The sequence below is a fragment of the Pipistrellus kuhlii genome, unplaced genomic scaffold (assembly GCF_014108245.1).
Source record: "Pipistrellus kuhlii isolate mPipKuh1 unplaced genomic scaffold, mPipKuh1.p scaffold_m20_p_3, whole genome shotgun sequence".
Classification (NCBI taxonomy): domain Eukaryota; kingdom Metazoa; phylum Chordata; class Mammalia; order Chiroptera; family Vespertilionidae; genus Pipistrellus; species Pipistrellus kuhlii.
Window position 1 is genome coordinate 47081668 of NW_023425529.1, and position 70428 is coordinate 47152095.

General features: G+C 36.7%; 4 protein-coding genes across 4 annotated transcripts; 3 read left to right on the forward strand and 1 right to left on the reverse strand.

Moving 5' to 3' along the window:
- Positions 1 to 7385: 7385 nt before the first annotated feature.
- Positions 7386 to 8342, reverse strand: LOC118729770 (olfactory receptor 6C6-like). The gene has a single exon (XM_036457201.1). The coding sequence runs from the start codon at positions 8340 to 8342 to the stop codon at positions 7386 to 7388; it is 957 nt and encodes a 318-aa protein (XP_036313094.1).
- A 15467-nt stretch (positions 8343 to 23809) lies between these two features.
- LOC118729488 (olfactory receptor 6C2-like) lies at positions 23810 to 24793 on the forward strand. Its single transcript, XM_036457022.1, has one exon. It carries the CDS (start codon positions 23810 to 23812, stop codon positions 24791 to 24793), a length of 984 nt encoding a protein of 327 aa, XP_036312915.1.
- A 12753-nt stretch (positions 24794 to 37546) lies between these two features.
- LOC118729490 (olfactory receptor 6C2-like) lies at positions 37547 to 38482 on the forward strand (the record flags this gene model as incomplete). Its single annotated transcript, XM_036457023.1, has 1 exon — positions 37547 to 38482. A coding segment is annotated over exon 1 (936 nt), but the record flags the coding sequence as incomplete, so codon positions are not given.
- A 16608-nt stretch (positions 38483 to 55090) lies between these two features.
- Positions 55091 to 56191, forward strand: LOC118729491 (olfactory receptor 6C2-like). The gene has a single exon (XM_036457024.2). The coding sequence runs from the start codon at positions 55208 to 55210 to the stop codon at positions 56189 to 56191; it is 984 nt and encodes a 327-aa protein (XP_036312917.1). The 5' UTR covers positions 55091 to 55207.
- The last annotated feature ends 14237 nt before the right edge of the window (positions 56192 to 70428 follow it).

Below are 70428 nucleotides of genomic sequence, written 5' to 3' on the forward strand. Positions count from 1 at the left end.
ATTATTGCCTTAATTCTCAGGATCCTCTAGTCTACTGTTGAATTTCTGTATATTATTCTTTATTTCAGTTAGTATATGCTTAATTTCTGACTGGTCCTTTTCCATATTTTTGGCATTCTTTTATTTTTTTAAATATATTTTATTGATTTTTTTATTAAATTATTATCTGTGTACATATTTTAACTTGCCCTCCTTCCTATACATACCCTCCCTCCCCAGAGTTTTGTGTCCATTGGTTGTACTTATATGCATGTATACAAGTCCTTCAGTTGATCTCTTATCTCCCCCAGATCTCCCTACCCTCCCGGCTGTAATTTGACAGTCTGCTTGTTGCTTTACTGTCTTTATATCTGACTTTTGGTTCATCAGTTTATAATGTTCCTTAATATCCATAAATGAGTGAGGTCATGTGGTATTTCTCTTTCTTTGACTGGCTTATTTCATTCAGCATGATGTTCTCTAGTTCTATCCAGGTATGCTGCAAATGATGAGAATTCCTTCTTTTTTATGGCAGCATAGTATTCTATTGTGTAGATGTACCATGGTTTTTGGATCCAATCATCTGCTGATGGGCACCTGGGCTGTTTCCAGATTCTAGCTATTGTAGATTGTGCTGCTATGAACATAGGGGTGCATATATTCTTTCTGACTGGTGTTTCTAGTTTCTTGGGATATATTCCTAGGAGTGGGATTGGTCAAATGGGAGTTCCATTTTCAGTTTTTTGAGGAAACTCCACACTGTTTTCCACAGTGTTTGCACCAGTCTGCATTCCCACCAGCAGTGCACGAGGGTTCCTTTTTCTCCACAACCTCGCCAACACTTGTCATTTGTTGATTTGTTGATGTTGGCCATTCTGACAGGTATGAGATAGTGCTGCATTGTTGTTTTGATTTGCATCTCTCGGATAATTAGTGACTTTGAGCATGTTTTCATGTGCCTTTTGGCCTTCCTTCTATCTTCTTTTGAAAATATTCTATTTAGGTCCATTACCCATTTTTTTAATTGGATCATTCATCTTCCTTTTATTTAGTTGTATAAGCTGTCTGTAGATGTTGGAGATTAAACCTTTATCAGTGGTAACATTTGCAAATATGTTCTCCCACACAGTGGGCTTTCTTGTTGTTTTGTTGATGTAAAAAAGCTTTTTTATTTTGACGTAGTCCCATTTGTTTATTTTCTCTTTAGCTTCCATTGCCTTAGGGGCAGTATCAGTGAATAAGTTCTTTTGGCATATGTCTGAGATTTTGCTGCCTGTGGATGCTTCTAGTATTTTCATGGTTTCCCTTCTGATGTTTAAGTCCTGTATCCATTTTGAGTTTATTTTTGTGTATGGTGTAAGTTGGTGATCTAGTTTCATTCTTTTGCATGTATCTGTTCAATTTTCCCAACACCATTTATTGAAGAGACTGTCTTGACTCCATTGTATATTCGTGCCTTTGTCAAATATTAATTGAGCATAGTGATTTGGGTTGATATCTGGGTTCTCGATTCGATTCCATTGATCTGTTCTTGTGCCAGTACCAGGCTGTTTTGAGAACAGTGGCTTTATAATATAGCTTGAAGTCTGGTATTCAGATCCCTCCTACTTTACTCTTCTTTCTCAGAATTGCTGTGGCTATGTGGGGTCTTTTATTGTTCCAAATGAACTTTTGGAGAGTTCTTTCTAGGTCAATGAAATATGCCGTTAGTATTTTAATGAGGATTGCATTGAAATATAGATTGCTTTAGGAAGTATTGACATTTTGAGGATGTTCATTCTACCAATCCATGAACATGGTATGTTCTTCCATCTTTTTACATCTTCCTCTATCTCTTTTTTCAGTGTTCTGTAGTTTTCCGCATATAGGTCCTTTACTTCCTCAGTTAAGTTTATTCCTAGGTATGTTAATTTTTTTGATAAATGTAATTGATTTTTTAGTCTCTGTTTCTATAAGTTCGCTGTTGGTGTATAGGAATGCCATAGATTTCTTGGCATTAATTTTGTATCCTGCTACATTGCCAAATTCATTTATTAAGTCAATTAGTTTTTTAATGGAGTCTTTTGGGTTTTTTATGTACAATATCATGTCATCTGCAAATAAGGATAACTTTACTTATTCTTTTCCAATTTGGATGCCTTTTATTTCCTCTTCTTGTCAAATTGCAATGGCTAGTACTTCCAGTACTATGTCAAAGAGGAGTGGCGATAGTGGGCATCCCTGTCTTGTTCCTGTCCTTAGAGTGAATGGTTTTAGTTTTTACCCATTGAGTATGATGTTGGCTGTGGATTTATCATATATAGCTTTTATTATGTTGAGGTATGATCCTTGTACTCCCATCTTGTTGAGAGTTTTTATCAGGAAAGGGTGTTGGATTTTATCAAATGCTTTTTTTCTGCATCAATTGATATGACTATATGATTTTTATCTTTCAATTTGTTTATGTGATGTATCACGTTTATTGATTTGTGGATATTGTACCATCCTTGTATTCCTGGAATAAATCCTACTTGGTCATCGTGTATGATCTTTGTGATGCTCTGCTGGAGCTGATTTGCTAGAATTTTGTTGAGGATTTGACATCTATGTTCATGAGGGATATTGGCCTGTAATTCTCTTTCATTGAGTTGTCTTTATCTGGTTTTGGTATTAGGGTGATGCTGGCTTCATAGAATGAGTTTGGAAGTGTTCCTTCCTCTTGAATTTTTTTGGAATAGTCTGAGGAGGATAGGTTTTAGTTCTTCCTTGAATGTTTGGTAAAACTCTCCTGTGAAGCCATCTGGCCCTAGGCTTTTGTTTGTTGGAAGCTTTTTGATGACTGTTTCAATTTCTTCCCAAGTCACTGGTCTATTGAGATTTTTAGATTCTTCCTGATTGAGTTTTGGAAGGTTGTATTTTCTAGGAATATGTCCATTTCCTCCAGGTTGTTCAGTTTGTTGGAATAGAGTTGTTCATAGTATTTTGTAACAATCCTTTGTATTTTGGCGGGGTCTGTTGTTATTTTTGGCATTCTTACTAAGATCTTTGAAGGTCTCACTAAGTTCCTTGAAGGTTTCTAGAGTGACTTTATAATTGTTATTTTGAATTCTATATCCAGTAGTTTGTTTCTTCCATTTCTTTCATTTGTGACATGTTTCTTTGTCTCCACATTTTGGCTAGTTCCCTGTGTTTGCTTCTATGTATTGGGTAGCTGCTAATTGAGTTGATAGAGTGGCCTTGTCTGCCAGGTGTTCTATAGGGCCCCATTGCTTAGCCTCCCCAATCACCTGAGGTGGACACTGTTGGTGCACCCCATTGTGGGCTGTGTTCACAGTCTTGTTTTAATTGAGCCTTGATTGGTATTGGTGTCACTGTGGGGAACTGATCTCCAGATCAATTGGATGTAGGGACCTGCTGTGACTTCAATGGGGGAGCTTCTGTGCAGGAGACACCCTTATGGATTAGGACTTGCTTCAATGGGGTTTGGTGCTCCCTGAGATTGCCTTTTGAGTGTGTCACTTATGGATGTGTAGAGTTGTAATCTGGTGTGGTCTCATAATGACCACTGGGTACACTGGCTTTTGGGTCTCAAATGAGATGCAAAGACAGCCACTGCCTGGGGCCACCCAACAGGAACTACAGAGAGATATGCAGATTCCTCTTCTTTGTACTATGTTTGGAAGTATCCATGCAAGGCCCAGCTGTGAAGCAAGGCAGGCTGGTGCTGGAGCCAGCATTGTGGCTTTTATTGATACACCCTGGCCCAGCTGCAGCTTTTTTGAAGGTTTTAGGCTGAGAAAGGATAGACCATTCATATACAAAAGCCACTGCTCACAGCTTGGGTGGGGTTGTAAATTGGGTTGGGTGGTCTCAGGGAAGCACCAGGCTGGAGCAGAGAGCAATGGTTGCCAGCAGGGGAACAATGACTGCTGTAAGCACATCCATCCGGAAGAAAGCTGCCCCTGAGTTCCTGCCTCGATGCCAGACAGCTCAGTTTCTCCCTGTATGTGTCTAGGTTCCCCAGAGCCTTGCTCGGCACTGGAGGTCAGAGCAAGCTGGAGCCAGTAAATTCAGTTTACTGTGTTGTCCTTTTAAGAGGAGCAGTTGGGTCTCCAGCAGCCTGTGTGTCACTCAGCCCTAATCCACACTGGTTTTTATAGTCCATAGTTCTTATGGCTCGTAGGGACTTCTTTTCCCAGTTCTGGGCCTTGGGCTGGGGTTCTGGTGTGGGGCTGGGACTCCTTGCTCCTCCAGGTTCCTCCGTAGAGGCAATCTCCCCCCTGATTTAAAAAGTGGCACACCAGACCAGCCTGTTCGGTGCCTCTACACCTTCTACAAGTCTCAATGTGTTTTCTTCTTTACTTGTCTATTTGTAGTACTTACACTCAGCCTGCTTTCCCGTGGTTCTGGATGAACCAAAAATATGGAAAAGCACATATTTTAGTTGTAATTTTGACGTGGTTGTGGGAAGCAAAAAGTACAGGCATTTATCTATGCTGCCATCTTGGTTCTCTCCTCACCACTGAAATTTGTAATTATGTGTACTAGACTTGTGCTAGCCTCCTGGTAATATAATTACTTTAATCCTATATAATAAAAGGGTAATATGCAAATTGACTGAATGGCAGAACTACCAGTCACTATGATGCATACTGACCACCAGGGGGCAGATGCTCAATAGAGAAGCTGCCTCCTGGTGGTCAGTACTCTCCCACAGGGGGAACGCCAGTCAGCCAGAAGCTGGGCTCAGGGCTGCTAGCACAGTGGCAACGGCAGAGCCTCTCCCACCTCCACAGCAGCCCTAAGGATGACCCATTGGAGTGAGCCTAAGGCATCAGCTGGACATTCCCTTTGGGCTCCTGGACTGCAAGAAGTCACAGGCTGAGCTAAGGGACATCTCCCCACCCCCAAGTGCATGAATTTTGTGCACCAGACCTCTAGTAGTAATAAAAGTTATTTTCTTACTTTTATATCTCTTTTTTCTCATTCTTTCCTCCATATAAAGCCCATATACCATGCCCCATGGAAACATAGTTTTCAACAGGGTGCCAAAAGTATCTGAAGTAATATGAATGTATTACATGGATTAAAACATTCATAATGCAAAAACTTCAAGTACTATTGTATTTAATGGGATAAACTGAACAAGAGATACAAAACAAATCTTATCTCTTTAACTTGCCCCTAACACTGACATCATTCTTTGGCACAGCCAGAGATAGAAGTAATGATTTGCAATTTCTAAGCCCATGTTTTTGGTTATTTTCAAAGTATCTGCATTGAATTGTCTGTTACCAACTGATCACATATGACTTTTGTAGTTGATCACTGAGTGCCAGGGAAACAGGATACCATTTCCCAGCATCCTCTTCTCTGTGGTTCAAATGTACAGTTTATCAATAAGAGGACTTTGTGCAAAATTTGTAAAATGGAAAAACAGCAGAGGCTGGCTTTTTACATTTATTTTTATTGTTGACACTATTATAGATGTCCTCATCTGCTCCCCTTTTGCCCACCTCCACCCAGCCCCTGCCACCCTATCCCTCTCACTATGACCACACTGTTGTCTGTGGGTTATGCATATATGTTCTTTGGCTAATCCTTTTGTCTTCTTTCATCCATTCCTTCCATTCACTCCCCTTCTGATAGCTGTCAGGCTGTTCCATGTACCCATGCCTCTATTTCTATTGTGTTCATCAATTTATTTTGTTCACACAAAAATTAGATTATATGGTATTTTTCTTTCTCTGATTTACATATTTCATTTAGCATAATAATCTCCAGAGATGTTTTGTAGTCAGACTGGTGATCAGACAGGAGATCCATAGTGGTTTTATAGTACATGAGAACTACTTACTTTACTGTTGAGAATATATATAGATGCTTTCTCAGAAATTACTGCCATTTCCCACCATCTTTCCTGAACCAGTTTCCAAAGGACTCCAACCTGAGGTATATGCTATTAGTTTCCTCAGAATTCTATCTGGTGTTCAAACAAGATTTCCCTAACTCTTCAAAAACAGGTTGAGTTTTGAGGTCTGTTGCTATGGACACAGACAATAGTGTGGTGTAGGCCCGGGGAGGGCATGGGAACAGAAAGGAAGGGGTCAATTGGGGGAAAGGGAGAGACATCTGTATCATTTCCAACAACAACAAATTTTTTTTAAGTTTTTAAAAATAATAGGAGTTAATTTGGAACACAGATGGGTTTCTAAAATGAGCAACAAAATGGTCATGGTACTCCTCCATACGTATCCTTCTTCTTCTCCTCTAGGGGCATTCCCAATCATCCAACTTCCTTAGAGAATGGAAAGTGAAGAGTAGAGTTACCAAGACATGAAGGAGCATTCCCTTTTATCTCTTTCCCTTTGGCAGACAGCTTATTTCAAAGGGCATTGTGGGGTGATAACAGCTTTCAGCAATTAGCATTTCTGAATATGGTACATCCTGATTTTCACACTGGTGAGTTTCAGGGAGCGATTCCTCAGAGAATAAGAATGCCAAGGTATAGGACTACTGGTGAGAAAGCAAGCTATGACTCAAGGACACCAGACATTCTACTAAATCACATCAGCAAAAAGGAATGAACTTGCAATAGTATGAGTACACCTGAAAAACATTACTTGATTACACTGATAGAACCAAAATGGATCAGGCATTTTTAATTTGAAAATAGTTTAAAATATATGAAAAGATCTTAACCCTATATGTAAATAAATTATACCTAAATTTCTTTCATGAGTTGCTATTATTTGTAGGCCTAATACTGCAAGGCAATATAAGCAATTTTAATCAAAGCCTGGAGTTCAATTATTTCTACACCAAATAATACCTAATAATGTTACAAATACCATATGCTCAATCACTGTACCTCTCCTTTTCACATTTTATATCTATGTTTATAGAACCCTTGGAATCCTTTGTTTCCTTATTCAACTTTCAAGTTTCAGCGTAAATAACTTTTTGAAAGGCTACCTTGATCCTTAAAATTATTTAATTTTGCTCTCTTTTTCATCACAATAGAATTATTATATGTTATAATTATCAGATTTTGAGTTTTATCTCACATTTAAACTGAGAAAATACTTAAAGTCACATGCAATGCTTAGCAATTAGCACACACATGTTGAAATAATTAACCACGTATATCTTGCAAGGTTTAGTTTTTGAAAGCATTCAGTACATGAAAGTATTTATGGGAAGAGCTATTTCTAGTCAAAGATAGAATTAAATATTCTGAATTGGAGAAGGCAGTTTACCACTAAAGAGTAAAGAGATCTATACAGAAAGAACAGAGAGAAATACAGAGATCAGGAAGACTTAGTAAGCTTAATAAGACATAAATCATTGCCGGGAGAAATGGCATAGCTATGAATGAATGAACTGAAAATTATTTTCAATTTTCCTACTCATGTTTCCACAACTTATTACTTATACCCCAATTTTGTCTCATTGTTTTCACAATGACAAAACCTTTGAAGCATATCCTTGAGAGCTTCTTTCACCTGCTGGTTCCTTAGAGTGTAAATGAAGGGGTTTAGTAAGGGAGCAACAGAGGTATTGAGCACAGCTACACCTTTAGTTAAAGACAACCACTCCCTTGCTGAAGGTTTCATATACATAAAGATGCAACTCCCATAAGTAATAGAGACGACAACCATGTGTGAGGAGCAGGTGGAAAAGGCCTTTGTTCGCTGTTGAGCAGAAGGGAATGTTAGAATAGTTTTGATGATGTACCCGTAGGAGAGGACCACCAACAGCAAAGTGATGACAAGTGTCACCACAGCTAAGACAAAGGCCATCAGTTCTATGACATGTGTGTCTGTACAAGAAATCTGCAATAAAGGAGAAGTGTCACAGAAGAAGTGATCAATAGTTTTGGAAGCACAGAAATCCAGCCTGAGTCCCAAGACCAAAGGGGGAAATATGATGAGGAATCCAGATATCCAAGAGCTGAGTACAAGCTGACAGCACACTTTGCTGTTCATAATGATGGGGTAATGCAGTGGCTTGCAGATGGCCACATAGCGGTCGTAGGACATGGCAGCCAGAAGGTAGAATTCTGTAACTCCCAATAAAATAAAAAAGAACAATTGAGTTATGCAACCACTGTAGGAAATTGTTTTGTCTCCAGTCAGAATGCTTATTAGGAACCGTGGGATGCAGATGGATGTGAATGAAATCTCTAAGAAGGAGAAATTTCGGAGGAAGAAATACATCGGGGTCTTGAGACGGGGATCCAGCATGGTGAGGAGAATGATAATGAAGTTCCCCGTCAGGCTCAGGATGTAGTTGAAAAATAGAAACAGGAAAATCACAATTTGCAACAGAGGGTCATCTGTCAGTCCAAGCAAAGTGAACTCTATTTCCGTTGATTTATTCATTTCTTTTTTGTTTTCCTATCAAAGCTAGAAGAAGAAAAAAATTTAAAGCACAAGTGAGAAAATAGGTCTCTTTATTCTCAGCCATAGAACGTTTCATATTCAGAAACTTACCAATGTGTATATATTTTCACAAATCTACTTTGAGTTCATCAAAATGAACATGACCTCTAAAGTCAGTCATCTTTATAAAAATGCTGAGTATTTTCCTTTGACAAGATTGAAATAAGTCTTACTGTGGTTTATCAGTCATTCAAACTTTACCTCCACAATTTAACATTGATCTGTATCATCTTTTCAAAGACTTTACCTTAATAGACTATTTAAATAGTTCAGATGTTCTATTTTCTGAAATTAGAAAATATTTTAAGTAATTTTTATTCCTTTTATTCATCACTAAGTTCCATTTTATATGTCCTTTATTTTATTTTATTTTATTTTATTTTTTTGTAGCATTTCTTTTACCTTTTTTCAACTCCATCTGCTTGCTTATTCATACATTTTACCAGTGGTCTTTAAATTCAACACTTAGAAAATTCCCAATAAATCAGTAACAATTATTCAAATCTGGATGACTTAGGAAATAAACAAAAGAAAAACTGAAATAAATCTTCCTATATTTTAATCTATTTTTATTTTATTCAATTATAGTAGTTTTACATAACCTCCTTTATCATTGTGCAGATTACATTAAGCTGTAGCTTTCTGTTTGCATATAAAATGATCTTAAGCACAGCCACAGTTCTCACTGACTAGTGTTATAACAATATTCCATAGTTACTAATTACAATTAGTTTTCTATTAATTATATTATTTGTAACAAAGCATGATTCTTTGTCTTAACCAATTTTCTTCTTTCCCCCATGTTTTAAAAATATAAACTATAATAGAAAAAAATCAAATGTCACATAAGTATTTTTATTTCTTATCAACTAAATTTATTCAAATATATTCCTCTACTTTTCTAGATAATCTGATATTATTTTATCACACATATTTTTTAAAGTTACTAAATCTCTAGAATCTTTGTTAAACATATCTGAATGCTTCCCACCAGTTTAATCTGTTTATTGTCTATGAATAATGTTAGTCCTTGAATTTCCACTTAAATATTTTTAGTTGATTGTTCCTTAAGTTTTTCCATTAATCACTTTTTTTCATTAAAATATAAATCTACATTTGTATTCATTACCTGTGGAATTTTATGACATGGTAGGCTATTACTAGTAAAGACATTATTTCATCATTTTCTAGTTTTAATAATCTTCAGTTTTTTTAAACATGCCAAGTTTTTTTTAAATTTGAACTGAGTGTAAATGTTTTGCTAGATTTCCTTAAGAAATGAAAATCAGCTCCTAATTTATCTAATGCAGTTAAAGTTTCTTAGATAAAGAAAATGAGTTAGTCATTTATCTATGAAAATAGATGTTATATTTATATATATTCATAGCAAAACTTTATATTGTAGAAGTTTTTATTTCTCCATCAAAAAGAATGGATCAGTAAGACAATTTAAAGACAAGTTCAGTTATCTTGTACTTCCAAAATATTTTCTTAATTTCTGATTTAAAACAAGACATGTTAAAATTAAAATTTGACTTACCTTGCACAGGGCATATTGGGATTTTCTTTTTAGTTATGGTATATAATAGAATATATGAACTAAATTAATGATAATCAGATAATCATTTCAGGACTTCATTCAATTATTAAAAGGATGTTTTAAAAAATCAATGTTTTCTTCAGAAGGATTCAAATAAAAAGTGAAATGTTTTTTATTTCTTTTTAAAATATTTTCCATTATTCACTTAAGTTCACACTCACAACATAGCTCATTATTCGGATACTAAAGAGCATTGATGTTTCTCTAAAATCCCTTCCAGTTTGGTTAAATTTTTACCAAGATTTTCTTAGTCTTTAACTGGAAGTGTTACATCACAGGCGATTAAAATCTAAGAAGAAATACGTTTAAGTACAGAAATTTAACATATCCCATGATTCAAACTAAATTTTATCTTTTGGCTCAATAAGGACCCAAGGGAACCTATTGAAATCAGCAAACAGTATTCCCCTAAAGACGTATTCAGAAAGTATAATTTATGTGCCAATAAAAAAGAATTCCACTCAGTTGTTTGTTTGTTTTTAATCTGGGAAATACGAAACAAAAATATGAATTGTTTCACAGTCTAAAGACAATATAGGAAAATCTTCTGGTCTTTAGTAAGAAACTTTCTTTGGCTATTACTTAAATAATAATAGTAATAATAATAATAATAGGCCCATATCAGATTTTAATGTTGCAAAGAAATTCAATTTGAATAAGAATTTTAACTGTATATTACTAAAATATTTCTGAAGTTGCTCTTTTAACTTTAAGAGAGTGGAGTGTTTTTGTTATAGTTGTTGTTTAGAAATATGGGGGAAACAAATATATGATGTCACCATTACTTTTATGGCATGAGGACTTATTCAGGAGAATTCAAATATCTGAAGCTTTTTTTAATTTCTTTATTGATTAAGGTATTGAACTGTATTGATATAAAAGATTCTGCTCAAGTTAAGCAAAGTGGATTGTTTACATATATTAGATATGCAAATTATTATGGAACAAATTCCCTGATGATTTTGTCATGATCCAAATAAAAGTTGTCAAAAGGAAGTTTTAAAACACTTGCTATTGGTATTTAAATATGAAGAAAATTTCTTTTTTTTTAATATTTTTTAATTTTAAGTTTTTAAAAATTTAAGTATAGTTAATATACAATATTAAATTAGTATGTTAGTTTTAGGTGTACAATATAGTGATCTGATATGTTTATACTTTATAATGTGATTGCCCCACTAATTCTAGTTATCATCTGTCAGTGTGAAAATTTACATCAATATTAAGAAAATTTCTTAATAAAGCTTCAAGTCAACTATCAGAATTCACCAGATTTGAATGGCAGCCCAAACATTGCTCTTATACAACAAACACAACGTCAGATCAATGTCTATAGATACTTATAGTTTTTCAACTGATTTAAATTCTTGTTTAAAAATCAGTTACTCCTAGAAGTGGGATCACTGGGTCAAATGGGAGTTCAGAAACACCAGTCAGAAAGAATATATGCTCCCCTATGTTCCTAGGAGCACAATTACAATAGCTAAGATTTGATAACAGCCCATCAGCAGATGTGTGCATAAGAAAAGCTGTAATACATTTACATAATGGAATGCTATGCAGCTGTGAAAAAGAAAGAACTCTTACCATTTGCAACAGCATGGAGGGAACTGGAGAGTATTGTGCTAAGCAAAAATAAGCCAGTCAGAGAAAGGGAAGTATCACATAATTTCATTCATATGTGAAATCCAAGGAACAAAATAAAATGATGAACAAAACAGATCCAGAGACATAAAAGCATGAAACAGACTGATGAATCTCACAGGGAAGGTGAAGGTAAGGGTGTTGGGGGTGGTCTCTCAGCGTGGCCTGCACCCTCTCACAATCCAGGATCCCTCAGGGGTGTCAAACTGCTGGTTTAGGCCCAACTGGCAGTTGGACATCCCTCTCCAATCTGAGTCTGCTAGCTCCTAACCACTTGCCTGCCTGCCTAATTGCCCCTAACTGCCTCTGTCTGAATGTCTGATTGCCCCTTACTTCTTGCCTGCCTGTCTAGTCTCCCCTAACCACTCACCTGCCTGCTTGATTGCCCCTAAACACTATGCATGCCTGCCTAATCATCCTTAACTGCTCTGCCTGCCTGCCTGCCTGCCTGCCTGCTCACCCCTGCTTGCCTGCCTGTCTGATAGCCCCTAATCACTCTGCTTGCCTGCCTGATCACCCTAACCATTCTGCCTGCCTGCTTGGTAACCCATAACTTCTTGCATGCCTGCCTGCCTGACCATCCCTAATCACTCTGCCTGCTTGCCTGATCTCCCCAACCATTCACCTGCCTACCTGATCATCCCTGTTTGCCTGCCTGCCTACCTACCTGCTTGATTGCCCCTAAACACTTTGCCTTCATGCCTGATCACCCCTAACTGCCTCTGCCTGCATTCCTGATAACCCATAACTGCTTGCCTGCCTGACTGATCACCCCTGCTTGCCTGCCTTCCTGATGGCCCCTAACCCTTCAGCCTGCCTGCCTGATCACTCCTAACCACTCGCCTGCCTTCCTGATTGCCCCTAACCACTATTTCCTACCTGCTCATTCCTAACTGCTAGCCTGCCTGCCTGATTGCTCCTAATCATCTCTGCCTCAACCCCTGCCACCAAGGTTTCATCCAGAAGATTGTCCAGAATGATGTCTGGAAGGTCATTCAGCTGTCCAGTCTAATTAGCATATTATACTTTTATTATTATAAATGCATAATCCATGGACAGAAATAATAGTGCAGTGAAGGCCAAAGTGGGGAGGAATGGGGGGTGAGGGGAGCCAGGTGGACAGGGTCAATGGGATAAAACAAGGGGACATATGTAATACTTTCAACAATAAAGATAAATTTAAAAATTGAATGGGGAAATATATTTTGGTATCTATACTAATAAAAGGGTATTATGCTAATTAGACTGGACGTCTTCTGAACATCCATCTAGAAGTTCTTCCAGACAAAGCCATAGTGGCAGAGGCAGAGACAGTTAGAGGCAATCAGGCCAGCAGGTAGAGGCAGTTATGGACAATCAGGCTGGCAGGGGAGGGTGGTTAGGGGTGATCAGGCTGGCAGGCAGAGAGATTAGGGGTGATAAGGTAGGCAGGCAGAGGCAGTTAGAGGCAATCAGGCAGGCAGGGGATCAGTTAGGAACATCAGGCAGGCAGGCAGGTGAGTGGTTAGAAGTCAGCCATCCCAGATTGCAAGAGGTATGTCCGACTGCTGGCGTAAGCCCGATCCTTAAATTGGCGTTGGACATTCCCTGTGGGGTCCTAGATTGGAGAAGGTGTGGGCTGGGCTGAGGGAGACCCCCCCCTACTCTGTACACAAATTTCATGCACCAGGCTTCTAGTCCTATATAATAAAAGGGTAATATGCAAATAGACTAAATGGCAGAATAACCAATCAAAGCATCATATGCTAATGATATGCTAAGGCTGTTCAATCACTTGATATGACATGTACTGTCCACCAGGCGGCAGATGCTCTGACCAGTAGTTTAGCTTGCTGCTGGGGTCCAGCCGATCAGGACTGAGCGAGATGGACCAGACGCAACCTGGAGCCCTCTTGCGGTCCCTCCCTGGCCCAATCATGCACCAATGGGGTCACTCAGCCTGGCCTGTTCCTTCTCGAGATCCAGGACCCTTTGGGGTATGTTGGAGAGCCAGTTTCAGCCTGATCCCGCAGGCCACTCCCCTTGGGAGGGTGCCAGACGCAGGGCTCGTGGCTGGCAAGCACTACTCTGGCAGAGCAAGCCTCTCCCAATTGGGACTGATTGGGTGCAAGCCCATGGCAGGCACAGTGGGGCTGGGATGAACTGGAGCAGCAGGTAGGAGCTTCAGGCAGTGTTGGGCTGCAGGTTTCAGCCTGATCCCTGCAGGCCACCCAGAGGGACTCCACTGCACAAATTTGTGCACTGGGCCTCTAGTATTCATATAATAAAAAACTACTAGCTACATATAAAAAGGAATAAACTATTAGAGCAAATAAAATAAAAAATTTCAAAAACATTATGCTGAGTGAAATATTTCAGACACAAAATAATACATGCTGCATTCCATACATTTATAATTCTACAACAGAAAAAACAAATTTTAGTGACAGAAAGCAGGTCAGTAATTGAAGGAGAAGAGAGTGAGAATGTTTTGAGATAACAAAGATATTATACACCTAGTGGGGGGTTGAATCCTGAGATGGATATTTTCAAACTTTACTCTTAAAATGGATGCATTTTATTATGTATAAATTATATCACAATAATTTTTATTTAAAAAGCAAAGAGAATAAGCAAAATAACTTCAGGTACTTCACATAATGGAACACATTCACTAACAATTAAAATATTAGGTATAGATCCTAGCCAGGTAGCTCAGTTGGTTGTAGTGTCGATATGATATGCCAAAGTTGTGGGTTCAATTCCAGGTTAGGGTATGTACAAGGATTAACCAATGAATGCATAAATAAGAACAAAAACAAATCGATGCTTTCTCTCTCTCTCTCTCATAAATAAAGTTTGTTTATTTTTTAATTTAGGTATGTTATCACCAGCAATGTCTGCATATGTAAACAAAAATCATGAAGAAGATAGTCTTATCTGTAGTACTGAAAATTAAATAGTCTTATCTGTACCTTGGTTGCGGGCACATCCTTAGTTGGGGGTGTGCAAGAGGCAGCTGATCGATGTTTCTCTCTCATCGATGTTTCTAACTCTCTATCCCTCTCTTTCTCTCTGTAAAACATCAATAAAATTTATTTTTTAAATAATAATAAAAGATTCAGATGTTATAAAAAATAAATAAAATATCAGTTATGTCTCAATAAGCTATTTATAAAAGAATGAACATCCTCTTCAACACTTGTCATTTGTTGATTTGCTGATGATAGCCATTCTGACATGTGTGAGATGGTATTTCATTGTCATTTTGATTTGCATCTCTTGATGATTAGTTGTCACAACCTTTTGGTTCAGGGTCTGGAGAAGGGGCTGTGCATAAATGGATACAATAGACAAGAAATATAAATTTAGAAGGCATGGGGGGAGCGAGGCAGAGACCTTACTCTCTAGTGGAGAGGTCCCCCAAATCTCCAGACCCATAGCTTTTTATTAACTAGAATATACATTTGCCCTTTAGCAAAGCAAAGGTTTGGTAAACAGTAAAAGATTATCAGGTTAGGGCCGAAGTCAGCGAACTGTGGCTCGCAAGCCACATGCAGCTGTTTGGCCCCTTGAATGTGGCTCTTCCACAAAATACCATGGCCTGGGCAAGTCTATTTTGAAGAAGTGGCACTAGAATAAGTTTAAGTATAAAAAATTTGCCTCTCAAAAGAAATTTCAATCGTTGTACTGTGGATATTTGGCTCTGCTGACTAATGGGGATTGCCTTGAGCCACCATTGTCTCAACAGAACAATCAGCGCATGGCCTTTAGCCCTTGTTAAAGCCCAAAGTCCATCAGCCTTCTGTGTTCCCTACTGTACTTTCATGATAGTGTTTGTACACAATGGGAAGCTTCCAGCAATTAGTGACTTTGAGCATGTTTTTATGTCTCATTGTCTTCTGTATGTCTTCTTTCAAAAGGTGTCTATTTAGGTCCTTTGTCCATTTTTGTATTGGATTGGTTATCTTTTTGTTGTTGTTGTTAAATTGTATGATTTCCCTATAGATTTTGTAGATTAAAACCTTATCAGACATAACATTGGCAAATATGTTATCCATGCAGTAAGCTTTCTTGTTGATTTGTTGATAGTTTCTTTCACTATGCAGAAGCACTTTATTTTTATGTAGTCCCATTTTTTAATTTTCTCTTTAGTTTCCATTGCCCTAGGACCATGGTCAGTAAACTGCAGCCCGTGAGCTACATGCGACTCTTTGGTCCCTTGAGTGTGGCTCTTCCACAAAATACCACGGCCTGGGCAAGTCTATTTTGAAGAAGTGGCATTAGAAGAAGTTTAAGTTTAAAAATTTTGGCTCTCAAAAGAAATTTCAACCATTGTACTGTTGATATTTGACTCTGTTGACTAATGAGTTTGCTGACCACTGCCCTAGAAGATGTATTTGTAAATATATTGCTATGACAAATGTCTGATATTTTTCTGCTTATTGCTTCTTCTAGGATTTTTATGGTTTCCTATCTTATGTTTAAGTCCTTTATACATTTTGAGTTTATTTTTGTGTATGGTGTAACTTGGTGGTTTCTTTTTTTTTCTTTCTTTTTTTTTCTTTTTGCATGTATCTGTCCAATTTTTCCAACACCGTTTATTGAAGAGACTGTCTTAATTCCATTATATGCTCTTGCCTCCTTTGTCAAATATCAATTGAGCATAATGGCTTGGGTTAATCTCCAAATTTTCTGTTCTGTTTCATTGGTCTATATGTCTATTCTTATGCAAGTACCAGGCAGATAAAACTGGTATTTTAATCTCCACTTACTTGCCTACTTTTTGCTCTCTTGTTGACTCAAAACTCAAGCAAAGAGTAAGGGTGGGATTCCTTCAGATTCCACAATACCAGTAGTGGCACAGAGAGACCCAAACATGGTGTGTGCTATACATTGAAAGCTAAATGTGGCAATACACTTCAAAATTCTAATATGTAAGTGGGCTTTGCATCAGAAATTGCTCTTCTGATCATTTAAACAGAATGGATGACATTTTTTTAATATATAAGTTTTAATAGTGAAATATTGGAAGCTTTATTTGATAATGGCTTACACATAAAAAGATTATAATACAGAAAATTATGATACAAACATATATTTTTACCATGGGAAAGTAGAATGTACAGTTGTTGAATTAGAAACAGTGTTTATACTACTTTCAAGGTTTATTTGTTCATTTTTTCATAGAAAAGGCAGACAAAGCAATTTGTTGTCCTTTATAATACTTTGTTATCTTTTCATCATACAATTATTGATCTGACTTGGAATGTGTCTCTTAAAATTGTTACATCTTATTGTCTCCAAGGACACTATTCCCACTGCTCCCTCTAGGTATTTTGCCAAATTCAGTGCATATTAAAATAATTAGTCACGTTTGACCTTGGTCACAGAGGAGCCCTGTACATCCGTAAGAGGCTGAGGTTATAAAAGTCACCTCAATCTTTCTTCACTATGTAAAAACCTTTCCCAGAAAAATCAGAAATCATCTTTCAAAATCTTCTTTAAAAATTGCCTTATATTTTTAGACATTTAAAACACATGACTTTTTATTTCAGCTTTCAGATATAAGAAATTGTTCCCTACGTTTAAAGTGAAATAGAATCTTTAGTGAGAGTCTTTTGGCACTTTCTACTATTATAGAAAACAATTATCCATGAATGTGTGTGTCTTCATGAGAGGAGCATTTGGGCACTTTAACTGACCCCACTTGTACTTTCAATTTCACCTTCGGGACAACCAGGATTATACAGTCAACTGAAGCCAAGATTGCCTTCCGTAAGGGTAAGTATGTTCTTGTTTGGCAATTCAGGTTTTTTTTGTTTTGTTTTGTTTTTTGTCATTCAAAGTTCTAGTTCCTTATTCCTAGAAAGCATGACTAAAAGTCAGAGATGGCAATATTGGATATCTCTGAAAACTAAAATAGTTATTTTTAATGTTAGTTTGTATTATAAAAAAGAAATCTGAATGGATTATACTCATTTGAAATATTTATTGCATGTATCACTAGAGAGGGGTCAGTACCTGTTCACTCTTTTAATCCTTAATATCTACAGCATTACCTGTCATATCATAGATTTTTAATAAATACGTTCTGAAGGCATTCATGAGTATTCATAGCAAGAGGCTCTCTATATATAAATATATCTTCCATTATTATCAGAAATGTTATTGTTAGTGTTCAATGAGCTCATTTATAATTGCAAATATTCCTTTATATTTACTAAATAGAAAATTCACCTGAATGAAAGTCGTTTACCACAACATTCAATAACATTTGGTATCACATGAGGTAGGTGTTGGTGATGGGAAGGGAGGAGAGCTTAGGAATGTGGACAATGCTCTGAGCTAAAATGCCACAGTGAAGGACTGAGAGCTGAAGAATTTTCTCAGTTCGGTTCAAAAGGTCAATTCCTACATGAACCTATCTAAAAGGCACCTGGCTAACAGCTAATTATTTCTCCCCCTCAGCCTAGATTAGTGAGTGCTCCTTTTCTGCAGAGATGCCTGTAAACCCTAGGAAATTCTCTTTCTCCAGCACTCTAATGCTGTTATTTGTTACTGTCTGGATAGTAACAAATAACAGCATTCTATTCACCTGACCTCTGTTCACCAGACCTTAGGAAAACACCACTGTAGCTTCTTGTGGGATAGAGATTGCTATTGATAGAAATGAGTGAAGCCATTCATATACCAAACTACTTAAATTTTTCATGGGAAATCCTTTTCTTACTTGGAATGCAGAGAAAACAAAAGACTTAGAGTCTTTATTTATAAAAGGAAATAGCTGCCCATGTAATTAAGTGTTAATGGGGGTTGAGAAAAAAATGTGAAGTATCTATTGCCTCATGTCCAAAATCCCAGTCTTTAAGCTCTTCCCTTAGAATTTCTCCACAGAACATTGAACAGGTAATCAGAGGCACCAAACTTCATAAGCTTTATAAAGAATGCAGAAAACGCCTGGTCAGTGTTGCAAAGTGGTTAGAGCATCAGCCACACACTGGAGGGTTTGGGATTTGAATCCTGGTGAAGGCACATACCTAGGCTGCAGGTTCAACCAGGGCCACAGGTGTGGCACATGCCAGGGGCCAACAATTGAGGTGTCCCTCTCTCATTCATGTTTCTCTCACTCCCACTCTGTCCAAAAATCAATGGGAAATTTGTGAGAATTAACAACAACAACAAAAGAATACAGAAAAAAAACAATAGCTGTAGTGGTTACTAATTAGTGCTCTCACACAGTATCATAAATATACTAGAACAGACTATAGAGAAGAAAAAAAGAAAAAAAAAGGAGGTGAAAGAAGGAGAGAAAGTAGAGGTAATGGCGTTTATTTATCATCTACCAGGCACTTTGTGTGGACTATCACAGTCAACAACCACAATAATTTCATAAACTACAGATTATGGAGGAAACTGAACCCAAAAAGAAAAAGAGAAATGAGAACTTCCCAGTCATATTCCAGGGACTGTGTAAGAAAGACAGGAAGTATATTTTCTCTTACTGGGCACCTGGCCACATGAAAACAGTAGTCAATCAAACCTACATAACACTAAAGGCAGTCTTTAAAAATCAGCTCATCTTTACCAATCAGCTTAAGTAAAAACTAAAACAAGTATGTAAAGTCATTTTAAAAACCTACTAAATCAATTTAAAGAAAATACCTTTAAAACAACTTTTAAAGAAAATAAGTCAAATATGATGGTCCTTTATTTCCACAAACTTTTAAGGAACATCTACTATGCCCCCTGGAGTTATACTTGCTGCTTGGAACACAATAATGTCAAAATAAATTTTGTTTATACAGTTTGACAATTTAGTCATAAGAGCAATAATAAAAAAATAATCATAGGCTACAATGGGAATAGTAAAGGAAAAGCTATCTCTAACCTTAAAAGTTATAGGTAGATTCCTGGTGGAATTATTAGTATCTAAAGCAAAATTTAAAAGATGAATAGGAGGTTAGAGACTAACATTGGAGAGATCATTAAAGACAAAGGCAGCAGCATCTGAGAATCTTCACAGGTAATTTTAAGCATCGCCTTTAATGGAAACTTGTAGCAAATAAATTTAGGGAAACAAATTGAATCAGGAGAGATGACACCAGCAGCCTGACTCCATAGTTCCGTGGTCAGCAAACTGCAGCTCTTGAGCCACATGTGGCTCTTTGGTCCCTTGAGTGTGTGGCTCTTCCACAAAATACCACGGCCTGGGCAAGTCTATTTTGAAGAAGTGGCATTAGAAGAAGTTTAAGTTTTAAAAATTTGGCTCTCAAAAGAAATTTTGATTGTTGTACTGTTGATATTTGACTCTGTTGACTAATGAGTTTGCTGACCACTGCATAGGTCATGCTCTTGATCACTATAGTATCCTATCTCTCACTGGCAGCCAATGCAAGTATCTTAGTAGGACAGAACAAGAAATGAGGGAAATTGTATGAGCTGATACTGAAAATATTAGAAAGATCTCCATGTGCTAAGAAGCTTAAGTTTTATAATGAATGCAAAGAGGAATGATTGAAAGAATTAAAATTTATGTTTCAGTTACAAAACTCCATGTACACTCTGAAAAGAAAAAAAAATTATTAACTTAATATCAGTCCTCCCTACCTAATTCCACCACCTTACTCTAGTGAATCATCTACCTACATCTGTGCTGCCTCCTCAACCCAGGTTCATGGTAATTCTGGAACACCTACACTGGTCCACTGTGTTAAGAAGTAAAGGTGTCAGTATCCATCATCTCGTCTGGTCCTCAAACATCTATTCATGTGCATCACTGTCCTGGATCATTTGTTTCCCTTTCCCATGTTACTCTGAAGTTCTAGTCATTCTCTGTATAAGTTATAAGACCCACTTAGTATTCCTGAGGCAAATTGCAGTGCAGGAAAGTTTATCAAGGATCTAATTTTTTCATGTCACGCTAGACATGTCATGCTAGACCTGAGAACACCCTTCTAATTCTATACCAATGTTTAGAATGGGAAAACTATGTGAATTTCTAAGGTTTTCTTAGCCTATGTTCAATGAGCAACTTAATTATTATTGTTGTTCCCCTTATATCTTTACAAGGAGAAGAAACTGCAGAATCTCTTTTATTATTCTTTCCTTCTGCTACTCTGGCTCCATATTAGTGGAAGATAACAAAGGTACCCAAATATAGAGATCTTATTCAGAACCACTAACTCCTTTAGCCTATCCCCCAACTCTCTTATCCCCTGATAAAGTTTACAAACTCTCTAAAGATGAGAAACTTTGTCTTTAATCGTTACTCTGAATGAAATATGTATTGCCTGAAGTATTTCATTAATCTAAATGTTTAATGCATTTGAAACTGAAAACTCATGAATGCATTCATTTTTCTCCTCTTCTCAATTCTTACCTAAAGTCAAAATAAATTATATTCCATTTAACTGAGAAATAGAACAAGAGTTTCTAGGAAATACATAGCATGGGATGAATGTCAATTCAAAAATATTTTCTACAATACATAGAAGAGAGATAACCACATCTGGGCTTTAGAGAAAAATGGTTCTGATTGCATTGATTTTAAAATAATAAGTGGGAAAAGCAAATATGTATGTTAGTCATATGTTAACATGTTTTTGCAATATTTCAGCTATAAGGTAAAGACACCAAAACTAAATGTAGAGTTGTAAGTGAGAGAATAAAAGGAATAAATCAGCATATCAGGGTGGCTCAGTGGTTGAGCATCAAGCTATGAACCAGGAAGTCACAGTTTTGGTTTGGTACGAACTCAGTACCCAGTAGAGGATGTGCAAGGATCAGCAGATCAATGATTCTCTCTCATCACTGATGTTTCTATCTCTATAAAAATATGTTAAAGAAAAAAGGAACAAATTAAAAAGATAACAGAAATGGCAAGACTTGGTGATATACTGAATGTTGGAGTAAAGAAAAAAATAATAGTAAATAATGTTTTTAATTGAGACTTATTGTCGACAGGGAAGGAAAAATAGTCATGAATGCCACATTAAAAATCATGTAATGTGCACATTTGGAGGACTCTCGACAGGAAATCATAAGATAAAATAAGCATGCCCAATACTGTGAATAATAATAAATGTCCACCCCATTTCAGATATGGCTATACATATTTTATCTATATTACCTAAATTTTTCATTAAAACCCTAAGATGTACATATTATTTTATCTGAAGTTTGCATGCATACACATACAAATAAAAAAGAAACACAAGATAAAGAAATTAATCAAATTGCTCATGGACTCTCAGATAGGAAAAGGAAATATACATTTACACTATAATTCAGATGCTCTAAGTCTGATCTAGATGTCCAAGAATAAGTTAAATGTTGAAGTCAGAATCCTGTAGATATAAATTTAGGAATTATGAGCCTACTTGAAGTCACCTTATTTATTATGACCTCCTAGAGAGATAGCAGAGTGAAAAAGAATATTACCTAGAAAAAGAAGATTTCAGGTGTACCAATAGCCCTAGAAATTAGAAAAGAAAAAGCAGCTAAAAGGAAGATGGAAAAATATAAAATGAGAAAGAAATTCAGGATACTGTGAGATGGTAGATATTAAGCTGCAAAGACTTTCATAAATTCACAGTTTATATGCAGAAGAGAACTTGAGTTAAATCAAGTCTGAAGTTTGTTTAATGATTGAAACAAGAGCGAAGCTAGTGATGACCTTGGCCTAAGCAGTTTAAATGATGCAAAGACCACATGAATTGATGTTTAAGTGGTTAATAAAATAGAGAAGAAAATTATCAAGTAGGTGAAATTTAAGAGAGAATGTTGAAGAATGTTTGAAAAATTGCTAAGCCTTGTTAAACCTGATATTGCTAAGTATCATTTATAATGGGTGGTAGAGTGTATTTCAAGCTAAAATAGGTTGACCAAAACCATTTAAAAACCAGGATATTTCTCTTTAAACATATGCTAAATTCTGCTTATCTGAATTTAATTCCTGCAGTACATTTAAGGAGTGAAAATATGTCATTGACAAATGTGTTTAGAAGGAAATAATGGAAACACATAAATAAAAAAACATTTAATATAAAAAATCTGGTCTTAACTTAATGCCTTTGGTAGGAAAAAAAAAAAGTTTTAAGATCCAAAGAATATGAAACTATAGCAGAAAGTTAAAGGGCATTAAGGTTTTCACTGTCAGAGGAATTTAAAAAGAAATTAATTACCAGAGAATACAGTTTCAGATTTCTGCTTGTATGCTGGGGGAAAAAATTATTTGTAGCACTAGAATATTCTAAAAAGCATTAAAATGTATATAACATTGACATTCTAACAGTAAAAGTAAAATATAGCCAAGAATAACAATAATCTATTGTAAAATACATACAATTGAAATAAATTTTCTGTGAGGAAAATCTCAAAAGGTTTGGACTGTAACACATTTAAATGAATGTTTAAGATCATGAATCCAGCCCTAGCCAGTTTGGCTCAGTGGATAGAGTCAGCCTGGGGACCAAAGGGTCATGGGTTTGATTAGGGCAGGCATGCAAGAGGCAACCAATCCATATGTTTCTCTCATATGGATGCTTTCTCTGTCTTTTCTTCTCTCTTCCACTCTCTTTAAAATCAATGGGAAAAATCCTCAGATGAGGATTTTTACAAGTAATAACTAACTAAATAAAAACAATAACTTCTTTTTAAAAATAAAAAAAGAACCTGTATCTAGTAAAAAAAAAAAAAATGTTTTAAACGCACCTCAGAGGAACTGCATTATAGAGGATAAAACAGAATAAACTATGTGATAAGCATTCGTTGTCAGTTAAATTGCTAATACAATGTAAACTTTATTGCAAGGATTTCCTTAGCAAAGACCATTATTTAGTTTTTTTGGGGGGGGAAGGATTTTGCTAGAAACATGTCTGAAATTAGAAAGTAGGAGGAAGAAAGAACAGTAGATTAAAAAGTAACTTTAAGAACTTGTTTTTCAATACTGTTTGTAAAATAATATGTTTAACTGACAACCATTATGGCTAAATTGCAGCAGTGCGAATAAGTGACTTAAATATGAACAGTTTGTTTGACACAAAGAGGCATGTATTAGGTGCTTTGAGTCCGACAGGCGAATTGTTTGGGGATCCCTGTCAGATTTATTTTTCTTGAGGTTAGAAGATAACCAGTTAACCTTATTGTTTCAAGCAGAATGGGCAAATGACAATAATCAAGGATGAAAAACAAAACTACACTAACAACCTTCATCTTGCTGGGACTGACGGATGACACTCCACTGAAAATATTGCTTTCTATCTTTCTGTTTCTTTCCTACATGTTGAGTATATCTGGAAACCTAACCATCATCACCCTCACTCTGATTGATTCTCACCTAAAGACACCTATGTATCTGTTCCTTCAAAATTTCTCCTTCTTGGAAATTTCTTTCACATCTGCCTGTGTTCCCAGATTCCTATATAGCCTGTTATTTGGGGACAAGTCCATTTCCTATAATGCTTGTGCCAGTCAGCTCTTGTTTATAGACCTCTTTGCAGTAACGGAATTTTTTCTTCTGGCTGCCATGTCCTATGATCGCTACGTGGCCATCTGCAAACCCCTGCATTACACCACCATCATGAATAGCAGAGTCTGCAAGAACATCATTTTCTCCTGTTGGGTAGCAGCACTGACCATCATTCTCCCACCAGTCAGTCTGGGTTTGGGCCTGGAATTCTGTGATTCGAACATCATTGATCATTTTTGCTGTGATGCATCTCCTATCTTAAAGATCTCTTGCTCAGACACCTGGGTGATAGAACAGATGGTTATCGTCTGTGCCGTGTTGACATTCATCATGACCCTCATATGTGTGGTTCTTTCTTACATTTATATCATCAGGACTATTCTAAGGTTTCCCTCTGCCCAGCAAAGGAAAAAGGCCTTTTCCACGTGTTCTTCCCACATGGTTGTGGTTTCCATTACTTATGGAAGCTGCATCTTCATTTATGTCAAACCTTCAGCCAAGGACGAGGTAGCTATAAATAAAGGGATTTCACTTCTTATTAGTTCCATTTCACCCATGTTGAACCCCTTTATTTACACACTGAGAAACAAGCAAGTAAAACAAGCTTTCTATGACTTATCTAAAAAAATGGCATTCCTCTTAAAGATGCAGAGGAAAAGGGAGTCAATGAATCCAATTAAAAGGAGAGATCAATAGGCTGGAAAACTGAAGCTTAATTATTATTTTTCTCTTCAAGACTTATTCTCTAGTCATACTGACATTCTCACTTTGTTGTTAGACTTGCTTACTGTAAACATTGACTATTTAATGTTTTACTCCCCATTAAAAGTAAATTCTAAGATGTCTAAATTACTAACTGGCAGAAGTTTCTGTTTTGCCAAACGTTTTGGTTGCTATCTCTGGAAACACTGTAGGGCATATTTTTTCTGCCATATTTCTACCTTGTTAGATGTGACTATGCAGCCTAGAATGAGTGTGAAAGTGATGTGCACCATATCCAGACCTGCTCTAGCAAATATTCATTTTTTCTCCACCTACTGGCCAGATATGCATGCTTCAATGACTGTAAGCTTCATGTTAATAATGAATGACCTTGAACTTCCAAATCAGATATAGTCTTCAACCAAATGACGTGCAATCACAGCAAGTTTGATAAAGTTTCTCCTCTGCTCCACCTCATGTCAGGTAAAGTATCACAGAGCTATCCCTGCCACTTAGTAAGGGAGCAATATTGAGAGTGAACTCTAATTTCACTACATGGGTGCAATTATGACCACCCTCAACTTAGAAATACATCCTGTTAAATTTAATGGTATAGACATTATGTCTTGACTATTGGCATACTCCCACTCAGCCATCCATAAAGTCAAACCTGGCCCAGGACAATCATATGAGGAAAAATAGTATTAAAAGTAATACACACGAAATTGTAATACCACCTACTCTTCTTCAAATCTCCTGTCTTATAAACATTTCCAGTGAAGTTCCTCTGTTACATCCTCTTATATTCCCTGTGAGGTAGAAATTAGCTAAATAAAATTTTAGGTATTTAATATTTTTCAAACACTTGTTTAAAATAACCAATGTTTATATTACCCTTTTCACTCTTTAATGAGTCTATCGCATTGAGAACATTGTGGGAAAAATATGGCTCTGTAATATTTAGTTTTTCTTGACTCTATGTACATTGGTAGCAGTAAACTATGTAATTTTTATCCGAAGAATATTTAAGATGTCCTAGAAAGTTTTGTACAGAAAATTCTGAGCCCTCAGTCAATCTCCTTCAGATTCCATAAGCTTAAATGAGGGAGTAAATTTAGCTCCATGTACAAAAATTTGCTATTTTATATTGCAGTAACCAATACATCTGAATTCTTACAGGCTAGGTAAATGGAATAAATTTGAAATGTGTATGTGGAGCTAAGGTCGTTTTCTCACACTCAACAATTGATATTTCACTATTAATTCTTTGGTGACATATTAATAAATAATCTGTTTTCATATTATTCTGAAAATGTATTTGTTTCTAGAGGTCAGGTATATAACTTCAAATAACTACATTGCAGTCTTTTTAATAAAGAGTTTTTAAAATATGCAAAAATGTAGATTGTTTTAAAAAGTAATAAAACATTCATAAAGTAAGCACTATGTACAGGAATTTTTATGCTAAAGCTTTTGTGGCTTATTAAAGTGACTTTTAGTTCCCTATGTTTATAAATCTAAAATATAGAACTTAATGTTTTACTTTTATAAATTGCTCCTATATTTTAAATATACTTAACAAATATCCACATGGATATGAAAATGTATGAATGTACATATTCAAAGTATCTATCTCTCTGCCATGTGTGATTTTACATGTACTTTCTTTCTTATCAGATTTATTTTTATAATTAAAAAATTAGTAAGTATGGGAAGTTGTTTCCTATTAATGTTTAAAGCCCTATGGTGATGTATTTTGCACATTCCCTGTTTCTGATGCTCATGTCTACTTCTGTCCCCTAGAACACAGTCCCCACTGCTGCCTTTAAGAGCATTTCTTATGCCTAAAGTTATTTACTCACTAGAATTCTCAGTCACTTTTGAATCAGAGTCACCAAGGACATGAGTATTTATTTGCTTACTGAGTTCATTTTTTAAAATGTGCTAGTGTGCCAAGGGCATCATATCTTCAAGTTCTCTAAAAACCAAAAAGAGGTTCTACACATTCTTACTTTTTTATTTTCCTTTTTTAACTTTCATCTTTTAATTAAATTTATTGGAGTGACAGTGATTAATAAAATTATATAGGCTTCATGTGTACTTTTCTATAAAACCTGATCTGTATATTGCATTGTGTGACCACCACCCAAAATCAAATTATCTTCCATCACGCCATATTTGTCTCTTTACTACCACCTCCACCTCCTTTTCCCCTGGTAACCACCTTACTGTTGTCTGTGTCTATGAGTTTTTGTTTGTTTGTCTGGTTTGTTCACTTGTTGCCCTCAGTTTTATATCCCACATATGAGTAAAATCTTGTGGTACTTGACTCTGTCTGACTTATTTTGCTTAGCATGATATTTTCAAGGTCCATATTGTCATAAATGGCAATATTTCATCTTTCCCTATGCCTGAGTAGTAATCCATTGTGTATAAATACAACATCATCATTATCTAATCATTCATTGAGAGATACTTTGTTTGTTTCCATATCTTGGCCACCATAAATAATGCTGCAATGAACATATGGGTGCATACATCTTTGCAAATAAGTGCTTTCAAGTTTTGGGGGTAGATACCCAGAAGAGGAAATCCTGGATCATGTATAAACTCTATTCTTAATTTTTTGAGAAGATGCAATACTATTTTTTCATAGTGGCTGTACCAGTCAAGTAATGCCAGTGGACTTAATCCAATATCTAGAAGGGTTCAGGAATCTGGAGAAGGTGCTGTGTATAAATTGATTAAAGAATCCAAAGATGAAACATAATTTTGAAAGGCATTTTGGGGACTCACAGAAGACTTAGCTAAAGGAACTAAGTTCTCCCTTGTCTCTGGACCCCTTGCTTTTCCTTAACACAAATTGTCCTAAGGCAAGGTAGATATACACTTCAAAGGCCAGGGTTTAGTTTACAGAATCCATTGTCAGATTAGAAGAAGTACCTCTGGCTGTTCAGGTGTTAGGCCAGGAGGAGGCAATAACATGTAGATTAAGATGCTTTCAGCTGGCAGTAAGCAATCATTCATTCATCCCTTTCAGGTTTGAGGAAATGCCCTCAGCCACCTAGACCAGTGTTTCCCAACCTTCTCTCATGATGAGAATCACCTGGTGGAGTTGTTAAAACACAGATTCCCGGATCCCAACTAAGAAGTGCTAAACTAGAATTTTTGAGAACATATAGGTAAAATTGCATACCTAACTTAGTGCTCTGTATATAAAATCTGTCTTAGAGCACTAGTTAAGTATACAATTTTACCTATATGTTCCCAAAAATTCTAGTTTAGCACTTCTTAGTTGGGATCCGGGAATCTGTGTTTTAACAACTCCACCAGGTGATTCTCATCATGAGAGAAGGTTGGGAAACACTGACCTAGACAATTCAGCCCTGCTGACATGCTGGAATTGGCTTCCAGCAGTCGACATTCAAAGAGCATGGAATATAGGTTCCTTTCTCTCCACAACTTCTCCAACAAATGTTATTACTTGCCTTGTTAATAATAGCCATTTTAACAGATGACTATTATGTGAGGTATCTCATTGTAGTTTTGATTTGCATTTCCTTGATAGCTAGTGAAGTTGAGCATATTTTCATTTATCTTTTGGCTGTTTGTATGTCTTCTTAGAAGAAATATCTTTCAGGTCCTTTGCCCATTTTGTAATTGGCTTGCTTATTTGTTTAGCATTTACTTAAAGGAAGTACAAGAACATATTGCTTTGATTTGAAGTGAGATCAAAATCATGCTGATAAAAATCTGCAAAATATGTTAAAGATGGAACAGTCAGAGAAATCCTGCCTTTGAGTGTGAATAAGGGTTCATTAAAAAAAAATGAGTGATTGGCAGTGCAACTACCTATCTCTGCTGACACATGTCTGTCAGCTTTTGTCACTCTGAGGAATTTGGGGATTAAGTGACCATCTGAGGTTATGATTGTCAGAAGAGTGTTTTATCTTTGTCATTTATCATCTACATACAATGATGTTTGTTTTTGAAAACTAATATGATGTGATATTTTGTTTAAAAATTCCTTAGTAAATTAAGGCAAGTAATTTTTATTATTTTTCTTCTTTTTTTAAAATCCTCACATGAGGGCTTTTATTGTGTTTTCCCCCCCCACTGTTTTTCAGAGAGAGTGGAAGGGAAGGAGAGAGGGAGAAGAAGGGAGAGAGAGAGAGAGAGAGAGAGAGAGAGAGAGAGAGAGAGAGAAATGTGAGAGGAATAGATCAACTGGTTGCCTTCAACCAGGTCAGAGGATGAGCCCTTAAACCAATTATTTGCCCTTGACCAGGAATCAAACCCATCACCTTACAGTGCCAATATAGATCCTCTAACTACTGAGCCATGCTGGCCAGGGCAAGGCAAGTAATTCTGCCTAATAATAGAGTGATATGCAAATTAATCGTCACTCCATTACACCCACAAGCCACGCCTACCAGCCAATCAGAGTGAGTATGCAAATTACCCAACAAAGATGACAGTTAATTTGCATATGTGGAGGAAGGGAGGAGTGAAGACTGAAGACAGCATAGAAGGAAGAGGGAGGGAAAGCACTGGCAGTGTGTGCATGGCCACAGAGATGGTGGTGATGGTAGGCATGGTGGGGCAGAAGTCTTGCAGGAATATTCCTGCAACAGGTCACTAGTATTTAGATAATAAAATATATATTAAAATTAATAGATGCGCCAAAACCGGTTTGGCTCAGTGGTAGAGCATCGGTCTGTGGACTGAAGGGTCCCAGGTTCGATTCCGGTCAGGGGCATGTACATTGGTTGTGGGCACATCCCCGGTAGGGGGTGTGCAAGAGGCAGCTGGTCGGTGTTTCTCTCTCATTGACGTTTCTAGCTCTCTATCTCTCACCCTTCCTCTCTGTAAAAAATCAATAAAAATATATATATATATAAAATTAATAGATGCCTGATTATGCATTTGTTAAATTAAAGATATCTCAGTGTAACCAGAAATAGTCCTGTCAACATGTAATTCTATATTTTCAACATGAAAATATATATCTAAAGAGAGAAACACATATGTTATATATGTGTGTACATAAACATAGACATACACTTTTCCTCAATAAAATGACATATTTATTAGTGTTCCAACAGTTTCTCCCCCTCCTCACTTGTAAATTTAAAAGGAGTCATTTCTACAAGATAAACATCAAATCCTTACACTTTACTATCAATTAATTTGTCAAAATTGTGCTCTCTATATCGAGGCAAAATAATTGTGCATACATATGTAGAATAAAAATGACTCAAACACAAAATATTTTTGCAACAAGGAACACTGTACTGCAAATAGTGTGCCCATAGAGCACGTGTCAAACACAAGGCCCGCGGGCCAAATCCGTCCCGCCAGGCCTTGCAATGTGGCCCGCATCGCGCTATCATCACTGCACTCCGCTGCGTTTCCATCACAATGACAGTTTATGACTGTTCAGTAAACCATTCGGCCCACGATTTAGGCTGGATTTTAGATTTTGGCCCCTTCTCTGATTGAGTTCGACACCCCTAGTTTAGAGGAAAGGTAAGTGTGAGTTAAGAAGAGATGAACTGAGGAGGAGGTTACCAAGCTTCAGGAACATCTCATGTCTATAATTCAGTATGAGCTGCTTTGGTTGGTTTCCCTGTCATCTTCAAATACTACTTCTCCAGAATTAACTTAGTTCTGTTTCCATAACATGGTGTTTTAAACATTTGAGCTTGAACGGTGGAAGCTGAACACCAAGGGGGACTGATTGGGGCCTTTACTTTAGTAGGATAAAAGAAACTAAGTGAAACTACTTATAGAGCCTCCACTGAATGCTTTTTTATAAGCAATTTAGGAAAATTACAACCTTAAGATACCAACTGCAGAGACAAAACATTTGAATATTCAAGGATGAGTAATTAGTTATATGTTAGCATCAAATAGGAAACAGCTGGTAGTGAAAACAGGATTGCAAAGCCTTGGATTCTGCTTTAATATCTCAATGAGGTGTTTTGAGAAGATATGTGGCATCTTAAAAAAGATAAAACTAATAAAATAGAAAGAGGAAAGGAGCTATCTCTTTCGTCATTAGAAGGAGCTCTCAGAATCAGTATAATTGCTCAAGGTTTAGCGATAACTCCTCCACCAAAGCAAAACTATATCAGTAGCTGCCATGTTCAGTCAAGGACATGGAAAACTTTTATTATAAAGATATTTTAAAAGAGAGTACCAACTGTATTAATGGAGAAACCTAGAAGTATATTGAAGTCAGTAAGTTTACACAATCAAATCACATATTATAGGATAAAAATTTTTTTGAGAATTTGATTGTAAATCTGGAATTCTGCTAATAGGATCATATAATTTAAATAAATCATAGTCCCAAATCTCAACAAAGTACAGTGGTGCCTCACACAACGAACTTAATTCGTTCCAGGAGCAAGTTTGTTATGCGAAAAGTTCGTTATGTGAAACGCGTTTTCCCATAACAATACATGTTAAAAAAAATAATTCGTTCTGTAGCATAAAATATGCTAAGATGACATAAAAAAAGATTAATTTTTTGTTATTATTTTTATTTAGATACATCTAAAAACATAATTTTTTTTTAAAAAAAACACACATTTTTTAAATTTTAAGACAGACTAAGTAGAGTCTAACGAATCTTGCACATCTTCATCCATTTTCTGCTTTTTGGCCGATGGTTTCATGAAAAACCTGTCCAAAGTCATTTGTTTTTCTCTTTTCTCCAACATCTGCCGGAAATAACGGACAAGAGTATCGGAGTAAAGATCGTTGATCCTGTTTGCTTCAGTTGAATCCAGATAGTGGGTATTGGTAAACTCCTGAACTGCTTTCCATTTGACCAGGGTGTTCTTGATGTCAGCAGTTGGGATTGGTTGATTGTTTGATTGTTGCTCCTCGTTATCAGATGACGCTTCCCTTTGAGCATTGTCCTGTTGCTGGACCAGAAGTGCTTGGAGCTCTTCAGTTGTCAGCTCTTCTTCGTGTTCCTCAATAAGCTCCTCTACATCCTCTTCATTTACCTCTAATTCCAACCTTTGGGCCACTGTGATGATGTCCTTCACCACTTCTGTGTCATCAACTACTGCTTCTTCCTGGGTCCACGAAGGCACAAGCATCTTCCAAGCAGAAATGAGGGTCCTTTGTGACACTTCTTCCCAGGCCTTCTGTATAAGTCGTATTGCCATAAGGACATCCAATTTCTCCTTCCAAAACTTTCGGACAGTCATATTGTCTCCACCAAACTCGCATTCTTCAAACACCTTATTAAAGAGGGCTCTAGTGTAGAGTTTTTTAAAGTTCGCAATAACTTGCTGATCCATTGGCTGAAGAATGGATGTGGTGTTTGGTGGCAAATACTGCACCTTGATAAAAGGATAATTTTCCTGCAATATTTCCTCTAGGTCTTTTGGGTGAGAAGGGGCATTGTCAAGTATCAGAAGGGCTTTGAGCGGCAGTTCTTTTTCCAGCAAGAATTTCTTCACGGCAGGAGCAAAGGTTTCCAGAATCCATTCGTTGAAGATAACTTGGGTCACCCAGGCTTTTTGATTGGACTTCCAATGGACGGACAGTTTGGACTTAATAACGTTATTTTTCTTGAAAATTCTTGGATTTTCAGAGTGATAAACCAATAGAGGTTTGATCTTGAGGTCTCCGCTGGCATTAGATGAAAACATAAGGGTAAGTCTGTCCTTCATGGCTTTGTGTCCTGGCAATTTCTTCTCCTTTTTTGTAATGAAGGTTCTGCTCGGCATTCTTTTCCAGAAAAGACCCGTTTCATCGGCATTGAACACTTGTTGTGGGCAGTATCCTTCATCCTTAATACATTTTTGAAAGTTAATAGGAACTTTTCTGCTTCTTTCTTGTCAGCACTGCCAGCCTCACCATGCATAGTAACACTGTGGATTCCACACCTTTTCTTAAATCTAAAAAACCACCCCCTGCTGGCTTTGAATTCTTCTTCATTATCTTGATTGCTGCTACTTCCAGGGACGTTTTTCTTTAGATCGTCATAAATTCTCTTGGCTTTGTGACAGATAATATCTTGGGTTGTTACGTCATCTTTCACCTGCCTGTCCTTAATCCAAATCGCTAATAGCCTCTCCATTTCCTCGTGGATTGAAGACCTATGTTTTTCATGAAATAGTTTTGATACTCCTTTGGCTACTTTGGCTGATTTGATTGCATCCTTATTTGTCAAAATGGTGAAAATGGTGGTCTTGCTGAGGCCAAACTCTTTGACGAGGTCACACTGTTTTACCCCACATTCACTCCTTCTAATTATTTCCTGTTTCATTTCAACAGAAATCACCTTCCTGCTTTTTTTAGAAGCCATGATATAAAAAAAAAATATTGAGTTTAACTTAAAAGGACGACTGCTGTGATACGTGCGTGATTTAATTCGTAATGAAGAACGATTGCCGCGATACGTGCTTAAGTTAAGCGCAGTGACTAACGACTGCCTGCAGTGCCTGCGTGGAAGGATGCAATACATCGGCAGCGATCGTGGAAGCTCGGGCGAAGCAGTCGTGGAAGCTCGGGCAAAGCGGTCATGGAAGCTCGGGCGACTTCGTTGTGTGAAACGAAGTTCGTTGTATGAATCATGAAATGAAGTTCGTTGTGTGCAGCGTTCGCTGTGCGAGGTGTTCTTTATGCGAGGCACCACTGTACTTCTTTCTGCTGAATGCTAACAGAGTAATAACCAATGTTCCAAGATGGCACAAAAGAGAGGCACTTAACCCAGACAAATGGCTGAAGATAATTTTTCAAAGGAAGTGATCCCTAAATCACTGAAGTATATTATCAGTGTTAACCGTTGGAGACAGTGCTTGAATGTTAGATATTATTATCACTACTAGAAGCCTAGTACATGAAATTTGTGCACAGGGGCAGTAGAGGGCTGTCCCTCAGCCCAGCCTGCACCCTCTCCAATCTGGGACCATTTGAAGGACTAAATGGGCAGTTAGACAACCCTCTCACAATCCAGGACTGCTGGTTCCCAACTGCTCGCCTGCCTGCTTGATTGTCCCTAACCGCTTCTGCATGCCAGCCTGATCACCCCCTAATCACTTCCCTGCCAGCCTGATCAATGCCTAACTGCTGCCCTGCTGGCCTGATTGGCCCTAACTGCCCTCCCCTGCCAGTCTGGTCACCCTAACTGTCCTCTCCTGCAGGCCTGGTTGCCCCCAACTGTCCTCCCCTGCAGGCTTGGTCCCTCCCAACTGCCCTCCCCTGCTGGCCATCTTGTGGTGGCCATCTTGGGTCTACATGGGAGTGGCCATTTTTTACCACATGGGGCTGCCATCTTTTGTGTTAGAATGATGGTCAATTTGCATATTACCTCTTTATTACATAAGATTTCCTAAATTGGATAATCCTGGGTCAGGGTATTCTCCCATCTAACTCAGAACTAGATTAATTTAGAGTATGTTTCCCTTTCAGGGAATCTCAACTTTAAAGATGATTATTTTCCCTGTTTTCTGCCTTTCATTTATTCTGATGATGAATCTGTGATCAGTCTTATGTTTGTCCCAGTAGTTGCTTTTTGAGTTTTTTTTTTTATTATTATTTGTTCTTGGGTATTTTATTTTTGTGTTCTTTGGTGTGATTTCTTTTGTATTTCTCCTTCTTGATAATTATCAAACTTTTATTATCATCAAATTTGTATCATTTCATGCATTTTTATTCATTTAAATATTTTTATGACCTCCACCCCAGGCCCTGCAGTCTTTCTTTGTTCTCAAATCCAATTATACATGCATTAGATCATGTAACATTGGCCTACAAGCTTTAAATCTATATTTTCAGTATTTTACCTTCTTTGTTTCAGTGCATCAGACTTTAATTAGTATACATACGATTTTTAACATTGCTGGATTCAATTTCCAATAATGATGACCTTGGAAATGTTCCTTCCTTTTGAAATATTTGGAATAGTCTGAGGTGGATAGATTTTCATTCTTCTTTGAATGTTTGGTAAAAGTTGCCTGAGAAGCCTGGCAGTCCAGGCTTTCGCTTGTTGGGACTTTTGTGTTTTTTTAAATTATTACTGCTTCAACTTTAGTAGCTGTTTCTGGTCTATTCATATTTTCTGAACTGAATTTTGGAAGATTATATGTTTCAAGGAATTTATTCATTTCACCCAGGTTTCCAAATTTGTTGATATATATATATATATATATATATATATATATATATATCAACAAATTTGGAATATATAATATAATATATATATATATTATAGTATTTTTTTACAAGTCTTTGTATTTCTGTGAAGTCAGTTGTTACTTTACCTCTTTCATTTCAGATTTTAATTATTTGGGTCCTCTCTTTTTGTTTCTTAATGAATCTGGCTAAAGGTTCATCAATCTTGTTTATCTTATCAAAGAACCAGCTCTTGGTTTCATTGACCTTTTGTGTTGTTGTTTTTTTTAGTATCTATGTCACATTGGCAACATGATCACTTCAAGATAGTCATGTCAATTTGCTTGGCATTTGTAGCCAGTGTTGAAAGCTCATTCAAGTGTCTGAATTTTTCATGCAAATGGGAAAGGAAATAAAGATACATAACGAGAAACCACACAATAGCAACATTAATCCTGTTGGAATCAACAAATTATCTTTTTCCAATACATTTTTTATTTATAGTCATCTTTACAAATTACTCAGCCAATTATACCAGTTATTATTATTCACCTATTTTTAATTGATGCATATAACATTTAAACAAGTTTGCTGATTTATAACCTGAAAGAATATTTCCCAAAGGGGTAACATTATTACTGCATTATATATTTTATCTGATTAATTTTTTAAATATGTTTTATTAATAAAGTAACAGGTAAAAACAAGAAAAAATCAGGAGTTCTTGATTTTCAATGTGGTTTGGATGATATAAATTTAAATCAAAATTATGTAGAATAGTGCATTATCTCATTCTTGTTGCCTGTTTTGCAGTCTCTAAGCTACGTATTACATCTTCTTTCCTCTGAGAATATCCTTCTCCTCAGAGTTGCATGCTTTTGGCTTTTTGCCAAGATTATGACACAAAGGATTTAATGCTAAATAAACACCAACCTTATTAATGCGCAAACCTTCGCTCAGGGAAGTCAGAATATCATGATCTTTAAAACCAGAGAGAGTTATTGGTAATTCTCAACTCTTAGAACAGCTTTATATTTCCAAGTATAGGCAGCATGAGGAAATACTCCTTGGGTTTATAGTGAATAGAGTCCTTTATGATAAAAATTTTCAAAATTTTTATTGATATCAGAAAGATCTGTGCATTTCCAAACCGCACATAAAGATACAGTGGAATAATGAACAATAGAAGACAAATATGCAAAAGTAAATGTTAGTCTTATGAATTACTGTTGCTAAACAACAACCTGAAGTTATGATTGACTGACAAAAAAAGTAAGTACAATGAAATTTTTCTTTAGTGCTCCCTTTGTAAAATGTCACAAATTTCTGTGTAAAAATGCCTTGTATCCGTCTTTATCAAACAAAAGCTGTTAGTAATTTTGATATTTTGTAATGGAACCGAATATTATTTATTATGTGATCTTTAAATTTTATTTTACTAGAATAGATAAAAATCGTGGCAGGTTGATATTTATGCAATAGTTAATATAGGGTAGTCTGAGACATATCAAGACAATAAACTCCTTTATGCTCAATCATAACAAGAAAGAACATACACATTCACTCACTCGCAGATAATATGATCATACACCCATGTAAAATATAGTGATAATAGTCATTGTTTATCTTCTCATTTGACACCTCTCCCTTCATTACAAATGCTGATTCATTAGTATGTTAAATAAACAGAAATGGATCAATCACATTCAAGGGTCAATTACTTTCTAAATTCCTGATTTGTATCTTCTAGGATAAACTGAGTTTCATGGATAAACTGCACTGATTGAAAAAGAAACCATGTTTGCTTTAGAACACTGAAACCTGGCTGGAATGTGAAAGCCTGAGTTCAGTATCACAGTGATTCTGTGCCTAAATGCCCATGACTTTAGGGAAGAGGAAATAAAATAGCGGTAGAAGTGTTCTTAGCAGCCTACCAAACTCATCTACTGTGGTTGTACTGGGAGTAGCTCTTAATTTAGGGGAAGCTTTCAGCCCTCAAGCAAAGATTAAAACCAAAACAATTTCCTTCTTTCTGATAGTGTCTATAAACATTAAGATTTAACTGAGGACACTATAAATTTTTTGTGAAAGTTGATCCTGGTCCCACATTAGTAGGAAGAGTGTATTTTATATAAAGACTGTAAAAGTATAATCACATCAAATAATTCAGCTCTGCAGTGGAAGATATTAATTGTTCATTGACATAGGGGTTCCAAGCCCTAGAGACACTGACTACAGATTGAAAACAATTACATTTCTTTATAATTAATTGATGAAATTTTTTTAAATAACTTTGGAAATTTTCTCAATATTACAAAGTATTTGAGCACTAGCTTCCATTACTCTTGGGTAGTATGCTAAGCTAAAACTATTGGTAACAAGATGAAACTATAAGATGGAAGACAAGGTAAGGATGAAAATACAGTTACTGCTCATATCCACAATAAAAATATTACACATAGACAAGATGACCACTTCAACATATCGATAGTCATGTCACTTTGCTTGGCATTTATAGCCAGTATTGAAAGCTCATTTTGGTTTCACTACACTCTATTTAAGTGTCTCTGAATTTTTCATGCAGGCTGGGGCAGAAAGCAGGAATCCATGATGAGAAACCGCACAGTAACAACATTCATCCTGTTGGGACTGTCTGATGACCCACATCTGAAAGTTTTGATTTTCATCTCTCTTTTTTTTACCTACATGTTGAGTGTGGCTGGGAACCTGACCATTATCTTCCTCACCATCATAGATTGCCATCTTAGAACAGCCATGTACTTTTTTCTTCAAAATTTCTCTTTCCTAGAAATCTCATTCACAACCACTTGTATCCCCAGATTTTTGTACAACATATCAACTGGTGACAAAGTCATTACCTATGAGGCTTGTGCTGTCCAAATATTCTTTACTTATCTTTTTGGTATAACAGAATTCTTTCTTCTAGCCGGTATGTCCTTCGACCGCTATGTGGCCATCTGCAAACCCTTGCATTATATGACCATCATGAATAACAGAGTCTGCAACAGACTTATCATCAGCTGTTGGGCGGTTGGTTTGTTAATCATAATCCCACCACTTAGCCTGGGCCTCGATCTGGAATTCTGTGACTCTAACGTCATTGATCACTTTTTTTGTGATACCACTCCTCTGCTAAAAATTTCATGCTCAGACACCTGGTTCATAGAGCGAATGATTTTAGGATGCGCTGTGTTGACTTTTATCATGACCCTCCTATGTGTTGTTCTGCCCTACATTTATATCATCATGACAATTCTAAGACTCTCTTCTGCTCAACAAAAGACAAAGGCCTTTTCTACCTGTTCTTCCCACATGATTGTGGTTTCTATCACCTATGGCAGCTGCATCTTCATTTATATCAAACCTTCGGCAAAGGAAGAGATGGCTCTTAACAAAGGAGTTTCCCTGCTCATTTCTTCTATTTCACCTATGCTGAACCCATTCATTTATACCCTAAGAAACAAGCAGGTGAAGAAAGCCTTGAAAGACTCAATCAAAAGGATTGCATTCTTCTTAAAGAAAAGGAAAAAGTAGTTGATTAATTAAAATAAAGGATGAATATTCCCTCAACTTTTAAGATAAAATTCTAATCATATTTTGTCTTAATAACTTCTCTTTCAGTTTTATTAACATTTTATAATTTTTCTTACTATACTGATGGGGTAGTCTTACAAATTAATTCCTCTATCTCAAGTCTAATTTAACAATTTCATTCACATGGATATAATTTTTTAATAAAATTTGGGTTAAAAGTTATAAATAATGTGTAATGCAGAAATAAAAAGCACAAGCTTTTATGCAAATATAATAACAGAATGAGAAAAATATGGTATAGTAAAAAATGGGAAAGTACTACCAATACAAACACCTGGAAAATTGTCAATACAATCTAATAACTATTATTTTCAATGTTATCTTATAGCAAATAGGTGGCAGATATAAAGAGGATACTGAAAACAGACAGCCAAAGCCTACATATAAACTGTCATATATAAACTAGCATAGATTACAGAAAAGTAAATAAAGATATGTCAGAACATATCAAGAATAAATTTTAATATGGATGAACATAAAGATGGAATATGAGATTTCAACAGCCACATGATGAAAAAATTTTAGAATTAGCACAGCAACATGAAACTAAAATTACCATCTTGATGTACATCTAATGAAAGGGAAATTTTAAAAAACCATCTGCCTACCTACATATTCACAGCTAAGTTTAAACATTTTTGGCTATCAGCTTAAAAATGAAGAGCAGAAAAGTTTCCCTAATGTAACTAAAACCCTGATTGGAGACTCATACAAAGTTTTTAAAATCTATAAGTCATATGTAAAATTCATATGTAAAATTAAAAAATTAGAAATGTTTCCATAGTCACAGGTTTAAGTATAAAAATGATAAAAATGTTGAACCACTATATAATATTATATACCTGAAACTAATACAACCGATATAAGATTATCAACTGTACTTAATAAAGTAATAATAAAACTGTCTTGCTGACTTATAACACATAAAGACATAATTTGTATAACGATAATAGTACCAAGGTAAGAGAAGGCAGCAGATCTGTATTTGATCAGTTTTTCACACTATTAAAATTAATTTTGTTTATTCAGAACTATATTGTTAAAAGTTAAGATGTTCTTTGTAATACCCAGGAAAACAACTAAGAAAATAATTCAAAAACATACAGTTTAAGCAACAAGAGAATTAAAATGTAATACTAAAAAAAAAAAAAAAAAAAAAAAAAAAAAAAAAAAAAAAAAAAATTTGACTTAATGCAAAAAAATAAGTAATAAAAGAATAAAGGAACAAAAATAATAGCAGACACACAGAAACATAACAGCAAAACGTTGGACTTAAAACCTACCTTATCAGTAATTATATTAAGTATGAATGGAATAAAATCTCTAATTAAAAAGCAGAGATTGAAAGAAGGCATTTTTTTGTTGTTGTTAATCCTCATCTGAGGGTATTTTTTCCATTGATTTCTAGAAAGAGTAGAAGGGATGGAGGGGGAGAGAAAGACAGAAAGAAAGAGATAGAGAAACTTCAATGTGAAAGAGAAACATAGATTGGTTGCCTCCCACACTCACATCTACAACCCAGGCACACGCCCTTGACCAGGAATCGAACCTGCAACCCTTCAGTGCAGGAGCACAACACTGTAACCACTCAGACACACTGGCCAGAACAGAATGCATTTTTAAGTGCTCTATTCTACATTGTCTACTCTTTACCAACTTTATTCAAAACCCAAGTAGGTTTTAAATAAGAGGATAAAAAAATGCCACCCAAAGGAGATCTGAACTGGCTATCTTAATATCAGACCAAAAAGATTATATGACAAAATTAAAAGTATTACCAGAGCCCTTGAAGGGGGAAGTCATTTGATGTATTTCTCTCTGTCTTTTCCTCTCTATTCCACTCTCTTTAAAAATCAATGGAAAAATATACTCAGGTGAGTATTTTGAAAAGAAAGAAAGGAAGAGAATTATAAGCCAGTATCCCTGATGAACATAGATGCTAAAATCCTCAACAAATATTAGCCAATCAAATCCACCAATATACTTAAAAGATCATATATGAAACTTGTTCCAGGGATGCAGATCAGTACAATATTCACAAATCAATAAACATAACATTAAAAAGTTGCATTATCATACCAAATGATGCAGAAAAATGATTCAAAAAATCTAATACCCTTTACAGATTAGAAAAAAAAATTCTCAGCAAAATGGGAATAGAGAAATAAAGGTATATATCCAAACTGACAGCCAACAGCATGCTCAGTGAGGAAAAACTAAAAGCATTCCCCCTAAAAACAGGAACAAGACAGGGATGTCCACTTTCACCATTAGTCAACATAGTACTGGAAGTCCTAGCTACAGAGATTAGATAAGAAAAAATATATAAAATGCATGCAACTTGTAAAGAAGGAAGGAAAACTGTTTTGATTGAAGATGGCATACTATTGTACACAGAAAACCCTAAAGACTATCAAAAACTACTAAATTTAAAAAAGGAATTTGGCAATGTAGCAGGATAAAAATGTAATACTTAGAAATTGGTGGCATTTTAATACATCAATTATGATCTCTCAGAAAAGAAACTTAAAAATGCCATTTACTGTTGCAAAAAATGATAATAATAAGATACCTAGGAATAAACCATCAGTACTCAGAAAACTACAGGATGTTGAAAATAGAAATAGAGGAAATCATTGAAAAATTGAAAAATTTACCATGTTCAAGGATTGGTAGAATCAACATCATTAAACAATCTATAGATTTAACTCAATCACCATTAAAATACCAACGGCATATTTCAAAGACCTAGAACAAACTCTCCAAAAATTCATGTGGAATAAAAAAAGACCCTGAATAGCCACAGCAATCCTGAGAAAGAAGAACAAAGTTGAAGGAACCACAATACCAGATATCAAGCTATATTACAAAGCCACTGTTCTCAAAACTGCCTGATACTGGCACAAGTACAGACATATAGACCAATGGAACAAAACAGAGAACCCAGAAATTGACCCAAGCCAGTATGCTCAATTAATATTTGACAAAGGAGGAAAGAGCATACAATGAAGTCAAGACAGTCTCTTCAATAAATGGTGTTGGGAAAATTGGTCAAATACAAGCAAAAAAATGAAACTAGGTCACCAACTTACACCATACACAAAAATAAACTCAAAATGTATAAAGGATGTAAGCATAAGACAGGAAACCATAAAAATTGTAAAGGATTCCGTAGACAAAAATAGCAGACATGTGTTGTAGCAATATATTTACCAATATAGCTCCTAGGGTAATGGAAACTAAAGAGAAAATTTATATATATATATATATATATATATATATATATATATATATATATATATATATATATTATAATGGGACTACATTAAAATAAAAAGCTTCTGCATAGCAAAAGAAACAAAAGAAAGAAAGAAAGAAAGAAAGAAAGAAAGAAAGAAAGAAAGAGGAAGGAAAGAAAAGAAGAAAAAAGGAAGGAAGGAAGGAAGGAAGGAAGGAAGGAAGGAAGGAAGGAAGGAAGACAGAAAGTCCCCATACATGGGAAAACATATTTGCCCATTATATCTCTGAGAAGGATTTAGACTCCAAAATTTACGGAGAACTCATACAACTTAATAAAAGGAAGATAAACAATCCAATCAAAAAATTGTAAAAAAACCTAAATAGACACTTTTCCAATGTCTATATACAGAAGACCAAGAGACATATGAAAATATGTTCAAAGACACTAATTACTCCAGAGATGCAAATCAAAACAACAATGCGGTACCATCTCACACCTGTCAGAATGGCCAACATCAACAAATGAACAAAGGACAAGTGCTGGGAAGGATGGGAGGAAAAAGGAACCCTTGTGCACTGCTGGTGGGAATGCAGACTTGTGCAGCCACTGTGAAGAACAGTATGGCATTTCCTCAAAAAATTAAAAATAGAACTCCCATTTGACCCAGTGATCCCACTTCTAGGAACATATCCCAAGAAACTAGAAACACCTATCAGAAAGGATATATACACCCCTATGTTCATAGCAGTATAATTTACCAAAGCTAAGATTTGCAAGTTGCCTAAGTGCCCATCAATAGATAAGTGAACTAAAAAACTGTGGTACATCTCAATAGAATACTACATTGCTATAAAAAAGGAATTCTTACCAATTGCAACAGCAATATGCTAAGCAAAATAAATCAGTTTAAGAATGTTAATATCACATGATCTCACTCATTTATAGAATATAATGAACTATATGAACTGATGAACAAAAAGAGATCCAGGAACAGAAAAGCATCTTTTAGACCATGAAACCTCAGAGGAAAGCCAGGGGAGGGTGTCAGTACAGGGAAGAGATCAACCAAAAGACTTGTATGCATGTGTATAAGTCTAACCAATGGATACAGAAAACAGAAGGGTGAGGGCATGAGTGGGTGGGTTGGGGCAATAGGGAGACAAGGAGACATATGTAATATCTTAATCAATAAAATAAAATTAAAAATTACAGATTTTTTTAAAAAGAAGATATAAGTAATTTTTAAACAATTGAATGAATAAATAAGTAAATAAATAAATAAATAAATAAATAAATAAATAAATAAAATGGCCATAAGCCCAAATCAATCTATACATTCGGTGTAATTCCTATTAAAATATTAATGGAACATTTCACAGATTTGAAACAAATACTCCAAAAATGTATTTGGATCAAAAAAAAGACTCCAAAGAGCTGCAGCCTTCTTAACAGAAAAGAACAAAGCAAGGGGGATCACAATATCAAATATCATGTTATACCATGAAGATATGATACTCAAAATAGCCTGGTACTGGTACAAGAACTGGCATATAAATCAATGGAACAGAGTAGAGAACTAAGAAGTTCACACAAGCCATTATGTTCAATTAATATTTGACAAAGGAGGCAAGAGCATATAATGGAGTAAAGACAATTTCTTCAATAAATTGTGTTGGGAAATTTTGGACAGATACATGCAACTTACACCATAAATACGAATAAATAGTATGGAGTTTCTTCAAAAAAATAAAAATGGATTTGCCATTTGAGCCAGTGATCGCACTTCTAGGAATATATCCTAAGTGCCAAAACACCAATCAGAAAGAATAAAAGCACCCCTATATTCATAGCAGTGCTATTTACAATAGCTAAAATCTAGAAACAGCCCAAGTGCCCATCAATAGATTAATGGATTTAAAAATGGTGTACATTTACACCATGGAATATTGTAAAGCTGTAAAAAAAAAAAAAAAAAAAAAAAAAAAAAACCTCTTACACTTTGAAACAACATGAAGGGATCTGAGACTATTACGCTAAGTGAAATAAACCATTCAGAGAAAGACAAGTGTCACATGATCTCACTCATGTGGAATCTAGTGAACACAATAAACTGATGAACCATACAGATCCAGAGACATAGAAGCAAAGAAGAGAGTGATGATTCTCAGAGAGAAGCATGGGGTTAGGAGAAGAGTGATAAACCAAAGAACTTATATGCACATATGCATAACCCATGGACACACACAGTCAATAGTGTGATGACAGCTTAGAGGGAGGGCAAGGCTGGGCAGAGGGGGTCAATGGGGAAAAAGAGGAGACATAGATAATACTTTCAATAATAAAGATAAAATTTTTAAATAGAAGACTGCTGTTCAGTATCTGATAGTTATTGAACTGACTAATATCCAATAATGCACTAAAACTGTGATATTTAGGGTATGTTTTCTACTGAACACAAACCTACAGCTACAGTTTCACTTCACAATGTCTGAAGTTTAGGCAAAACTACATAGCCAAGTCAAATGCCTGCACATTTTCCTGCATAATTAAATAATTTATTTACAGCTATTATACTCATTAAGTCATTCTTCTAATTTATTTCTAAAATTTGGAAGACTTTTATCAATAATTTATTTGTGCAACCTCCTGGCTATCTTTCCCCTGAGGTTGAAACCGACTTACCTGACAGATGGATTGTGAACTACACTATTCCCTCTCCTGTTTTATATTGGGGTTTTTCTACAGACAGATAGATGTCTGACTGTTCCAATTCAGGAAACAAGAGTATACCCCAAGTGGTGGGATAAAGTTTGGTTTCTAGAACTGTCTATCTGAAAGATATTGCTAACTCCGGAGGTTCAAAGCCATGTTTTAAATATTTCTATCTATAATAAAATTGGTATTTTAATCTCCATTTACTTGTCTACTTTTTGCTCTCTTGTTGACTCAAACTCAAGCAAAGAATAAGTGTGAAATTCCTTCAGATCCCAGAGTGCCAATAGTAATAGAGAAAGACCCAAACCTGGTGTGTATAACATGCAGAATTATACATTGGAAGCAAAATGTGGCAATACACTTCAAAATTCTAATATATAAGTGGGGTTTACATTAGAAATTTCTCTTGTGATCATTTAAACAGAAAAAAAAACAATGATGTTTATTAAAAATGAGATTTTTAATATATAAATTTTAATAATGAAATTTGGGGAGCTTTATTAGATAATGGTTCACATGTAAAGAGAGTACAATACAGAAAAAATATGATTTAAACATATAATTTTATCCTGGGAATAGATGTACAGTTGTTGGATTAGAAATTGTGTCTATATTACTTACAAGATTTTTTTATATATAAAAAGCAGACAAAGCAGTTTTGTTGTCTTTTATTAAGTTTGTTATTTATGAGTAGAAGAGTAGCCAGAAATTTTTTCAGCATTCAATTATTGTTCTGCACTTGGAATGTGTCTCTTAAATTTGTTGAATCTTATTGTCTCCAAGAACACTATTCCCTCTGCTCCCACTAGATTTTGCCAAAATTCAGTGCATATTAAAATCATTAGTCACGTTTGAAATTAGTCACTAAGGACCCTTTACTTATCCACACAGAGCGCCTCTGTACATTCATAAGAATCTGAGGTTATAAAAGTCATCTTAATCTTTCTTCACTGTGTAAAAATCTTTCCCAGAGAAATCAGAAATCATCTCTTTCAAAATCTTATTTAAAAATTACCTACTATTTCTCAGACATTTAAAATACATGACTTTTTGTTTCAGCTTTCCTATATAAGAAATTGTTCTCTGGGTTTAAAATGAAATAGAATCTTCAGTGAGAGCTTTTGACACTTTCTACTAGAAAATAATTATCAATGAATGTGTGAGTCTTCATGAGAGGAGCATTTGGTACCATTAACTGACCCCACTTGTACTTTCAGTTTCACCTTTGGGACAACCTGGATTACACAGCAAACTGAAGCCAGGATTACCTTCCATAAGAGTAAGTATGTTCTTCATATTAAATTGATGAACCAAAAGACAGATATAAAGACAGTAAAGCAACGAGCAGACTGTCAAATTACAGTGGGGAGGGGAGGAGATCTGGGGGAGATAAGAGATCAACCAAAGGACTTGTATACATGCATATAAGTACAACCAATGGGCACAAAACTCTGCGAAGGGAGGGTATGTGGCGTTGGGGGCAATGTTAAAATATGTACACAGATAATAATTTAATAAAAAAAAGAGTAAGTATGTTCTTGTTTGGCAATTCAGTATCTTGGGTCATTCAAAGTTCTAGTTTCTTAGTCCTAGAAAATATGACTAATCTGCTTAAATATCAGAGATGGCAATATTGGGAATTTCTGAAAAATAAAAGTTATTTCTAATGTTAATTTGTATTATAAAAAAGAAATCTAAAGTAATTATACACATCTGAAATATTTATTACATGCATCACTAGAGAGAGGTCAGTACCTGTTCACTACTTATCCTTAATATCTGTAGCACTACCTATCATATCATAGATTCTCAATAAATACCTTCTGAATGAAAACATTAGTATTCATAGGAACATTATACATATTATTATCAGAAATGATGTTATTAGAGATTAATGATTCATCATATTTGAAAATATTCCTTTAAATATAATAAATAGAAAATTCACCCGAATGAAAGTTGTCTACTAGAACATTCACTTAAATACTGGTATCACATGAGGTAAGTATTGGTGATTGGAAAGGAGGAGAGTTTAGCAATGTGGTTAATGCCCTGAGGTAAAATGCCACATGAAGGACTGAGAGCTTAAGAATTTTCTCATTTCGGTTCAAAAGGTCAATTTCTATATGACCATGATTAACAGCTAATTATTTATAAACCTCAGCATAGGTTAGTGCTCCTGTTCTGCAGAGATGCCTGTAAACCCGAGGTAACTCTCTGTCTCCAGCACTGTAATGCTGTTACTTATTACTGCCTTGATTGCAACAACTTGCCTCACCAGACCTCAGGAAAAGACACGTGTAGCCTTTCTTATGGGGTAGAGATTGCTAGAAATAAGTGAAGCCATTAATATACCAAACTAATTAAATTTTTCATGGAAAATTCTTTTCTCTTGCAGAGAAAACAATAGAAATAGACACTTTACAGCTGCTTAAAAACAGATATAGCTGCCCATATATTATAATCAAGTGTTAATGGGGGTTGAGAAAGACTTGTGAAGGACCTATTGCCTCATGTTCAAAATTGCAGGCTCTAAACTCTGCCTTTAGTATTTCTTCACAGGACATTGAACAGGTTATAAAAGGCACCAAAATTCACAAGCTTATAAAGAATGCAGGAACTGTCCTAGTCATTGTCGCTCAGTGGTTAGAGTGAAGGGTCTGGGGTTTGATTCCTGGTGAAGGGTGGTATCAGGGTTGCAGGTTAATCCCAGGCCTGAGACAGGGCACATGCCAGAGGCAACCAATGCATGTGTCTCTCTCACTCACTTCCCACCTCTCCCTCACTTCCACTCTCTCCACTAATACATGGAAAAATAGTCTATGGTGAGGATTAACAAACAAACAAGAGGATGCAGAAAAAAACAATGGTGTAGTGGTCACTGTTGAGTGCCCTGAAACCTTACTATAAGTATTACAGCAGGTTATGGTGAGGGGAGGCTGGAGCGGAGAACAGGAGGAAGTGAAAAGAAAGGAAACTTTCACTTACTATCAGCCAGGGACTTTGCCTGGACTACAGCAATCAACAATCACAAGGATTCCATGAACTAAATATTATGGAGGAAACTGAACCTAAAGAGGAAAAGGGAAATGAAAACTCCACAGTCTTATTCCAGAAACTAAAATACCTTTAAAACACATTTTAAAAATAATAAGGCAAATATGATAGTCATTCTTTCTTTATTTCCACCAACTTTTAAGGAACTCTTTCTTTGCCTCTGGAGATAAGCTGGCTGCTTGGGACAAAACTGATAGATTAAATAGAGAAGGTAGACCGGAGATTGGGATGGCAGGACACACACAGGCTTTATTGGAGGGAAGGGTACCCCTGCGGGCTGCTTCCATGGAGAGGAGTGGAAGAGAGCGAGGGAGGGGCGTACAAGCACCTTTAAGAATAGGGGGCGGGGCTTAGGGCACTCAGCACATGCTGATTGGTGATTAGGGACCTAGGGCCTTAGGAATTGGGGGCTTAGGGTATTTGGCAGATGCTGATTGGTCATTCAGAGCTCAGGAATGTCTTGCCGCAAGTGGGGTTTACGTCTGCCCATCAACTGGAGAAGGGGAGGATCTATCATTCCAGACTTCTGATAATATTAAAAAAAAAAAAAAAAAATTGAGAGTCCAGGCAAGGTCAGGGGGCGAAGGTCAGTCTTCCATAGCTACTTCCAGCAGTGAGGTGCATCGTCTTTTAGGGGCATCTACCCGGGGTCTCAAAGATTCTGATGTTCGGTTCTGAATTCAGTGCCAGATAGATCTTTCTCACCTTCTGGTTGGCAAACGCCTGCATTCCGTTCTGCAAGAAACTAGTGAAACAATGCATGAGACATGGGCCAAGAGCAAGATTAAGAGTATAGATACCAGTGGGCCTTATAGTGGGAGGAGCCATGGAGTAAGTGAGCAAAATACAGGTAGCGTTTTTCCATGCTGGTCGAGGGGTGCGCAGCAGCATGATTTCTCCAAGACTGGTCGGTGACATGTTGAGAGCAATTCTGTTGAGTCACTTAGGAGGTAAAAGCTGGTCCTGAGGCTGCCACAGCATCACTTGTCTGGTTTTGCTGCTTTTCTGGACCTGGAGCTCAAATACAACCTGAGGGGTAAGATTCTTGGGGAGGTAAAAAGGTGGGGCTCCTTGGTGTAGCCCGGATTCCAGTCAGGACCATGGGCAGAAGATCCGGCTAGGAGCTGCGAATTTCTAGAGAGAGGGAGTATAGTTAGATGGTCTTTACGGAAGCCGTTGCTCTTCTGGATCTTACCCAATGAATGTGGGCGGTAGGGTATGTACAGTTTCCAGGAGATGCCAGAGATTATGTGTGTTATCAGCCACAACCTCAGCAGTTTCCTTTCAGGAAGGGAAGGCCTCTGCCCACTCTGTCAGGGTGTCTGCCATGGTGAGCAGATATTCGGTCTTCTTGTGGGGAGGCCTATGGGTGAAGTCTACCTGCCAGTCCTGCCCTGGAAGGTGTCCCCTTCATTTGATGGGTAGTGCATTCCTCCCTGGGATGAGGCAACTGCACACATGGATCAGAGGAGCAGGCACTTGTGACTGCCTATCGCAGCGTGGGCGAGGTGAAGAGGGATGAAGGTCATCTCCAGGGTCCGCTCGAGTGTTACAATCGTGTAAGAGGCTTTCCGTTCCTGGGGGTCTAGACATGTGCTTCCATTCACAAACAGAGTTAAATCAGGATTAGAGAGAGGAATCTGAGAGTCCTGCCCAAGGTTGAGTGACGGCTTCTGATGACCTCAGGGCAAGAGTGCTTTGCTGCAGTTTTTTGGAGGCAGCAGGAAGAAGAGTGGCTGAATTCAGGGCTGGGGACTGGGTCAGGGAGATGTCAGGACTCTCAAGGAACAGAAGATGGAGTTCCTGCACGTGAGAGGGGGCAAGGAGAGATCAGGATCGGTGTGACAGAAAATCCTGTAGTCTATGGGAAGACCTGTAAGGGTTGCTGGAGGCAGATCTTCTGGGCCTCCTTGATGAGAACAGCAGCTGCAGCCAGAGCCCAGAGGCAGGGCTGCAGTCCCCAAAATTGTGGGATCAAGATGTTAGGACATCTATGGGGGTGAGGGCTGGCCCTAGGGGCTGGGTGAGGACCCGATGGCTAATCCCTGTCTTTCATCAGTAAGTAGTTGGAAAGGCTTAGAGATGTCTCAGAGAGAGAGAGACAGAGACAGAGAAACAGTGACCAGAGGGGTGTCCCGGAGTTAGAAAAATCTTGGCAAATGAGGGAGGATGAGGAGACCTGGTATAAGGGCTTAGCTAGGAGAGAAAAATTTGGGATCCAATGATGGAGAAATCCTACCAATGGAGGCCAGCTGTATGCCTCTGAGATGTGTAGTGCTGGGTTCTAACAAGGTCTCTGGGTAAGGCCTGGCCAAACAGGTGAGTGTCTCTGAATCCCTGGGGCAGGATTGTCCAGGTGAGTGGGAGACAGATCTGGAGCTGAAAGATAACTGAGTCCTAGATGTTATTTTTAGGGGGGGGGGGGGAAGTAGGGGTCTTAATTGCCTCACTAGTGATATGAAAGGGGAAATGGGTTACCCTTGGAAGTAGGTTCTTGTTTTTCCAGTTTTGCCCCTTGCTGGGCATCCACATGTTTCTTGTAGTTCCTGAGACAGGGTTTCAAAGTAGGTAGAGCAGTAGTTACGGGACAGGTAAAGACTGATTATTGAGGCTGCATCTACTTGGGTTGGGTGAGAGATAGATGAGAGTACAGGTTCCTGTCCAGCTGATGGGAGACAGAAGGGAAGATCTATCAAAAACAATGTCAAAATAAAATTTGTTTATATAATTAAGTCATCAGAGAATAATAAATAATAATCATGTTACAATGAAAAGAGTAAGAAGAATTGATACATCTATCTTAAAAAGTTATAGATTCCTGGTGGAATTAATGCCTAAATCAAAACTTAAAATAGGAATAGAACACTTAGAGACTACAAATGTAGAGAACTTTAAAAACACAAGGACCAGCATCTGAGAATCTCCACAGGTAATTTTAAGCATTACCTTTAATGGAAACCACTAGTAGATAAGTCTAGGGAAGCAAATTGAATCAGAAGAGATGACACCAGCAGCCAGACCCTATAGGTCATACTCTTAATCACTATGATATTCTGTCTCTTCCTGGTATATGGTATAAGCCAATGCAAGTACCCTAGCAGTGAAAAACAAGAAATGAGGGAAATTTTGTGGACTGATAGCAGAAATATTAGAAAGCTCTCCATATGCTAACTAAGAAGCTTAAGTTTTATAATGAGGGCAGAAAAAGAGTGATTGAAAGAATTAAAATTAAGGTTTCCGTTACAAAACTTGATTTCACTCTAAAAAATAAATATTTTTAACATAATATCAGTCTTCCCTTTCTACAAAACTCTAGTTACTTCACTCTAGTGAATCATTTTCATGTCTCCCTCAACCCAGGTTCAGCTTGGTTCTGGAACAATTACAACCTCTGTTCCGGTCCTCAAACATCTATTCATGTGCATCCAGCCTGGGATCTTTTCTTTCCCTTGCCCATATTACTCTTAAGACTGAGTAGTTCTCTGTATAAGTTATAGGACACCTATGGTATTACTGTGGCAAATTGCAGTGCAGGAAATTTGTCAGGTATGTAAGGTTTATCTTTAGTTTCACAACACAGGAGACTATGCTTTTGATAATTCTATACCAACCTTTGGAATGGGAAGCCTATGTGACTTTCTAAGCCTTTTTTGCCTGGCAACTTAATTATTGTTCCCCTTAGATATCTACAAGGAGAAGAAATTGGAGAAATCTATTGCATTTTCTTTCTTCCTGCTATTCCCACTCCATGTTAGTAGAAAAGAGCAAAGGTCCCCAAATATAGAGATCCTATTCAGAACCACTAAATCATCTAACCTACTCCGTAACTCTCTTATACCCTGATAAAGAAATTTCATAAATTCTCTAAGGGTGAAAAATTTTGTTCTTCCTCATTACTCTGGATAAAATATTTATTGTCTGGAATATTTCATTAACCTAAATGCTTGATCCATTTGAAACTCAAACCCATTAATGCATTCCTCTTTCTCCTCTTCTCAACTCTTACCTAAAGCCAAATCAATTGACTTCCATTTAACTGAGAGGTGGATCAAGAGTTTCAGAGAAATATATAGCATGGTGTATGTGTCAGTTAAAAAATATTGTCCACAACACAAATCGGAGAGTTAATCATATCTGGGCTTAGAAAACTGATTCTGATTCCATTGATTTTAAAATACTGAATGGGAAAAGCAAAGATATATGTTGATCCTATGTTAACATGTTTCTGCAATCTTTCAGCTATGAGATAAAGACACCAAGAGTAAAAGTAGTGTTGTGAGTGAGAGAATAAAAGGAACAAATTAAAAATAAAACAGAAATGCCAACACATGCCAACAATTGAAAATGGGAGAGAAAAAAATAACAATAAGCAATATTTTTAAATGAGACTTATTGTTGACAGGGAAGGGAACACATTCATGAATGCCACATGAAAGACCTTGAAATATGCACATCTAGAGGAGTATCAATAGGAAATCATAAGATAAAATAAAAATGCCCAATACTGAATAGTAATGAATGGTCGCCTAATTCCAGATGCAGTTGTATATATTATATTTATATTATCTAAAGTTTTCATTATAACATGAAGTTGTACATATTATTTTATCTGAAGTTTGCACATGTACACAAACAAATAAATACACAAGATAAAAAATTAATCAAATTGCTCGAGGACTCTCAGAGAGAATTAAGGAAAAGTGTAAGATCAAACCATCTAAGTCTGATCTAGATGTCTAAGAATTAGTTGAAGTCAGAATACTGTAACTTTTTCCTGCAGATGTAAATGCAGGGATCATCAGCCTACTTGAAATCACCTCATTTACTAGAGCTTCCTAGAGAGAGGGCTGAGTAAATGAGATATTGCCTAGAAAAAATAGTTCAGGAGCACTAACAAATTAGAAGAGAAAAAGGAGCTATGAATGAGGACGGAAAAAATAGACAAAATGATAGGGAGAAATTCAGGATAATGTGAGATGGTAGAAATTAAGCTGTAAAGACTTTCATAAGTTCACCGTTTATTGCAGAAGAGAACTTCAATTAAATCAAGTCTAAAGTTTGTTTAATAATTGAATCAAGAGGGAGGCTAGTGGTGATGTTGGTTAGAGTAGTTTAAATGATCCAAGGACCTCATTACTTGATGTATAAGTGATTAATAAGACAGAGAAAACAATTACCAAGTAGGTAAAATTTAAGAGAGAAAGTTAAAGTATGTTTGAAAAATTGCTAAATCTTGTTAAAAATTGCTAACTGATATTTAAAATGGGTAGCAGTGTATATTTCCAGCTGAAATAGGCTGACCCAAAACATTAAAAAATCAAGATATTGCTCTTCAGCTCTATAAATATACTTCAAATGTTTCTTTATTTGTCTATCACAAATTTTGCAGTAAATATATGCAGTGAGAAATAAAAAATATGTAATTGTCAAATGTCTTTAGAAAGAAATAATGGAAAAACATAAATAAGAAAAAATTCAATATCAAAGAGCTGGTCTTACTTATAATGCTTTGATAGGACAAGGGCTCTCAAAATCTAGAAAAAAAAATGAAACTATAGATGTAGCACAGTTTTTTAATCCTCTCATCTGCTGATGTGAAGGTATGCTGTTTCCAAATCTTAGCTATTGTAAGTCATGCTGTTATGAACATAGGGGTGCATATATTCTTTCTTATTGGTGCTTCAGATTTCTTGGGATATATTCCTAGAAGTGGGATTACTGGGTCAAATATGAGTTCCATATTTAATTTTTTGAAGAAACAAAGCAGATACTTAAAGGGCATTAAGGTTTTCACTGTTAAAGAAAACGAATTTAAAAAGAAATTAATTAACCAGAGTATACAGTTACAGATTTCTGCTTATATGCTGGGGGAAATTTCTTTGTAGCACTAGGATATCCTAAAAAGCATAAAACTGTATAACACAGGTATTCTAACAGCAGAAGTAAAATAAGCATGGGTAATGTTAATGATATAAAATAAGTATATTTGAAATAAATTTTCTGTGAGGAAAACCTCAAAAAATTGGATTGTAACATATTTAATGAATCTTTGAGAGCAGGTATCCAATAAAAATATTTTAGGTACACCTCAGAGAAACTCTACTGGATAAGTTGAAACAGAATAAACTATGTAATAAGCATTTGTTGTCAGTTTAATTGCTAATGCACATATAAATTTTAATGCAAGGATTTTCTTAGCAAAGGCCATTGTTAGTTTTTTCAGGGACTTTTCTGCTAGAAGCATTTCTGGAGTTCAGAAGTAGAGGAAAGTCAGAATAGTAGACACAAAGCAAGTTATAGGAAGTAGGGAAAGTAAGAATAGTAGATCCAAAAGCTATTTTTAAGACTTGCTTTCACTGCTGTTTATAATATAACTAGAGTCCCAGTGCATGAAAATGCATGCATTGGCAGGGAGAGGGGTTCCCTCAGCTTGGCCTGCTCTCTCTCACAATCTGGGAGCTCTCGTGGTGGGGCGGTGAGGGGCCATGAAGTGACCTGGCGGCCAGGGAAAGGCAATGCTCCCATCATGGCTGTGCTTCCACCACTGCAGGCTGTGCAAGCCTCGGCCAGCCCTAGTTACCTGAGCCCAGGTGGCCATGAGTGCCTGGGCAGCCACCATCCTACACTTGCCTGCACCTCAGACCCTCCCTGGGCAACTGAACAACCAACATCTCAGGCTGGCCACAGGTGACTGGGAAGCTGCCATCTGAGGAGTACCTGCTCCTCCTGCCAGCCCTATGCAGCTGGGAGACTTAGGGCAGGTCTGTCCATACCTTTCACCTGCCACCTCCCCACACTCACCCCCCACTACTGGGCTGGAAGAACTGTGGAACTCCAGTGAAGCTGAGGGGAATGGGAGCTTAAGGCTATGGGCACTCACATAGGTGTGATGGTCAGTTTTCATATTCCCTCTTTATTACATACTAGAGGCCCAATGCATGAAAACATGCACAATTGGGTCGCTTGGTCTGGCCAGTGATCAAGGCTTATGGGGTGAGGAATAGGGGGTGAGGGCATGGCCAGCAGGAGAAAGGAACCCAAAGGGATTGGCAGCCCATGGGAAGATGCCTTGGAGGTTGGCCGGCCAGTTGAGGAAAGCACTGTAGGAGAGGGAGCCAGTGGGGTGGAAGGGCTACAGGAAAGGTCTGGCCAGGCTGGGGGTGAGCCCACAGAAGGCTGGCCAGCCAGGCCCCCCTATTGTGGCCAACTAGGGGGAGGAGGAAAGGGAGTACACTGACCATCAGAGGGCAGCTCCTACATTGAGCATCTGCCCCTGATGTTCAGTGCACGTCATAGCAACCGGTGGACTGGTTGCACCGATTATTCTGGTCATCAGGCATAATGGTCACTTAGGCTTTTATATAGAGAGATTAGATAGGATATGTCAAAGTGACACCAATTACAGTTAAATTATAATTATAAGCAGCAGTGCAAATGTGTGATTTAATTATGAACAGTTCAATTATGTGACATAAAGAGGTAATCAAACATTGGCATGTATGATATTCTTACTTCCCCACTTATCTAGGAATCACTCACAGATTTACTTCTCTTAAGGTTAGAAGATGACCAGGACTCTGGACTTCCTCATACAAAGTCTTATTATTTGAAGCAGAATGGGCAAAAGACAATAATCAAGGATGAAAAACCAAACTACAGTAACAACCTTCATCTTGCTGGGACTGACAGAGGACCCTCCACTAAAAATATTGCTTTTTATCTTTCTATTTCTTTCCTACATGTTGAGTATATCTGGAAACCTAACCATTGTCACCCTCACTCTGATTGATTCCCACCTAAAGACACCTATGTATCTGTTCCTGCAAAATTTCTCCTTCTTGGAAATTTCTTTCACAACTGCCTGTGTTCCAAGATTCCTATATAGCCTAGTATCTGGTGACAAGTCCATTACCTATAATGCTTGTGCCAGTCAGCTCTTGTTTATAGACCTCTTTGGAGTAACGGAATTTTTTCTTCTGGCTGCCATGTCCTATGATCGCTACGTGGCCATCTGCAAACCCCTGCATTACACCATCATCATGAACAGCACAGTCTGCAAGAACATCATTTTCTCCTGTTGGGTAGCAGCACTGATCATCATTTTACCACCAATCAGTCTGGGTTTGGACCTGGAATTCTGTGATTCTAACGTCATTGATCATTTTCTCTGTGATGCATCTCCTATCCTGAAGATCTCTTGCTCAGACACCTGGTTGATAGAACAGATGGTTATCGTGTGTGCTGTGTTGACATTCATCATGACCCTCATATGTGTGGTTCTTTCCTACATCTATATCATCAGGACTATTCTAAGGTTTCCCTCTGCCCAGCAAAGGAAAAAGGCCTTTTCAACATGTTCTTCCCACATGATTGTGGTTTCCATTACTTATGGAAGCTGCATCTTCATTTATGTCAAACCTTCAGCCAAGGACGAGGTAGCTATAAATAAAGGTGTTTTACTCCTTATTACTTCCATTTCACCCATGTTGAACCCCTTTATTTACACACTGAGAAACAAGCAAGTAAAACAAGCTTTCCATGACTCAATTAAAAAAATCGCATGCCTCTTAATGATGCAGAGGAAAAAGGAGTCACTGAATCCAATTAAAAGGAAAGATAAATAGGCAGAAAAACCTGAAGCTTCTAATATTATTTGTCTCTGCATGATATTCTCTAGTCATATCAGCATTCTCACTTTGTGGTTAGACTTCTTTACTGTGAATCTTGACTATTCAATTTTTATTCCCCATTAAAACTAAATTCTAAGGTATTTCTCCTTGCTATCTGGCAGAAATTTCTCTTTTTGCCAAACATTTTGGTTGCTATCCCTGGAAACACAGTAGCACACATTTTTCTACCAAATCTGTACATTGTCAGATATGACTATGAAGCCTGTATTATAGCTAACAGAATGGATGTGGAAGCGATGTGCACTGTTTCTAGACCTGCGCTATGCCAATATTCAATAGGTGGTCCACCAACCCTTTTCCCCATCTACTGGTCAGGTGTTCATCTTTTAATACCTTTGTGAGATTCATGTTGATAATGAATGAGCTTGATCTTCCATCTCTGGTATAGTCTTCAACCAAAGGATAGACTACCACAGCAAGTTTGATAAAGCTTCTCCTCTACTGCAACTCTAGTCAGCTGTCATCTGATTTGACACATAAAGTATCACAGAGCTATCCTTGCCACTTACTAAAGGAGCAATACTCAGAATTAATTCCTATTTGTCTACATGAGTACAATTATGACTCAACCCCAAATTATGTTAGAAAATACATTCTGTTAACAATTTTAATATGCCTTTATTTTTATTTTTTAGTATTATTGATTTCAGAGATCTGAAAGGAGACACAGAAAGAAACATCAATGATGAGAGAGAACTATTGACCAGGTGCCTCTTGCACGCCCTCAATGAGGGAGGGAGCCCATAACCCTGGCATGTGCCCTGACCAGGAATGAAACTCTGACCTGTTGACTCATGGGTCTATGCTCAACCACTTACCAACACTGCCCAGGCCATACTATTAAATTGTTTGGCATAGATATTACATCTTGACCATTGGCATACTCTTACTCAGACAGCCATAAATTCAAACTTTGGCCAAGACAATCATTTAAGGAAAAATAGTATTAAAAATAATATACAGAAGTTTGTAATACAACTCACCCTTCTTTCAAGCTCCTGTCTTATAACCTTTCCAGGAAAGTTCCACTGTAACTTCCTCTCATATTCACTGAGGTAGAAATTAGCTAAATAAAATGTTAGCTACTTAATATTTCTTAAATACATTTTTATTGATTTCAGAGAGGAAGGGAGAGGGAGAGAGAGATAGAAACATCAATGATGAAAAAGAATCATTGATTGGCTGCTTTCTACACTCCCCCTACTGGGAATCAAGCCCAAACCGAACAAATGCCCTTGAGCAAACTCAAGCCTGGGATTCTTCTGTCAGCAGGCCAATGCTAAATCCACTGAGCCAAATAAGCTAGGGTTAGCTATTCAATATTTTTCAATCACTGTTTAAAGTAACCAATGTTGGAAGATGGAGACAAGCAGGAAGGTAGGGAGGGGAGAGTGTGAGAGACTGAGGGAGCGAAAGAGGAGTGTGTGGATGTGTGTGGTGTGTGTGTGTATGAGCTAGGGACAGTGAGATTCTTCAGGTCTTACAAGGGGCTGCCAAACCAGGCAGTCTTAGATGGCCGAGCCCAGCGTTCAACAAGGATACTTCTAGGTGGCCAGTGCAGACACAGAGACCATGCCATCTTGAGAAACAGAGTTACTTGAGTCTAGGATCCTGGCCTTAGCACCACCCAGTCTGGTCTCAGATGCAAACCAGGACCCTACAGCCACTGAGGAAAGAGACATGTCACCACAAATGCAGACCAACAGATAATAAGAATCCAGACCTCCCAGCTGCAGATTTCTGTGAGTCAGGAGCCTATCACCCTCACCGCAGACTCACAAACAGCACCATAGTAACTGATAGACTCGCTTCTAGGACTGGTCACAGGGCCACTATAGGAATTTGAACCTAGGAGCACAGACATTGAAAATCCATTCTTTGCAATGCAAAAGGGCGACCAAACCCTAAGCCCACACAGAGAGGCAGTGCCATCTGACTTTGATTCTGGGCAAGCATACATGGAAGTCTGTTTCTGCAGTACAGGAACAGACCTCCTTCCAACACAGTGCTACTGTGCATCCCAGCCCCCCAAGCTGACCAGAATCATCTCCTGGGAGGAGTCAGCACTGAGCACCCCTGACTTGACTCTATTTCTTATCTCATGAGCCTGGAATCCATGACTCCCAGTGCATTCACACTTAAAGACAGTGACTCAGACTCTTGGTGCATACACACACAGGGACCCTGAATCTCACCAAGAGGCTGCAGGACTCAACAGAGACTCTAATACACAATTTTTGGTGAAGACACTGGGGAACTCTGACTGCCCATGCACACATGGGGATTCTGATTTTCAGCACACACCAACAGGGTCTCTGTTTCAGCACAGTGCAGGCAGAGTTCCTGATTCTAGGTGTGCACACTAGACCATACTGAGTGTTGGTAATACAGACTTTGCTGAGCCTAGATCCCACCAACACACGGCAGCCACACATCTTAGTGTCAGAACAATTCAGTAACACCTGGGTGGTGCAAAGCTCCAACTGCACATGGCCCAGGTCCACGCAACTTGATGTTTGAACTTTCTGGTGATGGTCAGGGTCAGAATGGGAGATAAAAGAAAATGAGGAGTCACCAAGTAAGGAACATAACCAAAAAATAATTCAGAGTAATGGTTGTGCAATCATGCATTGGATGGATGAGAAAATCAACAACCTATGTAAGAATCAGGAAGAAATGAAAAGTGATATAGCTATGATAAAAAAAAAAAAACATGGAAAATTTCAACAGTAGACTAGAAACAGAGGACTGAATTAGTGAATTAGAAGGTAAGGTAGAGAAATAAGCTCAATCTGAACAGCAACTAGAGAGAAAAAAATGAAAAACCAGGAGGAAAGTCTAAGGAAGCTTTGGCACAACATGAAACAAAGAAACATATGAATAATAGGGCTGCCAGAAGGATAAGAAGTGCAGTAAAAATTAGAAAATCTATGTGAAGAAATAATGACAGAAAACTTTCCAGATATGGGGAAGAAAAATATTACACAAAGAGGCCCAAACAAGATCAATCCCAAAAGACCCACACCAAGACACGTCATAATTTCAATGGCAAATATTAACAACAAACAAAGAATCTTAAAGGCTACAAGAGAAAGACAGAGAACTATCTACAAAGGATCTCCCATCAGATTATCAAATGATTTCTCAATAGAAACACATCAAGTTGGAAGGCAATGGAAGGAGGTATACAAAGTGTTGCAAAGCAAAGGACTGAATCCAAGAATACTTGATCCAGCAAGACTATCAATCAAAATTGAAAGGGAAATAAGGAGTTTCTCAAGGGGAAAAAAAAAAAAAAAAAAAAAAGGCTAACGGAGTTTATCACTACCAAATCAACAATGCAAGAAATGCTAAAGGTAATGCTGTAAAAAAGAAGAAATAAAAAGGTAAGAACACAGGCATAAAAATAGAAATGACTACAAACAAGTACCTTTCAGTAATAACTTTAAATGTAAAAGGTTTAAATGCTCCAATCCAAAGACATCAAGCAGCTGACTGGATTAAAAAAAACAAAAAAACAAAAAAAAAAAAACATAACCCATATATATGCTGTCTACAAGAGACCCATCTTAGAACAAGAGACTCACACAGACTGAAAGTGAAGGGATGGAAAAATATCTTTCAGGCAAATGGAAATGAAAAAAAGGTGGGGTAGCAATACTTATATCTGACAAAATAGATCTCAAAGTGAAGGCCATAACAAGAGATAATGAAGGCCACTTCATAATACTAAAAGCATCAATACAACAACAGGAAATAACACTGATAAACATATATGCACCAATGCAGGAGCACCCAAATACATAAATGCACACATACATGCATACATACGTACGTACATACATACATAAATAAATAAATAGAAACAACTTCTGGAAGATATCAAGGGAGAGATCAACAACAATACAATCATAGTAGGGGACTTTAATACACCATTTACATCACTGGATAAATCATCTAGACAAAAAAAAAATCAGAAAAGATACAGCAATCCTAAATGACTCACTAGATTAGATGGAATTAACTGACATCTTCAGAACATTTCACCCAAAGTCACAGAATATACATTCTTTTCAAGTGCACGTGGGACATTTTCAAAAATAGACCACATATTGGGTCACAAGCAAAGTCTACCCAAATTCAAGAAGATTGAAATCATACCAAGCATCTTAGACCACAATGGCATAATATTAGAAATAAACTACAATGAAAACAACCCAGAAAACTCAAACACTTGGAAGCTGAATAGCATGCTATGAAATAATGATTGAGTTACAAATGATATCAAAGGAGAAATTAAATAGATCCTAGAAACTAATGACAATAAAAACACATCAATCCAAAATCTATGGGACGCGATGAAAGCACTCCTGAGAGGGAAGTTTATAGTTCTACAGGTCTGCCTCAAAAAAAAAAAAAAAAAAAAAAAAAAAAAAAAAAAAAAAAAAAAGAGCTGGTTCTTGGAAAGCAAAAACAAGATTGATGAACCTCTAGCTAGGCTCACCAGAAGCAAAGAGAGAGGACTCAAATAAACAAAATCAGAAATAAGAGAGGCAAAATAACAACAGACCCCACAGAAATACAAAGGATTGTTAAAAAAAAAAAATACTATGACAAACCCTATGCTAACAACTAGACAATCAGGAGTAAAAGGACATATTCTTAGAAAAATACAACCTTCGGAAACTCAAGTAGGAAGATTATAAACATCTCAATAGACCAATAAATAAGAAAGAAATTGAAGCAGTCATCAAAAAACTTCCAGCAAACAAAAGTCCAAGGCGAGAAGGCTTCACAGGGAAGTTATAATAAACACTCAAGGAAGAACTAAAATCCATCCTCCTCAAACTATTCCAAAATATTCAAGAGGAAGGAACACTTCAAAGCTCATTCTATGAAGCTACATTTACCCTTATACCAAAACCAGATAAAGACAACATAATGAAAGAGAATTATAGGCCTCATGAACACAGATGCCAAAATCCTCAACAAAAATCTAACAAATCAGATCCAGCAGTATATCAGAAAGATCACTTGGTATGATCAAAAAAGATCTGGATAAATCCTTCATGTACCTGTGAATGTCCTTATTCACAGATGACATGAAGAATTTATCCCAAATGATGCAAGCATGGTACAATATTCACAAATCAATAAATGTGATACATCACATAAAAAAATTGAAAAATAAAAATCACATAGTCATGTCAATTGATGCAGAAAAAGCATTTGACAAAATCCAACAACCTTGTTGAAAAACTCTCAACAAGATGGGAAGAGAAGGATCAGACCTCAAAAAATAAAAATAATATATGACAAACCCACAACCAACTCCATACTCAATGGACAAAAACTAAAATCATTTCCCCTAAAAATAGAAACAAATAAAGGGATGCCCACTCTCACCATTTCTGTTTGACATAATACTGGAAGTACTAGCCATTTCGATCAGACAAGAAGAAGAAATAAAAGGCATCCAAGTTGGAAAAAAATAAGTAAAATTGTCTTTATTCACAGATGACATGATACTGTACATAGAAAACGCTAAAGACTCTATCAAAACAATATTAGACTTAATAAATGAATTTCGCAATGTAGCAGAATATTAAATAAATTCCAAGAAATCTATGACATTTATTTACACCAATAGTGATCTTAAAGAAAAAGAGACTAAAAAAAAAAATTCAATTTATTATTGCACAAAAAAAAAATTAAGATACCTAGAAATAAACTTAACTAAGGAGGCAAAAGACCTATATCGGAAAACTACAGAACACTGAAAAAAAAGATAGAGGAAGGCAAAAATAGATGAAAGAACATATCATGTTAATGGATTGGTAGAATCAACATCATCAAAATGTCCATACTACCCAAAGCAATCTATAGATTCAATGCAATTCCCATTAAGATATCAATGGCATATTTCACAGACTTAGAATGGACTTTCCAAAAATTCATCTGGAATTTAAAAAAAGACCCCAAATAGCTGCATCAAGCCTGAGAAAGAAGAACAAAGTAGGAGGGATCTCAATACCAGATTTCAAGCTGTATTCCAAAGCCACTGTTCTCAAAACAGCTGGAACTGGCACAATAATATAGATCAATGGAATAGAATAAAGAACCCAAAAATTGACCCAAACTACTATGCTCAATTAATATTTTACAAAGGAAACATGAACATACAATGGAGTCAAGACAGTCTCTTCAATAAATGGTGTAGGGAAAATTGGACAGATACATGCAAAAAAATGAAACTAGACCACCAACTTATACCATACACAAAAATAAACTCAAAATGGATCAAAGTCTTAAAACATAAGACAGAAAACCATAAAAATACTACAGGAATCCACAGGCAGTGAAATCTCAGACATTCACTGAAGGAACTTCTTCACTGATACTGCTCTCGGGCAATGGAAATTAAATAAAAAAATTTTTAAAAATGGGACTACATCAAAATAAAAAGCTTTTGCACAACAAAGGAAACCATCAATAAAACAATAAAAAAGACTACAACATGGGAGAACGTATTTGCCAATGTTATATCTGATAAGGGAGAACATATTCCAAAATATATAAGGAACTCATAAAACTTGACATCAGAAAGACAAACATTCCAATTTTAAAATGGGCAAGGGATATAAATAGATACTTCCCCAAAGTAGATGTAAAGATGGCAAGGAAATATATGAAAAAATGTCCAGAGTCACTAATCATCAGATAGATACAAATCAAAACAACAGGAGGTATCACCTCACACCTGTCAGAACGGCTACCATCAACAAAACACATATAACAAGTGCTGCCAAGGTTATGGGGAAAAGCAAACCCTAGTACACTGCTGGTGGGAATGCAGACTGATACAGCCACTATGGAAAACAGTATGGAGTTTAGTCAAAAAATTAAAAATGGACTTGGCCTTTGAGCCAGTGATCCCACTTCTAGGAATATATCCTAAGAAAGACAAAACACCAATCAGAAAGAATATGTTCGTAGCAGTGCTACTTATAATAGCTAAGATCTAGAAACAGCCCAAATGCCCATCAATAGATTAGTGGATTTAAAAATGGTGGACAGGGAAGAGGGAAGATGGCAGCATAGGTAAACACCTGTACTTGCTGCCTCTCACAACCACATCAGAGCTGCAACTGCGGACCTTATCTGAGACCAGAGAAATCCAAAACTGTGGAGACCACTGAGCAGCTGTGGGGGTCCATTCGGTGTGGACATGCGGATTCCACAGAAAGGTTGGATTTTGCTGGGGATAACTTGGGGTGTCTGGGTCCCGGCAGCGGAGGCGGCAACTGCAGAATCTGTGGCAGCAGAAGCTGCGGCCACCGTGGAGGCAGAGACAAAAGTACCTGCGCTGGGACTGTGGAAATCTGTGTCCACAAAAGCCCCTCTCTGTTGGGTCTGCTGTGATCCAAGAGAGTGGACGGGGGTCCACAAGGTTGCTAATAGTGGAATTCTCTAGGGAGCAACCCGTTCTGATCTGACGCAGTGGGAGAACATAGGAGTTGGAAAGATGTGCAGCCTGTTTGTAATTGCACGCAGGCTGGCCCATCACGCGCCTGGCCTTGTTCCCCTGAAACCCTTTGCTTCTGATTACAAAGGAGAGACCACCCAGATTGGCTGGCCTTGAGAGATGGCAGGAGGAAACTGCTTTTCTGAAAGCTGGGAAACAGAGAAGGGAGAGACTATCTGGGATTCAGCTCCAAGGCAAAATCAGTGTTGAGTGCCATAGAGAAAAAAGGCTAGAGCAGCCAAAAAAACAGGGACATCAATCCAGAAACACTGCCACCTTGGGGCTGGAGTACAAACTGACTGTGTTTATTATTAGTTTTATTTAAGCAAAAACTAAGGAACTAAGAAATTAGCATCTTAAAAATTAAGGACTAGCTTACAAAACTGAGGTGCAGCAGAATGCAGGGAACTGCATTACTGTCTGGACTGCGAAACAGGCATGCCAAACAGAATAACGGAGTAAGTGATGACCTTCACAACTGGACACTTTTTAGCTAATTTTTTTATTTTTATTTTTATTTTTTTCATTTTTGCATCTTTTACTTAAGAAACAAATTTTTTCCTTTTTTCCTCACTTGATTTTAACTTTTTAGTTATTACATTTTTAGGTTCAAAAAGCATTCTTACTACTGCTATTTTAAACTTTTTGGTTCCTTTTTTCTTTTCTTTTTTTTAAGTGCCATTTTATTTTCTTTTTATTTTACATTGGAATTAGTGTTCTTCATTCTATTTTCATTTCTCCTTTAGCATAGTTTAACCCTATCTCAACACGATCTTTACACCATCACTCTCTTCCTAACATTTTCTCTTTTGCTGTCCTATTTATCTTAACCACTTCCTGCTTTAGATTTTCCCTAGTCTTTCTGTCTTCCTCCTGCTAAAATTTCTACCCTACTTATATATCTAATTTCCAATCCCCTGTCCCAAGTGCATATACACCTCTCTCTTAGCTGTATTAACTAATAAAACAAAACAAAATTGTTTTCCTCTCTGTCCTTTTGATGCTGATTACGTGAAGATTGATTGATTATATTGTATTCTTATGCTTTTTAGTGAGATTATTTTGCTTATTCTTTTGTTATTGCTGTTGCTTGGTATTTTTTATTTGCTTTGTTTTGTTCATTCTTTTACTTCTGTTTTCCCTTGCTTTGCTGGATATTAGTTGGTGTTGTAGTTTGTATTATTCTCCGGGTACTATTGACATCATTTGCTGGGGTGAGTGGTTGTTTTATTGAAATTCTCTCCCCATATATATAGTTTGGTCCCTCTTTCTCTCTTAGTCTCTTTCTTCTCTCTCTCTCTCTCTCTCTCTCTCTCTCTCTGTCTCTCTCTCTCTCTCTCTCTCTCTCCCTGTTTCCAAATTTCATTTTGACAATCTTTTTTTTCTTTTTTTTCTCCTATTTTTTTCTTTTTCTCCCTACCTCTTCTCTTTTTATTCTTCTACTTTCTATCCTATCCCCTAATTTGCCTTTCCCTTGTGGTCACTTTTATTGGAGGTTATTAATATCGCAAGTACATTTCTGTTCAGTGCCTTGTGTGTTGTACCTGGTTGTGTTGTATTTTGTGCCTTTGAATCAATGCAGGAGAAAGAGAACTACTAAACCAGACATCCTGAAAAGACAGACCATGGGAAGACAAAGAAACAGCCCACATATTAAAGAAAAGCAGGCTTCACCAGAAAAGGAAGCAAATGAGTTAGAGGCAAGCAACCTACCAGAGCAAGAATTCAGAGTAATGATCATAAGAAGGCTAAAAAGAATGGAAGACAAATTTGACAATATGAATAAGAACTAAGAGGAAATGAAGATGAACCAAGAAGAAATGAAAAATGGCATCGCTAATTTAAAGAACTCAATAGAAATTATCAAAACTAGACTAGAAGAACCAGAGGACTGAATCAGTGAGCTAGAAGACAAGATGGAAAAAAATACCGAAATAGAGCAGCTTCTAGAAAAAAAAATTAAAAAGCAGGAGGAGAGCCTAAAAAAATTAGAATAATAGGGGTTCCAGAAGGAGAGGAAACTGAGGAAGGCATAGAAAATTTGTTTGAAGAAATAATGACAGAAAACTTTCCTGAGATAGTAAAGAAAAAACCCACACAAATACAAGAAGCTCACAGAGTCCCAAACAAAATGAATCCCAAAAGACCAACAACAAGGCAAATTACAATCAAATTGGAAAACACCAACGACAAAGTAAGAATCTTAAAAGCAGCCAGAAAGAGACAGAAAGTTACATATAAAGGAACCCCCATAAGACTAGCAACTGATTTCTCAACAGAAACTCATCAGGCCAGAAGGGAATGGGATGAAATATGCAAAGTCATGCAAACTAAGGGTCTGAATCCAAGAATACTGTACCCAGCAAGGCTATCAATCAAAATTGAAGGTGAAATCAAGAACTTCACAGAGAAAAAAAAGACTAAAATAATTTATCATCACCAAACCAGCAATGCAAGAAATGCTGAAGTGTCTACTGTAAAAATAAAGAAATATGAAGCAAAGAAGGAACACAGGGGTATAGAATAAAAATGGCATCAAATAAGTACCTATCAATAATAACTTTAAATGTAAATGGATTAAATGCTCCAATCAAAAGACATAGGGTAACAGATTGGATAAGAAAACAAGACCCATATATCTGTTGTCTAAAAGAAACCCACCTCAGAAAAAAAAGACATACACAAACTGAGGGTGAAGGGATGGAAAAAGGTTTTCCAGGCAAATGGAAATGAAAAAAAAAAGCTGGGGTAGCAATACTTATATCTCACAAATTAGACAACAAAGTGAAGGACATAACAAGAGATAATGAAGGCCACTTCATAATACTAAAGACAGCAATCCAACAAGAAGAAATAACCCTGATAAACATATATGAACCCAATATGGGAGCACCTAAATACATTTAAAAAAACTGCTGGAGGACATCAAGGGAGAGATTAATAGCAATACAATCATAGTAGAAGATTTTAATACTCCACTGTCACCTTTGGACAAATCATCTAAACAAAAAAATCAGCAAAGAAATATCAATCCTAAATGACTCACTAGACCAGATGGAATTAATGGACATCTTCAGAACATTCCACCCCAAAGCCACAGAATATACATTCTTCTCAAGTGCACATGGGACATTCTCAAAGATAGACCACATTTTGGGACATAGGCAAAGTCTCTTCAAATTCAAAAAAATAGAAATCATATCAAGCATCTTCTCAGACCATAGGAGCATAAAACTGGAAATTAACTACAATAAAAATAATCCAAAGAAATCAAACACATGGAAACTAAACAGCATGCTATTAAACAAGGACTGGGTAACCAGAAAAATCAAGGAAGAAATTAAAAATATCCTGGCAACAAATGACAATGAAAACACAACAATCCAAAATCTATGGGATACAGCAAAAGCAGTTTTGAGGGGGAAGTTCATATCCCTACAAGCCTATTGCAAAAAAAAAAAGAAAAAATGGTAACAAATTATCTAACTACACAACTCAAAGAGTTAGAAAAAGAGCAAAAAGAAAACCACAGTATAAGCAGAAAGAAGAAAATAATAAAAATAATAAAATAATAAAAATCGGATAAACGACAGAGACCAAAGAAACAATACATAAGATCAACAAAACCAAGAGCTGATTCTTTGAAAGAATAAACAAGATTGATGAACCTCTAGCCAGGCTAACCAAGAAACAAAGAGAGAAGACCCAAATAAACAAAATCAGAAATGAAAGAGTTGAAATAACAACAGACCCCACCAAAATACAAAGGATTGTTACAAAATACTACAAACAACTCTGTTCCAACAAACTGGACAACCTGGATGAAATGGACATATTCCTAGAAAATGCAACCTTCCAAAACTCAATCAGGAAGAATCTAAAAATCTCAATAGAACAATGACTTGGGAAGAAATTGAAGCAGTCATCAAAAAGCTTCCAGCAAACAAAAATCCAGGACCAGATGGCTTCACAGGAGAGTTTTACCAAACATTCCAAGGAAGAACTAAAACCTATCCTCCTCAGACTATTCCAAAAAAATTCAAGAGGAAGGAATACTTCCAAACTCCTTCTATGAAGCCAGCATCACCTTAATACCAAAACCAGATAAAGACAACACAATAAAAGAGAATTACAGGCCAATATCCCTCATGAACATAGATGCCAAAATCTTCAACAAAATTCTAGCAAATGGGTCCAGAAGAACATCAGAAAGATCATACATCATGACCAAGTAGGATTTTTTCCGAGAATGCAAGGATGGTACAATGTCCGTAAATCAATAAACGTGATACATCACATAAACAAATTGAAAGATAAAAATCATATAGTCATATCAATTGATGCAGAAAAAGCATTTGACAAAATCCAACACCCTTTCCTGATAAAAACTCTCAACAAGGTGGGAGTACAAGGACCATACCTCAACATAATAATAATAAAAGCTATATATGATAAACCCACAGCCAACATCATACTCAATGGGCAAAAACTAAAACCATTCCCTCTAAGAACAGGAACAAGACAGGGATGCCCACTATTGCCACTCCTATTTGACATAGTACTGGAAGTACTAGCCATTGCAATTACACAAGAAGAGGAAAAAAAGGCATCCAAATTGGAAAAGAAGTAAAGTTATCCTTATTTGCAGATGACATGATACTGTACATAAAAAACCTAAAAGACTCCATCAAAAAACTAATAGACTTAATAAATAAATTTGGCAGTGTAGCAGGATACAAAAATAATGCCCAGAAGTCTATGGCATTTCTATACACTAACAGTGAACTTACAGAAACAGAGACTAAAAAAGCAATTCCATTTACCATTGCACCAAAAAAATTAAGATACCTAGGAATACACTTAACTAAGGTAAAAGACCTATAAGTGGAAAAGTAAACGACGCTGAAAAAAGAGATAGAGGAAGATGTAAAAGATGGAAGAACATACCATATTCATGGATTGGTAGAATCAACATCATCAAAATGTCCATACTTCCCAAAGCAATTTATAGGTTCAATGCACTGCCCTTTAAAATACCAACAGCAAAGTTCACTGACCTAGAAAGAACTCTCCAAAAATTCATTTGGAACAATAAAAGACCCCACATAGCCACAGCAATCTTGAGAAAGAAGAGTAAAGTAGGAGGGATCTCAATACCAGATTTCAAGCTATATTATAAAGCCACTGTTCTCAAAACAACCTGATACTGACAAAAAAACAGACATATAGATCAATGGAATAGAATGGAGAACCCAGATATCAACCCAAGTCACTATGCTCAATTAATATTTGACAAAGGAGGCACAAATATACAATGGAGTCAAGACAGTCTCTTCAATAAATGGTGTTGGGAAAATTGGACAGATACATGCAAAAGAATGAAACTAGATCACCAACTTACACCATACACAAAACTAAGTCAAAATGGATATAGGACTTATACTTAAGACGGGAAACCATGAAAATACTAGAGGCATCCACAGGCAGCAAAATCTCAGACATACCATATTTTCCGGCGTATAAGATGACCCCCTAATTTTACAGTTAAAACATAGGTTTAGGCCTATATTCGCTGTATAAGACTATCCCCCACTTCAAAGAAAAGATTTACTTTGCCTTCAAGATCTGCAGGTAATTTTTGTGCAATTTTGGTCTTTTGCCCCCGATTTTCGGTTGACTTTTTTTTTTGTTTCAAAAGTCGTATGCCAAAAGAACTTCTTCATTTATACTGCCCCTAGGGCAATGGAAGCTAAAGAGAAAATAAACATTTGGGACTACATCAAAATAAAAAGCTTTTTTACAGTAACAGAAACCATCAGCAAAACAACAAGAAAACCCACTGTATGGGAGAACATATTTGCAATTGTTATCACTGATAAAGGTTTAATCTCCAACATCTACAGACAGCTTATACAATTTAATAAAAGAAAGATAAATGAGCCAATTAAAAAATGGGCAATGGACCTAAATAGAATCTTCTCAGAAAAAGACAGAAGGAAGTTCAAGAGGCACATGAAAACATGCTCAAAGTCACTAATTATCCGAGAGATGCAAATCAAAACAGCAATGCAGTACCATCTCACACCTGTCAGAATGGCCAACATCAACAAATCAACAAACAACAAGTGTTGGCAAGGTGGAGGAGAAAAAGGAACCCTTGTGCACTGCTGGTGGGGATGCAGACTGGTGCAACCACTGTGGAGAAGTGTGGAGTTTCCTCAAAAACCTGAAAATGGAACTCCCATTTGACCCAGTAATCCCACTCCTAGGAATATATCCCAAGAAACTAGAAATACCAATCAGAAAGGATATATGCACCCCTATGTTCATAGCAGCACAAACTACAATAGCTAGGATTTGGAAACAGCGTAGGTGCCTATCAGCAGATGATTGGATCCAAAAACTGTGGTACATTTACACAATGGAATATTACGCAGCCATAAAAAATAAAAAATTCTCATTGTTTGCAGCAACCTGGATGGAACTGGAGAACATCATGCTGAGTGAAATAAGCCAGTCAATAAAAGAGAAACACCACATGACCTCACTCATTTATGGACGATAAAGAACATTATAAACTGATGAACCAAAGATAGATATAGAGACAGTAAAGCAACAAACAGACTGTCAAATTACAGCCGGGAGG

Bases quoted from the DNA above. Each gene is read 5' to 3' on its own strand.
- LOC118729770 (XM_036457201.1), bottom strand. From the start codon at position 8,342: ATGAATAAATCAACGGAAATAGAGTTCACTTTGCTTGGACTGACAGAT.
- LOC118729488 (XM_036457022.1), top strand. From the start codon at position 23,810: ATGAAAAACAAAACTACACTAACAACCTTCATCTTGCTGGGACTGACG.
- LOC118729491 (XM_036457024.2), top strand. From the start codon at position 55,208: ATGAAAAACCAAACTACAGTAACAACCTTCATCTTGCTGGGACTGACA.